This window comes from Lissotriton vulgaris, chromosome 4_1, assembly GCF_964263255.1.
Source record: "Lissotriton vulgaris chromosome 4_1, aLisVul1.2, whole genome shotgun sequence".
Lineage (NCBI taxonomy): Eukaryota > Metazoa > Chordata > Amphibia > Caudata > Salamandridae > Lissotriton > Lissotriton vulgaris.
This window is the reverse complement of record NC_141691.1, coordinates 54,994,772-55,066,860: the sequence shown is the minus strand read 5'-3', so window position 1 is coordinate 55,066,860 and position 72,089 is coordinate 54,994,772.

The following is a 72,089-nucleotide window of genomic DNA, read 5'->3' as shown; positions in this document are numbered from 1 at the left end:
CAGATACAGCACAGCTATCAGCAGTGCAAGGTTCCCTCTCACAGAACAGGCACAGCACAGCTATCAGCAGTGCATGGTTCCCTCTCACAGAACAGAAACGGCACAGCTATCAGCAGTACAAGGTTCCCTCTCGCAGAACAGATACAGCACAGCTATCAGCAGTGCAAGGTTCCCTCTCACAGAACAGGCACAGCACAGCTATCAGCAGTGCAAGGTTCCCTCTCATAGAGCAGGTACGGCACAGCTATCAGCAGTGCAAGGTTCCCTCTCGCAGAACAGATACAGCACAGCTATCAGCAGTGCAAGGTTCCCTCTTACAGAACAGGCACGGCACAGCTATCATCAGTGCAGGGTTCCCTCTCGCAGAACAGGTAAGGCACAGCTATCAGCAGTGCAGAGTTCCCTCTCACAGAACAGGCACGGCACAGCTATCATCAGTGCAGGGTTCCCTCTCGCAGAACAGGTAAGGCACAGCTATCAGCAGTGCAAGGATCCCTCTCACAGAACAGATACAGCACAGCTATCAGCAGTGCAGAGTTCCCTCTCACAGAACAGGCACGGCACAGCTATCATCAGTGCAGGGTTCCCTCTCGCAGAACAGATACAGCACAGCTATCAGCAGTGCAAGGTTCCCTCTTACAGAACAGGCACGGCACAGCTATCAGCAGTGCAAGGTTCCCTCTTACAGAACAGGCACGGCACAGCTATCAGCAGTGCAAGGTTCCCTCTTACAGAACAGGTAAGGCACAGCTATCATCAGTGCAGGGTTCCCTCTCGCAGAACAGGTAAGGCACAGCTATCAGCAGTGCAGAGTTCCCTCTCACAGAACAGGCACGGCACAGCTATCATCAGTGCAGGGTTCCCTCTCGCAGAACAGATACAGCACAGCTATCAGCAGTGCAAGGATCCCTCTCACAGAACAGATACAGCACAGCTATCAGCAGTGCAGAGTTCCCTCTCAAAGAACAGATACAGCACAGCTATCAGCAGTGCAAGGTTCCCTCTTACAGAACAGGCATGGCACAGCTATCATCAGTGCAGGGTTCCCTCTCGCAGAACAGATACAGCACAGCTATCAGCAGTGCAAGGTTCCCTCTTACAGAACAGGCAAGGCACAGCTATCATCAGTGCAGGGTTCCCTCTCGCAGAACAGGTAAGGCACAGCTATCAGCAGTGCAGAGTTCCCTCTCACAGAACAGGCACGGCACAGCTATCATCAGTGCAGGGTTCCCTCTCGCAGAACAGATACAGCACAGCTATCAGCAGTGCAAGGATCCCTCTCACAGAACAGATACAGCACAGCTATCAGCAGTGCAGAGTTCCCTCTCAAAGAACAGATACAGCACAGCTATCAGCAGTGCATGGTTCCCTCTCATAGAACAGGTACGGCACAGCTATCAGCAGTGCAAGGTTCCCTCTCACAGAACAGGCACGGCACAGCTATCAGCAGTACAAGGTTCCCTCTCGCAGAACAGATACAGCACAGCTATCAGCAGTGCAGAGTTCCCTCTCGCAGAACAGATACAGCACAGCTATCATCAGTGCAGGGTTCCCTCTCAAAGAACAGATACAGCACAGCTATCAGCAGTGCAGAGTTCCCTCTCACAGAACAGGTACGGCACAGCTATCATCAGTGCAGGGTTCCCTCTCACAGAACAGGTAAGGCACAGCTATCAGCAGTGCAGAGTTCCCTCTCACAGAACAGGTACGGCACAGCTATCATCAGTGCAGGGTTCCCTCTCGCAGAACAGGTAAGGCACAGCTATCAGCAGTGCATGGTTCCCTCTCATAGAACAGGTACGGCACAGCTATCATCAGTGCAGGGTTCCCTCTCAAAGAACAGATACAGCACAGCTATCAGCAGTGCATGGTTCCCTCTCATAGAACAGGTACGGCACAGCTATCATCAGTGCAGGGTTCCCTCTCAAAGAACAGATACAGCACAGCTATCAGCAGTGCATAGTTCCCTCTCATAGAACAGGTATGGCACAGCTATCATCAGTGCAGGGTTCCCTCTCAAAGAACAGATACAGCACAGCTATCAGCAGTGCAAGGTTCCCTTTCACAGAACAGATACAGCACAGCTATCATCAGTGCAGAGTTCCCTCTCACAGAACAGGTACGGCACAGCTATCATCAGTGCAGGGTTCCCTCTCGCAGAACAGATACAGCACAGCTATCAGCAGTGCAAGGATCCCTCTCACAGAACAGAAACAGCACAGCTATCAGCAGTGCATGGTTCCCTCTCATAGAACAGGTACGGCACAGCTATCATCAGTGCAGGGTTCCCTCTCAAAGAACAGATACAGCACAGCTATCAGCAGTGCATTGTTCCCTCTCATAGAACAGGTACGGCACAGCTATCATCAGTGCAGGGTTCCCTCTCAAAGAACAGATACAGCACAGCTATCAGCAGTGCAAGGTTCCCTCTCAAAGAACAGATACAGCACAGCTATCAGCAGTGCAAGGTTCCCTCTCACAGAACAGGCACAGCACAGCTATCAGCAGTGCATGGTTCCCTCTCACAGAACAGAAACGGCACAGCTATCAGCAGTACAAGGTTCCCTCTCGCAGAACAGATACAGCACAGCTATCAGCAGTGCAAGGTTCCCTCTCACAGAACAGGCACAGCACAGCTATCAGCAGTGCAAGGTTCCCTCTCATAGAGCAGGTACGGCACAGCTATCAGCAGTGCAAGGTTCCCTCTCGCAGAACAGATACAGCACAGCTATCAGCAGTGCAAGGTTCCCTCTTACAGAACAGGCACGGCACAGCTATCATCAGTGCAGGGTTCCCTCTCGCAGAACAGGTAAGGCACAGCTATCAGCAGTGCAGAGTTCCCTCTCACAGAACAGGCACGGCACAGCTATCATCAGTGCAGGGTTCCCTCTCGCAGAACAGGTAAGGCACAGCTATCAGCAGTGCAAGGATCCCTCTCACAGAACAGATACAGCACAGCTATCAGCAGTGCAGAGTTCCCTCTCACAGAACAGGCACGGCACAGCTATCATCAGTGCAGGGTTCCCTCTCGCAGAACAGATACAGCACAGCTATCAGCAGTGCAAGGTTCCCTCTTACAGAACAGGCACGGCACAGCTATCAGCAGTGCAAGGTTCCCTCTTACAGAACAGGCACGGCACAGCTATCAGCAGTGCAAGGTTCCCTCTTACAGAACAGGTAAGGCACAGCTATCATCAGTGCAGGGTTCCCTCTCGCAGAACAGGTAAGGCACAGCTATCAGCAGTGCAGAGTTCCCTCTCACAGAACAGGCACGGCACAGCTATCATCAGTGCAGGGTTCCCTCTCGCAGAACAGATACAGCACAGCTATCAGCAGTGCAAGGATCCCTCTCACAGAACAGATACAGCACAGCTATCAGCAGTGCAGAGTTCCCTCTCAAAGAACAGATACAGCACAGCTATCAGCAGTGCAAGGTTCCCTCTTACAGAACAGGCATGGCACAGCTATCATCAGTGCAGGGTTCCCTCTCGCAGAACAGATACAGCACAGCTATCAGCAGTGCAAGGTTCCCTCTTACAGAACAGGCAAGGCACAGCTATCATCAGTGCAGGGTTCCCTCTCGCAGAACAGGTAAGGCACAGCTATCAGCAGTGCAGAGTTCCCTCTCACAGAACAGGCACGGCACAGCTATCATCAGTGCAGGGTTCCCTCTCGCAGAACAGATACAGCACAGCTATCAGCAGTGCAAGGATCCCTCTCACAGAACAGATACAGCACAGCTATCAGCAGTGCAGAGTTCCCTCTCAAAGAACAGATACAGCACAGCTATCAGCAGTGCATGGTTCCCTCTCATAGAACAGGTACGGCACAGCTATCATCAGTGCAGGGTTCCCTCTCAAAGAACAGATACAGCACAGCTATCAGCAGAGCAAGGTTCCCTCTCAAAGAACAGATACAGCACAGCTATCAGCAGTGCATGGTTCCCTCTCATAGAACAGGTACGGCACAGCTATCATCAGTGCAGGGTTCCCTCTCAAAGAACAGATACAGCACAGCTATCAGCAGTGCATGGTTCCCTCTCATAGAACAGGTACGGCACAGCTATCATCAGTGCAGGGTTCCCTCTCAAAGAACAGATACAGCACAGCTATCAGCAGTGCAAGGTTCCCTCTCAAAGAACAGATACAGCACAGCTATCAGCAGTGCAAGGTTCCCTCTCAAAGAACAGATACAGCACAGCTATCAGCAGTACAAGGTTCCCTCTCGCAGAACAGATACAGCACAGCTATCAGCAGTGCAGAGTTCCCTCTCACAGAACAGGTACGGCACAGCTATCATCAGTGCAGGGTTCCCTCTCGCAGAACAGGTAAGGCACAGCTATCAGCAGTGCAAGGTTCCCTCTCAAAGAACAGATACAGCACAGCTATCAGCAGTGCAAGGTTCCCTCTCAAAGAACAGATACAGCACAGCTATCAGCAGTGCAAGGATCCCTCTCACAGAACAGATACAGCACAGCTATCAGCAGTACAAGGTTCCCTCTCGCAGAACAGATACAGCACAGCTATCAGCAGTGCAGAGTTCCCTCTCACAGAACAGGTACGGCACAGCTATCATCAGTGCAGGGTTCCCTCTCGCAGAACAGGTAAGGCACAGCTATCAGCAGTGCATGGTTCCCTCTCATAGAACAGGTACGGCACAGCTATCATCAGTGCAGGGTTCCCTCTCAAAGAACAGATACAGCACAGCTATCAGCAGTGCATGGTTCCCTCTCATAGAACAGGTACGGCACAGCTATCATCAGTGCAGGGTTCCCTCTCACAGAACAGGCACAGCACAGCTATCAGCAGTGCAAGGTTCCCTCTCAAAGAACAGGTATGGCACAGTTACCAGCAGTGCAAGGTTCCCTCTCACAGAACAGGTACTGTACAGTTACCAGCAATGCAAGGTTCCCTCTCACAGAACAGGTACTGTACAGCTATCAGCAGTGCAAGGTTCCCTCTCACAGAAGAGGTAAAGCACAGTTACCAGCTGTGCAAGGTTCCCTCTCACAGAACAGGTAAGGCACAGCTATCAGCAGTGCAAGGTTCCCTCTCACAGAAGAGGTAAAGCACAGTTACCAGCTGTGCAAGGTTCCCTCTCATAGAACAGGTATGGCACAGCCATCAGCAGTGCAAGCTTCCCTCTCGCAGAACAGGCACGGCATAGCTATCAGCAATGCAAGGTTCCCTCTCGCAGAACAGATACAGCACAGCTATCAGCAGTACAAGGTTCCCTCTCGCAGAACAGATACGGCACAGCTATCAGCAGTGCAGAGTTCCCTCTCACAGAACAGGCACGGCACAGCTATCAGCAGTGCAAGGTTCCCTCTCACAGAACAGGTACGGCACAGCTATCATCAGTGCAGGGGTCCCTCTCGCAGAACAGGTAAGGCACAGCTATCAGCATTGCAGGGTTCCCTCTCATAGAACAGGTACGGCACAACCATCAGCAGTGCAAGGTTCCCTCTCAAAGAACAGATACAGCACAGCTATCAGCAGTGCAAGGTTCCCTCTCATAGAACAGGTACGGCACAGCTATCAGCAGTGCATGGTTCCCTCTCACAGAACAGGTACGGCACAGCTATCAGCATTGCAGGGTTCCCTCTCATAGAACAGGTACGGCACAACCATCAGCAGTGCAAGGTTCCCTCTCATAGAACAGATACAGCACAGCTATCAGCAGTGCAAGGTTCCCTCTCATAGAACAGGTACGGCACAGCTATCAGCAGTGCAGAGTTCCCTCTCGCAGAACAGATACAGCACAGCTATCAGCAGTGCAGAGTTCCCTCTCACAGAACAGGCACAGCACAGCTATCAGCAGTGCAGAGTTCCCTCTCGCAGAACAGATACAGCACAGCTATCAGCACTACAAGGTTCCCTCTTACAGAACAGGCACAGCACAGCTATCAGCAGTGCAGAGTTCCCTCTCGCAGAACAGATACAGCACAGCTATCAGCAGTGCAGAGTTCCCTCTCACAGAACAGATACAGCACAGCTATCAGCAGTGCAAGGTTCCCTCTCACAGAACAGGCACAGCTATCAGCTATCAGCAGTGCAGAGTTCCCTCTCGCAGAACAGATACAGCACAGCTATCAGCAGTGCAGAGTTCCCTCTCATAGAACAGGCACGGCACAGCTATCATCAGTGCAGGGTTCCCTCTCACAGAACAGATACAGCACAGCTATCAGCAGTGCAGAGTTCCCTCTCACAGAACAGATACAGCACAGCTATCAGCAGTGCAGAGTTCCCTCTCGCAGAACAGATACAGCACAGCTATCAGCAGTGCAGAGTTCCCTCTCGCAGAACAGATACAGCACAGCTATCAGCAGTGCAAGGTTCCCTCTCAAAGAACAGATACAGCACAGCTATCAGCAGTGCAAGGTTCCCTCTCGCAGAACAGATACAGCACAGCTATCAGCAGTGCAGAGTTCCCTCTCACAGAACAGGCACAGCACAGCTATCAGCAGTGCAGAGTTCCCTCTCACAGAACAGGTACGGCACAGCTATCATCAGTGCAGGGTTCCCTCTCGCAGAACAGGTAAGGCACAGCTATCAGCAGTGCATGGTTCCCTCTCATAGAACAGGTACGGCACAGCTATCATCAGTGCAGGGTTCCCTCTCAAAGAACAGATACAGCACAGCTATCAGCAGTGCATGGTTCCCTCTCATAGAACAGGTACGGCACAGCTATCATCAGTGCAGGGTTCCCTCTCAAAGAACAGATACAGCACAGCTATCAGCAGTGCAAGGTTCCCTCTCAAAGAACAGATACAGCACAGCTATCAGCAGTGCAAGGTTTTCTCTCAAAGAACAGATACAGCACAGCTATCAGCAGTGCAAGGTTCCCTCTCAAAGAACAGGCACGGCACAGCTATCAGCAGTGCAAGGTTCCCTCTCAAAGAACAGATACAGCACAGCTATCAGCAGTGCAGAGTTCCCTCTCACAGAACAGGTACGGCACAGCTATCATCAGTGCAGGGTTCCCTCTCAAAGAACAGATACAGCACAGCTATCAGCAGTGCAAGGTTCCCTTTCACAGAACAGATACAGCACAGCTATCATCAGTGCAGGGTTCCCTCTCGCAGAACAGGTAAGGCACAGCTATCATCAGTGCAGGGTTCCCTCTCGCAGAACAGGCACGGCACAGCTAACAGCAGTGCAAGGTTCCCTCTTACAGAACAGGCACAGCACAGCTATCAGCAGTGCATGGTTCCCTCTCGCAGAACAGATACAGCACAGCTATCAGCAGTGCAAGGTTCCCTCTCAAAGAACAGATACAGCACAGCTATCAGCAGTGCATGGTTCCCTCTCATAGAACAGGTACGGCACAGCTATCATCAGTGCAGGGTTCCCTCTCAAAGAACAGATACAGCACAGCTATCAGCAGTGCATGGTTCCCTCTCATAGAACAGGTACGGCACAGCTATCATCAGTGCAGGGTTCCCTCTCAAAGAACAGATACAGCACAGCTATCAGCAGTGCAAGGTTCCCTCTCAAAGAACAGATACAGCACAGCTATCAGCAGTGCAGGGTTCCCTCTCATAGAACAGGTACGGCACAGCTATCATCAGTGCAGGGTTCCCTCTCAAAGAACAGATACAGCACAGCTATCAGCAGTGCAAGGTTCCCTCTCAAAGAACAGATACAGCACAGCTATCAGCAGTGCATGGTTCCCTCTCATAGAACAGGTACGGCACAGCTATCATCAGTGCAGGGTTCCCTCTCAAAGAACAGATACAGCACAGCTATCAGCAGTGCAAGGTTCCCTCTCAAAGAACAGATACAGCACAGCTATCAGCAGTGCAAGGTTTTCTCTCAAAGAACAGATACAGCACAGCTATCAGCAGTGCAAGGTTCCCTCTCAAAGAACAGGCACGGCACAGCTATCAGCAGTGCAAGGTTCCCTCTCAAAGAACAGATACAGCACAGCTATCAGCAGTGCAGAGTTCCCTCTCACAGAACAGGTACGGCACAGCTATCATCAGTGCAGGGTTCCCTCTCAAAGAACAGATACAGCACAGCTATCAGCAGTGCAAGGTTCCCTTTCACAGAACAGGTACGGCACAGCTATCATCAGTGCAGGGTTCCCTCTCGCAGAACAGGTAAGGCACAGCTATCATCAGTGCAGGGTTCCCTCTCGCAGAACAGGCACGGCACCGCTAACAGCAGTGCAAGGTTCCCTCTTACAGAACAGGCACAGCACAGCTATCAGCAGTGCATGGTTCCCTCTCGCAGAACAGATACAGCACAGCTATCAGCAGTGCAAGGTTCCCTCTCAAAGAACAGATACAGCACAGCTATCAGCAGTGCATGGTTCCCTCTCATAGAACAGGTACGGCACAGCTATCATCAGTGCAGGGTTCCCTCTCAAAGAACAGATACAGCACAGCTATCAGCAGTGCATGGTTCCCTCTCATAGAACAGGTACGGCACAGCTATCATCAGTGCAGGGTTCCCTCTCATAGAACAGGTACGGCACAGCTATCATCAGTGCAGGGTTCCCTCTCAAAGAACAGATACAGCACAGCTATCAGCAGTGCAAGGTTCCCTCTCATAGAACAGGTACGGCAGAGCTATCAGCAGTGCAAGGTTCCCTCTCAAAGAACAGATACAGCACAGCTATCAGCAGTGCAAGGTTCCCTCTCAAAGAACAGATACAGCACAGCTATCAGCAGTGCAAGGTTCCCTCTCAAAGAACAGATACAGCACAGCTATCAGCAGTGCAAGGTTCCCTCTCACAGAACAGGCACGGCACAGCTATCAGCAGTACAAGGTTCCCTCTCGCAGAACAGATACAGCACAGCTATCAGCAGTGCAGAGTTCCCTCTCACAGAACAGATACAGCACAGCTATCAGCAGTGCATGGTTCCCTCTCACAGAACAGGCACGGCACAGCTATCAGCAGTGCATAGTTCCCTCTCATAGAACAGGTACGGCACAGCTATCAGCAGTGCAGAGTTCCCTCTCACAGAACAGGCACGGCACAGCTATCAGCAGTGCAGGGTTCCCTCTCACAGAACAGGCAAGGCACAGCTATCAGCAGTGCAGGGTTCCCTCTCAAAGAACAGATACAGCACAGCTATCAGCAGTGCAAGGTTCCCTCTCGCAGAACAGATACAGCACAGCTATCAGCAGTGCAAGGATCCCTCTCACAGAACAGATACAGCACAGCTATCAGCAGTGCAGGGTTCCCTCTCGCAGAACAGGTAAGGCACAGCTATCAGCAGTGCAGAGTTCCCTCTCACAGAACAGGCACGGCACAGCTATCATCAGTGCAGGGTTCCCTCTCGCAGAACAGATACAGCACAGCTATCAGCAGTGCAAGGATCCCTCTCACAGAACAGATACAGCACAGCTATCAGCAGTGCATGGTTCCCTCTCGCAGAACAGGCACAGCTATCAGCAGTGCATGGTTCCCTCTCATAGAACAGGTACGGCACAGCTATCATCAGTGCAGGGTTCCCTCTCAAAGAACAGATACAGCACAGCTATCAGCAGTGCAAGGTTCCCTCTCAAAGAACAGATACAGCACAGCTATCAGCAGTGCATGGTTCCCTCTCATAGAACAGATACAGCACAGCTATCAGCAGTACAAGGTTCCCTCTCAAAGAACAGATACAGCACAGCTATCGTCAGTGCATGGTTCCCTCTCATAGAACAGGTACGGCACAGCTATCAGCAGTGCAAGGTTCCCTCTCGCAGAACAGATACAGCACAGCTATCAGCAGTGCAAGGTTCCCTCTCAAAGAACAGATACAGCACAGTTACCAGCAGTGCAGAGTTCCCTCTCACAGAACAGGTACGGCACAGCTATCAGCAGTGCAAGGTTCCCTCTCAAAGAACAGGCACAGCACAGCTATCAGCAGTACAAGGTTCCCTCTCGCAGAACAGATACAGCACAGCTATCAGCAGTGCAAGGTTCCCTCTCAAAGAACAGATACAGCACATCTATCAGCAGTGCATGGTTCCCTCTCATACAACAGGTACGGCACAGCTATCATCAGTGCAGGGTTCCCTCTCGCAGAACAGATACAGCACAGCTAACAGCAGTGCAAGGTTCCCTCTCACAGAACAGGTACGGCACAGCTATCAGCAGTGCAAGGTTCCCTCTCAAAGAACAGGTACAGCACAGCTATCAGCAGTGCAAGGTTCCCTCTCAAAGAACAGATACAGCACAGCTATCAGCAGTGCAAGGTTCCCTCTCACAGAACAGATACAGCACAGCTATCAGCAGTGCAGGGTTCCCTCTCATAGAACAGGTACAGCACAGCTATCAGCAGTGCAAGGTTCCCTCTCAAAGAACAGGTACGGCACAGCTATCAGCAGTGCAAGATTCCCTCTCACAGAACAGGCACAGCACAGCTATCAGCAGTGCAAGGTTCCCTCTCACAGAAGAGGCACATCTATCAGCAGTGCATGGTTCCCTCTCGCAGAACAGGCACAGCTATCAGCAGTGCAAGGTTCCCTCTCACAGAAGAGGCACAGCTATCAGCAGTGCATGGTTCCCTCTCGCAGAACAGGCACAGCTATCAGCAGTGCAAGGTTCCCTCTCATAGAACAGGAAAGGCACAGCTATCATCAGTGCAGGGTTCCCTCTCACAGAACAGGTACGGCACAGCTATCAGCAGTGCAGAGTTCCCTCTCACAGAACAGGTACGGCACAGCTATCAGCAGTGCACGATTCCCTCTCACTGAACAGGTACGGCACAGCTATCAGCAGTGCAAGGTTCCCTCTCACTTATAAAGCAGTTATGCTAGCTTCGATCCACACACAGAAGATATATGCAGCAAAAGTTGCCGTTGTGCAAGCTTCTTTCATACACAGCACAGGCACTGTGAAGGACGGAGGAGTGCAAGCTTCCTTCTCACACACTGAACAGACACCGCGCCGGCTGCAGCAGCGCAAAACTGCCTCTCATAGAACAGGTAAGGCTGGGACAGCAGTCTTGGCAGCTTCTCCCACCCTCTACCCCCCACACAGAGAACATGTACAGCAAAGGCTGAAGCAGTAGAGACTCACACACAGTACAGGCACTGATGGGAATGCAGCAGCGCAAGCTTCCGTCACCGAGAACCGGTAAGGCATGAAAGTCAGCAGTGCAAGCTTCCTGCACACAGTTGGGACAGATAAATTAGACCAATGGTATTCCACGTTTCCTTCACAGAGAATCAGTCAGGCATGGGAGTCAGCAGTGCAAGCTCCATGTACACACATGGGGCAGATACGCTGCAACAATGGCATTACAAGCTTCCTTTAGCAAGAACCGGTAAGGCATGAAGGGCAGCAGTGCAAGCTTCCTGTACAGACATGGAACAGATACAGAATAGAAATGGCATTGCAAGCTTCCTTCACCGAGAACCAGTAAGGCATGTGAGGCAGCGGTGCAAGCTTCCTTTACCCTCAATCCAGCTAAGTCCCCCTGTCATCTCTGCATCCAACCAGCGCCAGGAAACCCTCGGTGTCAGTGCGCTTTACAAGCACCCCTTACAATACAATACAATGAAACAGATACAGAATAGCAATGGCATTGCAAGCTTCCTTCACTGAGAACCAGTAAGGCATGGAGGGCAGCAGTGCAAACTTCCTGTAGGCTCAGGAAATTGGATACAGTACAGCAATTGCATTGCAAGCTTCATTCAATGAGAATGGATAAGGCATGGAGGGCATCAGTGCAAGCTTCCTGTTCACTCATAAAACAGAAACACTATAGCAATGGCATTGCAAGCTTCATTCAACGAGAACGGGTAGGGCATGGAGGGCAACAGTGCAAGCCTCCTGTTCACTCATAAAACAGAAACACTATAGCAATGGCATTGCAAACTTCCTTCAACGAGAACGGGTAGGGCATGGAGTGCGGCAGTGCAAGCTTCCTGTTCACTCATAAAACAGATACACTATAGCAATGGCATTGCAAGCTTCATTCAACGAGAACGGGTAGGGCATGGAGGGCAACAGTGCAAGCTTCCTGTTCACTCATAAAACAGATACAGAATAGCAATGGCATTGCAAGCTTCATTCAACAAAAATGGGTAGGGCATGGAGGGCAACAGTGCAAGCTTCCTGTTCACTCATAAAACAGATACACTGTAGCAATGGCATTGCAAGCTTCATTCAACGAGAATGGCTAGGGCACGGAGGGCAGCAGTGCACGCTTCCTTTTCACTCATAAAACAGGTACAGAATAGCAATGGCATTGCAAGCTTCATTCAACAAGAACGGGTAGGGCATGGAGGGCAGGAGTGCAAGCTTCCTGTTCACTCATAAAACGGATACACTATAGCAATGGCATTGCAAGCTTCATTCAACGAGAACGGGTAGGACATGGAGGGCAGCAGTGCAAGCTTCCTGTTCACTCATAAAACGGATACACTATAGCAATGGCATTGCAAGCTTCATTCAACGAGAATGGCTAGGGCACGGAGAGCAGCAGTGCAAGCTTCCTGTTCACTCATAAAACAGATACAGAATAGCAATGGCATTGCAAGCTTCATTCAACGAGAACGGGTAAGGCATGGAGGGCAGCAGTGCAAGCTTCCTTTTCACTCATAAAACAGATACACTATAGCAATGGCATTGCAAGCTTCATTCAACGAGAACGGGTAGGGCATGGAGGGCAGCAGTGCAAGCTTCCTGTTCACTCATAAAACAGATACACTATAGCAATGGCATTGCAAGCTTCATTCAACGAGAATTGCTAGGGCACGGAGGGCAGCAGTGCAAGCTTACTTTTCACTCATAAAACAGATACACTATAGCAATGGCATTGCAAGCTTCATTCAACGAGAACGGGTAGGGCATGGAGGGCAGGAGTGCAAGCTTCCTGTTCACTCATAAAACAGATACACTATAGCAATGGCATTGCAAACTTCCTTCACTGAAAACTGGTGAGGCATGAAGGGCAGTAGTGCAAGCTTCCCTTACTCTCTGAACAAGCACATTACAGGCAGCAACAGGTGCAGGCATCTACCACACACTGGCCAGGTACAGCATGGGTATCATCCTGTTTTAAGACTGATCCTCCCTCAGCCTAACCGGCTTTTCAAGGCATCGGTGTATTTGGAAAGTGCTTTCGGTCCCGGTAGACTAGAAAGAGGGGTGATCAGACTCTGGTAAACTGAAGAGTCACCGACCCCACCTTGACTTCTGGGAAGAAGACATTACTTGTGAAAAGGATACAAGCACAGATCAGCAGCGGTGGATGTTTCTCTTGCAGAAACAACAACTCTATTGTTGAGAAAAGTAACTTAATAACAGCAGGCCTGGGCACAAGTGTGCAATGCTACCCCTGTATCATATCTGACATGACAACGTCACCACGACTTCCCAGTCACCAACCCTGCAAACCTTTGCTTCTTGGAAGGGCAGAGTGGGTAGCTCTGGGCAGGTGCCCCCCTAGCCTGCCAGGTCCCCTCTCGGAGTGTACAGGGTGAGGCCAGCTGAGTGCAACACAGCCCTCTGCCCTGCACTCCTGCTGCATTTTTACTCAATGGTTGCCCCTCTGTCCTGGGCTGCCACCTTGTCTTACAAACTGCCAGGCCCTCTGCCCTGGGCACTTGTCCCTTGGTCTCCTGTTTTGGGCACAGGGCTTTAGGATTACTTTAGGGCGCAGCTAGAGCCAATCTTTGGAGGGGCAAACAATCCACCATTGTTGGAACCGGCACTTTCTGGTTGGCTGCAGGGATGCCCCAGCCCGACAGAACTACCACTCCCGTCAAGGGCGGGTAATTAAAAGCACTGTATAACCTCCTCTCACCCTTGGGTAGCTTGGCACTGAGCAGTCAGGCTTATTCCAGAGGCAATGTGTAACACAAAGGCACAGCAGACATTCATGATAAATATATCAAGAGTCACAAAAGAGACTTCACACAGGATGTATGTAAAAATGTGCCTATTCAACACACATATTTGATCATTATAACATAAACCTCAGGAGTTTGAGGGCACAAACACATCTGGAATTATTACTAATAGTACTAGGCCCACTCTTATTGTTATGATATCTACAGGATGCACGTGGGGAAAAATTCCTTATCTAAACCCCACGCCCTCGCAGGAGGGCACCCTTATGCGGTGCAACACGCTGTCCACCCCAGGCCCACCCCGGCAATCCTATTAATACACTCCCACACAGTTATATGGTACACCCGAGTCACAACGATATCACCAATATGCACAAACATGAAATGAGAGCACTTTTTAGCAGCACAGCGGGTGGGAGGCACGCGGGAAACTCAATGTCAGATACATTGTGCTTTTGACACGAAATCAAAGTATAAAGCGGCATCGCCGGCAACTGTCGGGAATCACAGGCGGTTCACACACTATCACTCCCACTCACTCAGACTCACTCCGCACTGCTACACAGTGCATGAGGTATCCAGCACAGTCCGTACTCTTGCACACATACGCTCTCAGCACTCTAATACGATGCCACAGAGACATTGCAGAACAATGAATTACACCCTGAAGATTCTGTGGCCCCAGCCTCCCTTCACCCTCTAGTTCATCCCAATTGTTCTATACCCTGAGATGGTCAATAACCAACCCGGTCTCCCAGACACGATGCCACGGCCGTCCAAAGTCACTTAATCTGGGTCCTCAGGATGCAGGTGGAAATATGAAGAAAGTTTAATTAACAGGTAGACGTAAACAAGGAGAGTTTAGCAGCCACTCGGGGGAGTGCACCCACAGGTCTGAAAACACAATGGAGTCATGCAGACTCTTGACCGAACCATCTTGGATGCGTTCCTTCAACCCAGTCAGTCTCTCTCCCTACTACCTGGTGCCACGATGTTTTCAGGAGGGGCCAGGTGTGCAGAGAGCTGTTGGTCCACCGCAATGCGAGTCAAAAAGGGAACAACTGATGAATGGGAAGTAACTCAGGGGAGCCTCTCGATAGGACGAAGCACCCCAACAGGTATACAATGATCATGGTTGTGCCCAGGCAATCCAGGCACAGTGTCGGGTGTGCACTGATATGAGACACACCAGGCACTTCAGATCTCAAACACAATGAGTTCTAAAGTCTGTAACTCCCTGGAAATTAGGCACTATGACCGGTTGACATTGAAATGGGTTGCACCAGGCAATTCCGGTCACACACAATGAAGAGTTGCAAATTCCATACCTTCCTGGAAAGGAGGCACCATGTCCGGTGCACGATGATACAGGTTGCACCAGACAATTCCGTCACACACACAAGCCAAAGTTCTGCAGATCCACATGAGGTAGAATGCTGCACTACTATGAGTTCACCCCCACCTTTCAGGGTCGCACCCTGTGAATCTGACACCGTACACAATTAGCATGCAGTTGGCGTGTCACATGAGAGAGATGAGGCACAATCAACTCAGTGGATCACCTATAATCCCGCAACCGGCGAATCCGCTCACCACCAGCAAGACGCTTATGAGTGTCAGGGTTCCTGCAATCCTGGAACCACATGCTTTAGATGTAGGCAATATTTCTGGGCTCAGAACTAGACAATCCAGTCTCCAGGCACAAGTCTTGGTTCCACGCTCACACCACACTACCCGTTTAGTAGCCGACGTGAGCACTTGAGAGGGCACCGCTCTCCAGATGTCACATGCAGATGGTGCAGGTCCCTCACGATAGTTCTTTGATGTCCCTGAGATGTCCAAGAGAACAGGAGGCCTGATGACAGGCCCTTGGAGAGGACACTTCAGGGCACCACACGTCAGCAGGTCTGAGCTCAGGTCAGTCTCTATTCAGAAAGGGCAAGCGGTCTACTTCACGGGCAGTAATCTTCCTTTTGCACAACAGAGTCCTGTGGCAATATGCACCATGCAGTCTGGTTAGCCGGCGTCCCCACAAGCGCATCTCACCCTTTCTGAAGGATGGCACCCGCAGTTATACTATTGTGTGCCTTTGAAGTTAGGAGGGGGGTGTAGGGTTTTGCCTTTGAACCACAGATGTCTCCTCTAAATTGTAGGTCTGTCTGCCATAGGGCTGTGGAATGCAGATCTTAACCTTTAGTGGGGCCATGACCAGCCCTAGAGGCTATGGGCCAGATTTACAATGGTTTTTGCATGCACAAACAGGTTTGCAAACCCGTTGGCACATGCAAAAACAGCATGGGGTATGTACAAACCCTTTTTTGCCAGTCACATTTTTGTGTGACTCGCAAAATAGAGTTTTGTGACTCGCAATCAGGAAGAGGCGTTCCCTTCCTAATACCATGCACAACCCTATGTACAGATGTTTTGTGTCCACAATTACGGGCACAAAACACTCACAAATCACCAACCTCTTCAAGAGGGTGGTGATGGGGTCACAAAAGGGAAGGGGTTCCCTTGGCAAACGAAGGGGAAAATATTTTTTATGGGCAGGCAGAGGTCCCAGGGACCACGGCCTGCCCTTAAAATATGAAACGAAAATATTTCAATTTTTTTTTAAATGCATCCCGTTTTCCATTAAAGAAAACGGGCTGCATTTGGAAAAAAGAACTGCTGTATTTAAAAGCAGTCCCAGACATGGTGGTCTGCTGAGCCCAGCAGGCCACCATACCTGGGAGGGTCTGCCATTCCCAAATTGTGAGAGGCTCAATAATATTCATGAGCCTCTCTATTTGCGACCCCATTGGGAATCGCTAACACTGTGTTACACACTGTACATCCTAAATAGCGCCTTGCAAACTGCGAGTTGCAAAAGACTCGCAATTTCCGAGGTGCTATTTTGGCCGTCGTACAGCTGGCCCTAAGTGTCAAAACCTCGCTCTCATATCTAGTCCATCCGACCCTCACATGACAGAGGCTGTCGTTCCCATTGTATGTCCATGGTGCTGGGGAATGCACGGATGTGCTCCCCGGACCACTGGTGTCCACTGGAGCCAGGCGCCACAGCATACAAGACTCTGAGAGCATAGGTATGCTCATATTCTACAAGTGGTACAAAAGGGGGTGGTGATGGACGGAGCATCTGAATCAATCAAACACCCACACCCAGTCAAAAGATCTGGGTTTAATCCATCACCGTTCTTTAGACCACTCTGACACCCCAGTTCAGACATGGCTATATGCAAATCAGTCTGACCCTGTGCCTCATGGGAACAGTCCAGCCCGAACTGCCAAGCCATGTCTTCCCTGGACCGGAAACAAGCTTCCGAGGACCGGTTTCTGGCATTCCAGCCGTCTTCAGCTGGGCTTGCTTGAATCCAGTTGCAAAGTGAGCAAGGGACTCACGTCTGAGCATACCCTGCCACTATTATGCTTCATGCGAGACCTATTGCATTAGCACCCACACACACAGTAAATAGTAGAGTGAGAAGTTGATAGTGAGTAGGAGAGAGTTATTAATAAAGAGTATTAGAGAGCGCATCAGAGCTGTGTGAATAATAACAGCTGTGAGCCCGTGCCTGAGGTGCATCATCAGAGCTGTGTGAATAATAACAGCTGTCAGCCCGTGCCTGAGGTGCATCGTCGGAGCTGTGTGAATAATAACTGCGTCAGCCCTGTGCCTGAGGTGCATCATCAGAGTTGTGTGAATAATAACTGCGTCAGCCCGTGCCTGAGGTGCATCATGAGAGCTGTGTGAATAATAACTGCGTCAGCCCGTGCCTGAGGTGCATCATGAGAGCTGTGTGAAAAATAACTGCGTCAGCCCCGTACCTGAGGTGCATCATCAGAGCTGTGTGAATAATAAGTGCGTCAGCCCGTGCCTGAGGTGCATCATGAGAGCTGTGTGAATAATAACTGCGTCAGCCCGTGCCTGAGGTGCATCATGAGAGCTGTGTGAATAATAACTGCGTCAGCCCGTGCCTGAGGTGCATCATGAGAGCTGTGTGAAAAATAACTGCGTCAGCCCCGTACCTGAGGTGCATCATCAGAGCTGTGTGAATAATAAGTGCGTCAGCCCCGTGCCTGAGGTGCATCATCAGAGCTGTGTGAATAATAACAGCTGTCAGCCTGTGCCTGAGGTGCATCATCAGAGCTGTGTGAATAATAACAGCTGTGAGCCCCTGCCTGAGGTGCATCATCAGAGCTGTATGAGACTGCTGATGAGAAATTCATTCTGCAATATAAAATCAGTTGCACCACCAAAGATACACCTGCTTCACCATCAGACACGATACCAGACAAAATCTTCACCCCATCTAGCATAAGTCGAGTTGCTGTAGAGGCGTCTTTAAATCAAATAGCAACAGGCAGACAATTATTGACGTATGCCATTTACCAACCAGTACAAGACAAAATCCCAATAATACATGAACTACACTATTTGATCTCAGACAAGTCGCAATTGAAAAATCCTTAGCCCAACAGCCAGACATGGTTCCTGTAACATGCCCTCTACACCAGCTGTTACCAAAACACCTCCAATGACAAATCGATTTACACCCTTCAATTGCCAGTTCCACTTAAACAATTTATCAACAGTTTATTGAAGCAGCCAACTCACCTGATGGGCTTCTCGATGGTACTCTCTGCCTTTAATACACTGCCTCAGCTTTCTAACATCTGATGCACGCGCACCACTAACCCTCTGTGCTGTCTCCACGCGTGTCCTTAGATCCAGATGACGCGCCCTGTAGTGTGTGGTGGGACGGACCTCTCTCTCTCTCTCTCTCCCCCTGCGACCTTTTCTCCAGTCTCTTCCCCTATGCGGCTCCTGTCCACGGCTCTCAGATGTCCTTGTCTCAGTATCCCCTCAGTGTGGGCAGCGAGGTTGGTGGAGATGTTATGACACCTGCCACAGGCGCGGCTTTCTCAGAACAAGGGTTTTCTTTGGTGTCTCCGTGGACACTGGGTGGAGCATGAAGACAACAAGGATGTCAAGTCACGTGTTCCATGAGCTCTGAATAATTGTATGGCAGTGTTTCTGCTTTAAAGGCAGTGCATCTGTGGGACTATCAGTTTTTTCTAGGATGTTTACACAACCTTCAATGCCATCCCGAATGGAATTTCTTTGGAAATAAAGGCTTATTTGCTGTGTTTTCAATACCTTGCACGATGGCACAGTGTGTCCCCTTGATCTGCAGGACAGTTAGCTCCGCGGCAGTACCGCATAGGAGGCAAGCATGTGCATGGAATTGCTCGTGCAAGGGTCCTCTGGCAGATATAAAGAGCAATAGTTAGACTAGAAGTGACTCATCTTACAAGCTCTAATGTTTTCTGTTATCGCTTTAATAGCTTGCATTTCAAAACTAGTAAATCTCTTTTAAAGGGAAATATGTTAATACTAAATAGTTATTTCTGTTTGGTTGAGGGGTGTCAGAGATTTGACGAATTAATCCAAGAGCACAGTGTGTCAGTGAAGAGCTGGGACTTTACGCTCTTTATTTGAAACCAATGGTACAAAGCACCATAACAATCCTTCGGCATTTAAAACAAAACAATGCTCATAGCCTATTTTGGTGTCCCTTTTGGAGATTTCCGGCTCACGCCCACGACCGTTTCACTCTTAATTGCACGTGAGCCAAGTGTCCTCCAGGGCTGAAACTTGATAGGCTGAAAAAATGGACTGCCTACACTGAATTGCCAAACGCGACCGCGTTTCGGTTGTTTACAATTCCACGAAGAAAGGCAAGTTCTCGGCAGAAGCCCTTTATGGAGAACGAGAGCAGGTGTTTAAATAAAGCGGCAAAACAACCAATTAATCTTGATTTATTTTGTCTCTTATTTTTGATAATTTTGCCGTAGAAACTCGCCGGTGAGACATCCACTGGCTCCAAGCGATGGACAGCAGGGACACACAAGCCACCTTCTGCTGATACTCTGGCGGGCGCCGCTCAGCTCCCGGACTCTTAAAGGCGCAGCACCCTGCCAAAGAGAAGGGGCGGAGCGAGTTAGTAAAGACAGCACAGCGCTTCATGCACAGCATGGGCGCAGTAGAGAAATGAGACCCATGAACACGCATTTCACAAAAAGATTATATCTACTCTACCATCGCACCCCTTGAAACTGCAGCTCATTGAGATTTAATCGTGGACGGGCGTATTTTCAAATACTGGGTGAAATAAATACACAATTCTTTTCATACGCTTAATGTGTTCACAAATAGACGTCACAGAGTCATCTGAATGTATAATTACCTTGAATATTCAGTACAATAATTAAGGTACCATTAAATAATTCATGGAGAAGCCACGCAATAATTCCCCTACAATTTCAACAAAACACGGACAGCGGGCGGGAAACGACAGCGGCCGGGACACGGACAGCGGCTGGGAGGAAGCAAAGCCTGCCTGTTTATCGGCGCCGCATCACGGAGTCTGCAGCCAGCCTGTTTATCAGAGCTGCGCGCCCCTCTGCAGACTCCCCCCTGCATTCCAGAGAGGCGCACGACGCGATCCGGTCTGGCATGCAATTCTGTGGAGACAAGACCTGGCGGCGCGCACAACGTTATCCTATGGGGAAACGCTGCGCGCGGCCAGGTCTTGTCTCACTTCGGCGGTCGAAGACTGCTGAGACGCCGACTATAGTTCTCTGGCGAGAACGCGCTTTCAGCGCGTTACTAGCCGAGACCTAAAAATGAAACTAAAACGTTTCATTTTTTTTTATTCATCACATTTTCCTTTAAGGAAAACGGTCTGCATTTTAAAAAAAACTGCTTTATTTAAAAGCAGACCCAGACATGGAGGTCTGCTGACCCCAGTAGGCCACCATCCCTGGGAGTGCCTGCCATTCCCAATGGGGTTGCAAATTGTGACAGCCTCACGAATATGCATGAGGCATGCAATTTACGACCCTATTTGGAATCGCAAACAGTGTCTCAGACACTTTTGTACATAGGAAATTGCAGCTCGGAATTTGCGAGTCGCAATATCCTATGGGCGTACATCTGGCCCTTTACGATGAAAGAAAACAAGAGGGAACTTTGGCAGTCTCAGCAGAACAGCAAGGGCGTAGCTTAGTCAATATTATATGGGTGGGGGGATGAAGTCTGAGAATTCCCAGCAAACAACAAGATGCACCCAACCAAAAAAGGATCGGGCGGTCTGGGACCTCTGGGTGATGCGAGTAGACAGGGACAGGGCATTATGTTCCGAGTAAAAGTAAGGCCAGCCAGCGAAAGGCCTCAGTGAGACGCCTGGACTATGTTGTCCACTCCTGTCCAGCCCCTCCTAGCAGCAGTGGCCGGAGAGGCCCAGGAGAGCCCGCTAGCATAAGCCCATATCATCAGCAGACCAGGCGCAGGTTGGAAGCGAGAGCGGGACTTTTAGTAGCCCAGAAGTAGCAGCAGACCACGCTGGGAAGATGGGAACAATCATAGAGAGCTGGCGTGTCGAAAGATGCAAAACACTTGCAGAAAATGCTGCAGATTCCTGAGCAGGGTGTAGTAAGAGAAAGGCACTGTGGTGTCGGGCCTTAGGCCCACATGACGATAATGACTGACCCAGACACCAGGTGGTATAGTGCTGTATCTGGCTCGAGCACGTCACCCGGGCCCATTTATTGGCAGCGTCATGTCTCTCGTGACACCTGTGATGGATGGTTAGGGGTGCAAGTGTGTCCCGCCCTCAAGGGAGTGGCTGGGATTACAAGTGTTTGCTAAAACACTAGAACGTGTCCTGCAGTATGCTACCTCCCAAACTTTATTGAAGAACAAAACAAATCTGTCCTAACTCTGGAGACAATGAACAGTCAACTAAACACCATGAGGTCCATCCGCTTCTCGTGTCAGGCAGCAGGAAAACACCGGGCGGGGCTGGTAACTCTGACTGCAGCAGGATGATCTCGGCGGGCACTCATAGTTTAATCTGAGTGGTTCAGGACACGACCGCTGGCCTGGAGACATCAGACGCATACCCTCAGCACACTGGTGAGAACATGTCTTAAGGTCCTGTGTTGCTCCATTCTGCTGACGTCGAAGACGGTTTGTGGTGGGTTCTAACACTTCATAAAATGGGATGCCTCATGAGCATGGATGGAGTCCATGGTGAGAGTTCAGGGAGGTGTTGCCTTATCGACTGTCTCTGTTAAACTTCTTGGCTGTCACCTGTAACCCATCGGTGGGGCAATATCAAATCCAACTCTCACACCTGGTGAAAGCCGTTGTTGGGGTTGCTACGGGACTGCTGGAGGGGTGCGTTGGGGCTGCTTGTGTGCCGACTGGGCGCAGGTGCAAGACCACAGAGGAGCCAGCACCTAGTCGCTCGCACAGCCCTCAGGGGTGGATGAGTCTTGGTCATGACTTGCTCTCGCTGCCACTGTTCAGGTGTAGGCCAGGTTTGGAGGTAGCCTCAGGTTCTTCTTGTCGGCTGGTGTGGCAATGGTGTTGGACTCCAGTCCATCGGTACTCTGGAGATGGCAGTGTTTGACGCATGTGACGAGGGCTGGCGTGATGGCGGTTGGCAGCCATATGGTGAGTTGGGATAACAGGTGATGGTCACTTGCTGGGAGAGTTGGATGTCTGGAGGGACTTAGCAGCCATGTGTCTCCGCCTTGCTGAGGTTGATCTTCGGTTGCGGCTTGCCATGTGGAGTGTGCAACTCTCCTCTTGCCTGTCTTGGGGCCACTGGCGACTCCATCTTGAGGGAGTGTGAGGAAGGAAACTCGGTGCTGATCTTCACACGTGGCATCTGCGGTCAGGAGCAGGAATGCCGTTTGACTTAGACTGCAGAAAGTCAGGGGTGGACGGTCGCACTGGGAAGCATTGGGGAGAGACGTGGTTTGCGCTTGCTGTGGCTTATGTTTGGTTCTCCCGTGGGGCTGTGTCCAGGGACGTCAATCCGCCTTGGTGGCTGTCCTGTGTGTCTGGGTGCGCTCTTGGCTTGTGGTGCGAGTCCTCATTCTTCTCCTCTTGTTAGTCTTTTCAGCGCACCTGTGTTCATCCAGTTCTTCGGGGTGACAGGACTGTCACTCTTCTTCACCGAGGGCATTGCACTTGGACCTCGAGGCTGCGCCATCGTGGCGCCTGCTTCTGCCTTCGTTCCGGCATTCTTGGCAGGATTGGTTACTTCGTGTGACATGCACCTTGCTTGCTGTGCGATGTGACGTCCGTCCACGTGTCGCCTGTTGTCGGAGCACATGTTGCTGTGGCGGCCTGCCACGTGGAATATGCGACTCCTCTCTTGCCTGCCTTGGGTCCCCGACGACTCCGTCATGAGGCAGCGCGAGGGAGGACACTCTGTGTTGTCTTCAGCCCACTGCGGGGCTTCGCTCATGCAGTAGAGATGTAGTTGCTCTCTGTGCTGCGTTCAGCAGTGCTTCTCTGTGGAGATGTCTATCTCACGGGTGCATGCCCATGCTGTCAGGTTCTCTGGCGCGGCCTTCTGCGCACCTCTGACCTAGTGTGCCCCGTCTTCTTCTTCGGCGCTCTCTTCTGGCACTTGGTGTGCCGCTGTTGTAGCTTGCGGTTGTGTCTGTACACCAGTAGGAGTGAGTAATGCGATCTCCTCTCTGGCGGTGGCATTGGGCAGCCACTTGTGGTACGTACTCTGCACCAGTCTTTCTTGTGCTTTTGGTGGGGATAGATACCTTGAGATGTTGCTGTCTGGCTGGTCTTCCACCCTTGCTGGTGGTGGCTGTTTTTGGTGTTGCTGCTTGTGTTTGTTCGGCACTTGTCTGGGTTGGAGAAGCTTCGGGCTTCTTAGGGCCCTTGGTGACTTGCAACAGTCTTTCTCCTTTGAAAGTCTAGGCAGCCCATTGGGGTAGCGCGCAATGCACCCTGTCTTCTTGTGCTTTCTGTGGGGCTTGCTGCCTTCCTGGGCTTTGCTGTTCTAGGCTTCTTTATGCTTTCCTCTGCTGGGGCAGCTCTGGGCACCTGGTAGCTCTTTGCTCTGTGTGGGTTTGGAGTTTCTCCCCTTCAAACAGTTGGCAGCGCCCTCGGCTGTTCTCTGCAGTTGCGCTGGGAACAGTGCTCAGTCTCTTTAGCTTGTCTTGCCTGGGAATGGAGGTTGTGGTCTTCTCTCCTGGACGCGGGTACAATCTCAGTGTGTGTGTCCCCTCTCCGCTATGCATTGGGGCTGTAGGCACCGGTGGTGACCATGGTTTCACTCCTATTCCGCTTGCGATTTGATGAGGGCAGTTGCAGCAGGCAGCAACCTCTCTTTCAGCTGGGGCAGCAGGTGGCTACCAGAGGGTGCACTATGCACTTGCCAGGGGCGTAGCTAGAGCTTGTGGCGCCCGGGGCTATCCCTCAGAATGCCGCCCCTGGAAGGGGGGGGGGGGTACTTGGGAAGAAAACCGACGAGCACTTGAAAGCGGTCCGAGAGACATGTAGTATCGCCGCTAATAGTTACCTCGATCATGCAAGTTAAATGCACATACATGACACGGTCCAAGGGTTCACAGTTGAATACACCGGTGACAGGCAGTACAAAAGAGAACACACAGACTGCATGATCTATCTGGCGACTCAGAAAAACCGCATGTGACATCCATCAGAGAGCTGCATGAACAATTAATTGCTGAGAGGAACTGGCAGCTGGCTGGGAAACTCAGGACTTCGTTTTCGAAGAGTAGCGGGCTACTCTGCAATATCATGACCTGATTGATCACCATTAAGGCCCCCAGGTAACTGTTCGGTCTCGTGCTCCTTAAAACCACTAGAATAGAGTCAGCTGCCTGGCAAGTGGTTTGGAATGTGCCTGCTGATGAGCATTCTGAAAATTAAAAGCATTTTTGTTTTCACTGGCACATTAAAGCATTGTGTCAGCTGAATTTATAATTCTGCTATATAAGTTGCAGAGAGATGGAGGAAGGGAGACACTGGCATAGTAAAGAGTGGGCAGAAATAAAGGTTTGGAAAGAGGAGAGAAAGGCAAGAGGAAGGAGGGGGAATAGAAGAGGGAGGAAGGAAAGAGACGTAAGTGGTGAAAGGAAACAGACTGAGGCAAGAAAAAGAAAGTAGAGAGAAAGAGGATGTGTGCCCCTAAAAAGACCAGATGTAAAAATTATTAGGGACAAGAGGGGAAGAGGACGAAAAAGATGAGAGAGAGAGAGAGAGAGAATGGAGAGGCTTGATGAAAACCAGTGTTTCATTCAAGTTTTCAACCTATGATGCCAGCTCTGTCCCAACTACCAGTGATAAATGAGCTGAGGATGGAACCGCCTTCCCCCCCACAGTGAAATTATCTTTTAATCATTTTATCATATCATAAATCGCCTTCTCCGAGCTGCTGCCTCTCTCTTAAAGGGGCATCATCTGAAGAAAAAGCAACAGGCCTCTCCTGCACCACTAAAGGGCACCACCAGTAAGCATTCCAGAATGCTGTTTATTAGATGACTGCGACGTCTGCTTGGATATTGATACCTATTGTGACTTCATTCACTAGATGGCCCTTTAATGAACGGTATTGGGTAGCATACACAGTATGATTCAGACAGTCTTGTTGCACAAATGGGTGCAATGTCTGATATTTATATGTTTCCCTCAGCTTCGTTCCTTGATTTTGCTCGCCAGAAGGAGTGCAGAAAGCATTGGACAAGTTTGGGGAGGGGGTGATGGGATGGAGCAACAAGGAGTTAGTGTGAATGAAGCAGTGTTTAGGAGGGAAGCAGCATACATGGGAGTGAGCTAAAAAATGTGCATTCTAATGGAGTCCTGAAAGGAAAAGTTTAAAAGTTCCCTGAATGGGAACATTGGAAGGATACGAGTGAGCCAATCAAAATGATGATAAAGACATATGCCCCCTGGGAGGGCCAAACACAAGAAGAAGAAGAAGAAAAGCCATAGAGTAAGAAGCAAGCGACCGTGAGTGGTCATGTGGCTCAGTGGACTAATGCACCCACTGCTGGGGCCTGTGTTCGACCTCATGGTCACAGGTTCAAATCCCAGCAGGTCCACTAAACCTTTCATCCATCTGAGGTCGATAAAATGAGTGCCATTGAGTTGGGTAACAATAAACATCTGATATTCAGCGCCAAGATGCCTAATGTCTGTGTGCTTATCCCGTGTTCTTTTTTTGCCTTAGAGCTTCTCCCCCACCCCCAAGTTGTGCCCTCTTTTGTTGGTTTCTTCTCCCATCGTTATTTTCTCTCTCCGGTAGGCCTCCTTTTTTCCGTACCCACTCATCCCGTTACTTCCTCCTCTCGGTGTTGCCCCCTGATCCTTGCTTCTTCTTCCCCCTGTATTGCTTCACCTAACAGCACTACTGGTTACTTACCCCTCCCCCTCACAGTGTTTCTTCACCCAACCAGCTTATCCCATAAGGTAGCTGCCAAATATCAGTCAGTCAGTCAGTTACATAATAGGGTCAGGTCTTAATAGGGAAGCACAGTTTTCTCTCACACTCCCTCTGCCACCAGATACTAACTGCTAAACAGTGTTTAATTAAGATGCAAAAAGCATATTTGCAAATATATTGCCACTCAATCAGTGAAATAAATAAAATATACATGTTGACACAGAAGCAGCCAAGGAGTTCACTACGCGTGCCTTCAAAATCTGTTCCACCAGCAGGCAACTGGTTTGAATCCTGAGGGGGCCGCCCAGTTCATCATGCTTGTGATGTCAATAAATTTGTACATTTGAGTGGGGGGTGTTCTTTTTATAGTAGTCTGCATCTGTTGCAGTCTGTTAATATTGATAAATATATGTATGTATAATAAAACGGGCAATGTCTGATATTTATAAGTTTCCCTCAGCTTCGTTCATTGATTTTGCTCGCCAGAAAGTGTCACTCATTGCAATAGAAATGTCACTCATAATTACACTGAAAAAAATTATTAAAATGTCATTCATTAGAATCTGAAACCTTGGCAGTTATGCATGATGAGCCACTCAGCCGCCCACCCCTCTGAAAACGCTTAGGTAGCTGAGCTACTGTTGCTCCCCTCTTACCTCACTCGCTCCAGGGTCTCTACTCTATGGCAGGCAGGGGTGGTTGGTTCGAACTTTAAGTTCGAACTTCATTCACCTAGTCACTTCAAGTTCTGCTGCTCTCTGACTGCAGCAGCCAAACTCCAGAGCCAATAAATCGTCCAGCCACTAATCACCCAGCCACTTACTGCATAGCTGCCAAGGTTTCAGATTGCTATGTGTGACATTTTCATACTTCCTGTGTAATTGTGAGTGACATTTCAACGATTATGAGTGACACTTTCTCAAGAGCAAAATCACGGAAAGAAGACGAGGTAAACATTTAAATATCAGAAATTACACCCATTTGAGCAACAAGAAACTGAGAAGATCTGAAAACTGCTGCAAAGCACCAGAAATGAAAGGGTGACTGCAGTTCTCCGTAACAGAGGGCATAAACTGCAGCTGCTCAGAAGATATTATTAATCTGATCATTCATGACCACACAGTATCCTATGACCACACAGTATCCGAAAAAGCACATTTTATAGCATAGCAAGTGCAGCTAAGCGATTATACTGTCTCTCAGTCTCAAGCACGTAAACTGGCAGGTTTTCTGACTTCTTATGTGTCACATTTTCATGATTTCATTGTACATATGAGTGACATTCAATGGCAACATAACACAACATGTGTAACACATACAGTGACACTTCCACAAGTCAAATCAAGCAATGAAGTGCATTAAAATAGAGATCCGAAATTACACACTTTCAAGTAATGAGAAGTTTCAAAAAGACGAAACGACTATAAAATACCTGAAAAGGAAGTTCACTCACCTACTGCCCCTTTCTAAGATGATCGTACTGTCATCTGTCAGGGGTTCAGTGCTGCGGAGAGAGTGTGGCCTCTAAATGCGGCCTCAATAGGTACTCACTTAGGATTGCCAGTTTTTGCAGAAAAAATACAAGCCACCATTCCTTTAACAGTTTGCTTAGGTCTTGACTTAATTTTTAAGGGAACTTTATATGAAATTGTCCGTATTCATTTTTGAAATACACTTTCTGTCTTTGTTTAAATTATCAGTCAGGTGTTCTTAGGGCAGCTTGGGAACACAATAATGTTTTTATATCATATGCACGGTTTAAAGTATGTACAAATATGGGTAAAATACCTTTTGTATTTGTCAAGATATTAAAACGCTTACTGTACTGGTGTCGGTTTTCTAATGCAGTTTTCTCTGATAATTTAGCTGAATGTTGTTGGTCCTGGCATGATAGTAGACAGGCTGAAGCAGTGGTTATCCTTAGTGGGGCTCAGTACTGCAGCGTGTTCTGGCATTCATTACACTGGACTGCTTTCGTCTTAGGCATCGTGCAGGTGCACACTACACCAGACGCTGAGGCAGGAAATTGACAATCAGACACATGCACTAGTTGGGCATATGTCTTGCTGGGCCGGCGGACCAATAATTATATCATGATGCCATGTTTGTAGCCAGCGTATGTCGACAGGGCCCCTTGGCTCCTACCCTGGCATTTGCATTCCGGGGTGACGGTGACTCCACAGCGGCCGAGGCCACTCAGGCGTCATGCTGATGAGTGATGCTTCCCGCGTCCAACACGACACCAGTAAATGTGCCCAGCACAGTCCACACACACTGAGTGAGTTCATGCGCCGGGACGAGGACAGGACAGTTACTCGGTCTGCCCCCGGCGCGCGGCAATCCATCTCCGGTCGAGTTCCCGCTTAAGTTCCTACCAATCCCAACCTCACTTCCTACATCCAGGATGTGAGGTCACATCCCTCCCCCTCCCCGGTGGCACCTGTAGGCAACCACTGCTGAGGGCAGGCCCCGCCCGCCGCGACTTACAGTGTCGGAATAAGCAAAGAGGCCTGCACTGTACATAACTGGGCCGCGCGCGCAAATAAATTATAAATGCGGCCGCAACGGGCCACCAGTGCCACCCCCAAAACAGTGCCGCCTGGGGCGGACCGCCCCCCCCCCCACCCCCCCCCCCTAGCTACGCGGCTGGCACTTGCATCTGTCTCTATCTTTCCTTTCTCTTGCGGATGACTGCAGTGCTGTATGGTTGCCCCGGTAGACAACAGCCGCTGTCATGGACTCTGAGTGGATGGGTGCAGTGACGGGAAGCAGGACTCAACCCAACTGAAGTCCTGCTGGAAGCACACTTTTATGGAGTGGGTGACGGGCACAGGTCCAGTTAGATCCATGTCCTATGCCATTCCTCACCAACACATCTTCGCAGGCCTATGGTCCATCCCCGAGCCAGACTTAGAGGTGGGTGAGCCACTGACGACTCAAGTTCATGAGGAGCTGAAATATCACGTGGGTTCTGCCTGCCACCCACGTTCTAAGCTCATGTGCCAGGAATTAATGACAAAGCAGTGACCTTTGATGTAAAGCAGGTGAGAGAAAGAGATACCCATCTAGTAGATGAATTGCACAAAATGAAACAAGGAAATCTTGAAGAAACTGTGTGATCCTCGGCAAATGCTTTATTTCACTGAGTATCCCTTTTCTTCTTTGTCACATATGAGATTACCTTTGAGTGCATGAGGTCAGGATGTGCGCTGTATAAAACCTTTTTTGTTTGATTTGTATTGACTATCATGTTGCTCCATCTATTATAAGAATCTAGGCCACATGTGGGATGGACGTCAAGTGATCCGCCTCTTAGTGTTGGTATTATTGTAGGAGGGAGAGGGCAGACATGTTTCTAAGTTAATCTTTAAAAACTATGGGGCATATTACCAAGGGTGGCGATAGGCAATTATCGCTGCTTTAGCAGCGTTTTCAGCCGCTAAGTGGCGATAATTCTATCGCTCTATTAGCAAGCTGTCGCTAACAGCAGTTAGCAACAGCTTGTAGGCGATAGCGAGCGGTTTGGGGCCCGCTTTGCATGTCAGCGATATTTATCGCTAATGACATGCAAAGTGGGCGTACCTAACCTGTTGGCGACTGAAAGCAGTCGCTAACGTCGCTCTCGCCTATTAGCAAGGCAGGCGTAGCGATGCAAATATACGCGCTAAGCGCAAATATCTCCATAAACTAACACCTGCCCAGACCAGTTCTTAGCCATGTTATCCAATGGGAGGTGGATAACATGGCTAAGAGCATTTCGTCGCTAATGCGTGAATATCGCTGTATTCTCAGCGATATTCACGTTATCTCCGGAAAAATTATCACTTTGGAGATAAACGTTGCTATTAACACGTTATCTCAGCGATAATTTCCGGCGATGCTTAGCGATAAAAAAATCGTCGCAAAGCCTATTTACCGATAAATATCGCTACTTGTTGGTAATATGCCCCTATAACTTTTAATAAGTACCTCTTAATTCAGTGAAATAATCTGATGCACTAAGGTGAAACGCTTCCACATGTTTGCATTTTGAAGAGATTTTGTTGTTTTTTTACACTGTTTGTTGCATGATTTATCTTGGCTCAGCATGAGCTCTGCCATTAATATATTGTCTCACTCTGCCAACCTGCTGCAGCAGTGACGTTAGGTCACTGTTGTTGCAGATGGCTGCAGATGGCTGACCCGACTGTGACTGCCCGTCCAAGACCGACTAAGAAATTATTAAGCGGGTGTCCCAATAGATAGATCCCTGCAGAACAGTCCCTAAATATGAATCTCATATTATGTGCTGTGGGAACCGGGGTAGGGGAGCAGGTGTCCAGGGCCCCACTCTCTCTTCAGTTAATGAAGGGGCCCCTCAGCTCTTCTGGGAGCTGTGAGAGAGGCTTGAGCTGAAGCAAGCCTCTCTCCCTCTGAAGCAGGCGCTGTCTGCAGCCTGCTCTGAGCCCCTCCCTGACTGAAGAGAAACAAAGTATCAACATTGTTTCTCTTCAGTCAGAGGTGCCAGGCCAAAGAGGATGGGGGTGGGGGCCCCAGAGAGAGCAGTCTCCTCTGCTCCTCTGAGGCAGCACAGAGCCAGGTGTTCTGAAAATCATTGTATCCCCGTGAGTGGCTGCACCCCTACGTCACGGGGTGCAGCGATTCTCAGCACCAAGCTATTCGGCGTCGCTCCCCCATGGCGCTTTGTACCCCCTACGTCACGGGGAGGAGCTGTTCAGTTGTTTTAGTGTACTAGAGGAATTGCCGTCATTTCTTGAGACAGCGCTCGTGGGCGCTATTGGGTTTTATGGTTATTTAGGGCGGACCGCCCCCCCCCCCCCCCCCCCCCCCGAGTGCGGTGTACTCCGCGGAGCTTTGCCTACCTTAACAGTGCGGCCCCTTCGACCAGGTTTAACTCCCCCCATGGCCTGCGGGCATGGTAGTTTTTTCCGGACCCGCTGCGAGCGGTGTACTCCGCAGAAGCTTCGATTAATTATCAGTGCGGCCCCTCCGGCCAGGTTTGCTTTCCCCCGATGGCCTGCTTGCATGGTGGAGTGCTCCATGGAAGCGGCTACTGGTGGTGCGCCTTCTCCCGCTGCAGAGTCTGTGGATGGCTCGGTGCACGAGGCTTCATGGCGGAGCCAGACAAAAGGGCAGGCGCGCGTTGCATTCAGTCAAGCAAGATTCAATAGCTCAGTTGGGAGAGTGTTCGTCTGCAGAGCTGGAGGATCCGGGTTCAATCCCGTGTTTGGGCATAGTTGCAATTTCGGCTTTTATTTTTATTTTATTTATGTATTTATTTATTTATTCGATTTTATATAGCGCGGACTTTACCCGAAGGTGTCAGAGCGCTTCACTTTAGGACCAGTAATGATACAAGAGGAAATAATTGCAAATTAACAAATTACAAAAGCAAACGTTAAGTTACATGATCAAAAGTGACAATAGTGAGCAACCAAAATACATGAGGTAGCAATCGGTACATTACAGGAGAAAAAAGTGATATGTGTGCAGGTTACAAAAGCATACAAAGTACAAGTCGAGGTATAATACTGCAATAAATGCCAGACACTCCAGCACAAGAACAAACGTTACGTAGGCAATGGTGGCACTTGTGCAAGTTTCTAAAGCAAACAAAATGTGAGAGGTAGCAAACAGTGTGTTACAAGAGAAAAGTGACATGTGCAAGTTACAAAAGGGTACCATACACCGGTACAAGGATAATACTGGAAAAAATGGTGAACATTCAAACTACCAGAACACACTCGGAAGGAACTTCCATAGTCCAGGACAATAGACTTTTCGATAATGGGAGGTCTTCCTTCAGAAGATAGCGAGGGTGTGAATTAGATTTGGAGGTGTCTTTGGAGGAGGAGTCAGTCTTAAGTCAAAATCAAAATCAAATTAAGATCAAAATACGGCGGTCTATCCTCAACGCGGGTGGCCTTATTAGACTTAGTTTTTATACCCGTTTTACACCCCTTTTACAATAAAGGCCTCATGGATCTCTGTTATATGTGTTCATATGTATTTCCACCTGTTATAGAAGGGACCTTGCAGCTTTTCTTTGTTATTTACTGTCCCTTGGTTTCTCACGCTTACTAAGTGTTCCCGACAGGAATTGTTTTCGCCCACGGGCTGGATACTTGAAATGTTCCTTGACTGGTGGGGTTTTACCAATGTGCGTTTCTAGTAGCAATGCCTGTGCAATTTGCATTATAAGCTTCATGCCTCAACTGCCTAGACGATGTCTTTGTGTCATAACACGAAATGGTTAACACTTCCGGTCACGCAGCCTTAAGACGCTCACGTTGGTGTGGATTTGGCGTGCTCTCATTTTATAGATTGACTCTACATACGTTGGCCCAACTGGACGCTAAATCCAGACGGGGCTGGGAGAGCTTGGCCCCGCTCTGGGGTTCCAGCGTTACTACTACACCACTGTCGGGTGATGGTAAGGTATCTTACTAATGCCAAGGGTTACGTATTCAGTGCAGGTAGGTACTATATATTGTCCCAAACTAGTACCTTCACAATGTACTTCCATGGGTACATCGGGGACTACTTCCTATCATGGCGCAGTTTCTCGCTTATCCGCGACAGGCCTTCCCAAGTGGCTGAGTGCGGATTTGAGACGATTACGATCTGGGGGGCGTAACCCAATCAGGTTCCACTTATACCAGTTTGGATTACGCCCTTCGCTCGTGTTCCCAAATTGCTCCTAGGCTCCTAATGCTTCAAGTTCCGACGGAGCAATTTTTTGACTTACGCCTTACCGGCTGTAACAACAGGAGGGCCCTCGGAGTGCGCACACGCTCCTTATAACTAGACATGGCTCTTACGCCCTTGTGGGCTGCAATGATTTGGACTACAGCTCTGCTGAGGAGCCGGTTATATTATTAATTTCACTTCTGGTGTGCAAAGGGTTGGCTCCCCTTCTTACTCCTCCGTGATTGGTGCCTTGCACTACAATATTACATTCTGACACCCTTACACGGGCGTGATTGGTGCTTGGCACTACAATATTACATTCGGACACCCTTACAAGGCTGGGTGAGTTACAAGGAGGATGAAACGTACATTAAAGGAGCATTCGCCCCAGAATGCCCTCGGTGCCAATCGGGATTTTTCCATCCCAGTGTCGGTCACCAGGGCCCCAGGTATACAGTCCTCAACACGGTGTGGTAAGCCCTATGACCGCCCATCATTATTATTTACGCATATCCTTTGGGCGTTGTTGTTTTGTCTTGTTTCTTATTCTTTTTCTTTTTTCCTATTTCATTTCTCCTACCGCCAAGGTCGGTCTTCTTCCTACCATTGACATCCACTCCCGCCTGATTCTAGATCTGAAATACGATGGATTTATCCAGCACTGTCGTACTAGATAGTTCAGTCTCTCTGTGGAGTCCGCGGGTTGCAGGGTCCACGATACAGTTTTGGGTACGTCTTTCACCCCTTCTCCTCCAAGAGATGTAAATCCCTTTTCTGGGAAATGGATGATTTATCCATGCCACATGAGGGGTCGTTCACCATTAACTTTGTGGCAAGGTATCTGGAGTTTTTGGGGCAAGTTTAGCCTTCCCCTAGACCCCCGGGGATACGTCATAATAACGGTCCTTTACGTTTGCACCTTCTTATCGCCATTTTTGCCTATAACCCCTCATGTTTCAGGGTTTCTGCTTCCGGTCCCTTTTCGGGAATACACAATATCAGGGCCGGTTCCAGCTGCATTTCCGTTCCCCTATGCCTCAGGGGGTTCATCCAGTATCTCGTTCTCTGGCATTGTCTGAGGGTGCAATCCTTCACATACTTCCCCTTGAAGCTCACTCTGGAGCTCTCCGTGCAAGGGTTCCTTCAGGCGCATTGGTGTGCTGGTATTATTACCTTCGTTCCCATTAGCCTCTTTGGCTCTTTCCAATATATTGTAAATGGAGCTACCGCCAACTTAGGAGGTTCCTGTTCCTCCTACTAAAGGAGGGGTTGACTCCTTTTCCCTTAGACACCCTTCTAAGGCCTTATATTGGAAAGTGGTGTGGCGTTAAGGCGACTGACGCTGGAATCTGGGGATCACGGTTCGATCCTCGGCGCCAGATTAGCCTGGCACCATGTGACTCTGGCAATAGCTTGCTTAATCTTCTTGACGACCCCTACAGCTCGAGACCCTTACGGGTGATCGTTTGCGCTTTGCCAATGTGAATTATTATTACACCTTCACTGTCAGCAGAAACAGATCCTAGCATTTCTGATGTATGAAGACCTCCAATGCCGACTTCAACACCCATGGCCAAGGGTTGTGTCCTGATTACCAAGGTTTCTGGCATGTCCGCCGTCAAGTAAGCAATCACCTTTTTTTGGGTTCAGGGTTTCCGATAACAACGGAAAATTGTCAGGCGCTTAACTGCGTTGCTGGCGCTCCCCTATAACTCCAGGTTCTTCAGTCCCTTGCGATTCATTCAACGTGGGAGGGCCAGGTTAGCTGGTGGATATATGACACGGGACTCTGCTGTGGGGTTAATTTTCCCCACATGGTGGGCGCTCTTATACCAAATGTGTGCATATTGATTTTTCGCTCCGTTTTTCCAATGGACCGGGTTTTAGACTATTATTTTCCAACAGAGGGTGAATGGATAGGCTTGAGCGAATATTTCTCGTTAGGTATTCCGTTCACTCCCTCCCAAATCAGAATATTCCTCAGGGGAAGGGTTTTCCTCTACTTTCCCTTATTGATAATGGCCTTTTCATACATACTATCCAGTGATGATAGGCCTAATCTACTTTGCCAGTGTGCGTTGTGTACGGTTTGGCTGGCGTGGATGGGGAGCAGGTAGTATTTATGCTCCCCGTGGTTTTCTGTACCTCCTAAGTCAAAAGGGAGTTTATACATGCCTGTTTAAGTTGTTTGTTGTGCGTTGGCTAGGGTTCGGCTGGCGTTGATGGGGAGCAGGTAGTATTTCTGCTCCCCGTGCTTTTGTGTACCCCCTAACTCAAAAGGGAGCTTATACAGGCCTAATCTACTTTGCCAGTGTGTGTTGTCTAGGGTTTGGCTGGCGTAGTATTTCTGCTCACTGTTGTTTCCTGTACCCCCTAACTCAAAAGGGAGCTTATACAGGCCTGTTCTAGTTTGCCAGTGTGCGTTGACTAGGGTTTTGCTGGCGCTGATGGGTAGCAGGTAGAATTTCTGCTCCCCGTTGTTTTGTGTACTCCCTAAGTCAAAAGGGAACTTATACAGGCCTAATCTTGGTTGACAGTGTGTGTTGACTAGGGTGATGGTGTTTGTATACCCCCTTTGCAGCTCCTTAATCATTCTAACATATAATTTCTGCACTATCTTTTCAGTTTTGGACAAAAGAGTGTTACCCCAGTGTCTTCTCATCAGGTACGATATTTTTTCCACCTTTTTAGGGCTTGCAAGCGAAGCGAGCGAAAAGCACTTTTACTAGGGTTTCAAAAATGGACCTTGAAATTCCACATAGGTTGTGCATGTGCATTTCAAGGTCCATTGTGATTGGGCTTTGCATGCGTGCTGTTATATAACAAAACACGCAATAGGCCATAGGCGGTCCCTTAACTCCGCCTATGGCCTATTGGTGTTTGTTATGCGCACCAAAGCCCATGTGTCTTCAATTATGTCAGCCAGACACAGCCGCCCTAATTGAAGACATATGCTCGCAGTGGCGCGTGCGGCGCCACTCAGGAGCTTATTTTTTTTGTTTGGGATCCATTTCACTGTCGAAGCAACTAAACGCTGGATGGTGCCTGGTTGCCCAGGGTGGTCACTCCTTGGCCACAAGGGAGATTCTTCAGTCTTCAGCTCAGGTGAATGTCGAAGGGCAAGGGACTGAAAGGCAAGGGACTGTGGGAAGTAGTGCTGTCAGAACCATTCGGGAACATGAAATGCCCCGTGTAGATAATCCAACCCTCTACAGTGCGTGGGCACAAGATAACATTTTACCTGGTAGTACTCATGCCCACGCTCTGATACCCACAGATCAGCCTGATCCGATTTCAACATCTTCTGCCTCACATAATTAGGAACTAACACAATCACAAGGCTCCTCTGTTGCGCAAGTGGTCACTCATCACGCTAAAATTAGGTCATTGGCCTCCAAATCTAAAACTCTACCCGTAATTTTGAAGGTTCTGTCCTGGAACGTTGCGGGCATTGCCAACAAAATACATACTGATGACTGGGATGTCCTAGTAGCTAATAGTGATGTTTGTCTCTTTCAAGAGACTTGGGCTAGGGAACCCCTGTACAGAATGGGATATGCTACCTTTGAAATCAAGGCCAGTTGGTGTGGCAAGGGGAGACCCTCGGGTGGCTTGGCGGTGTGGGTAGCCAGCCACATTGGATGCACTGTGGAGAATGTAGTTACGTCCTCCCAGGACATACAGTGTGTCTTGCTCGAATGGCCCAATGCCCCTAAGTTAGCAATCATAAATGTGTACTTTCGTCCAGTTGGTCCCACCATGGAGTCACCTACACTTGATGATCTCTCTTCCTTTCTGGGCCAACTTCCCAAAGACTGTAAGATACTGATGGGTGGAGACTTCAATAGTCACTTCGAACCACTGGAAGGGTTGATGGAAGGCGCACTCACAGCAGAAGATGACTTTTGGGGTCAATCTCCACATCCCAAATCTTGGTCTCCTCTTGCAGTGCAAATTATGTCTTTGACACTTAATTTTGCTCTAAGGGCTTGCAATGGGCGAACAATCTCAGACACCCCTTCAATATGTACTTTTAACAGGAAGGATCAGGAATCGCGGCTGGACTACATTTTCGTAGATATTAGCCTGTGGTCCAAGGTTAAAGATTTTAAAGTAGTTGCACGAACGGACAGTGACCACAATTCACTTTTATTAGACATGGTGTATCCTGTAGCTGCAGTTGGACCGCAGCCCGCTGAGACCAGGGAGGACCTAAGTAACCTGGTTCTCACCTCCAACAGGCGTAGGGAAAAATGGGAGAAACTGTTAAATTTGCAAGAAAGCATTATGAAATTGTATGAGCTAGCACTCCCCAAGTTAGAGGACTTGGATAATTTAATTAACCAACCCAGACTTCAAAACTTTAATAATAAATTAGCTTTAATCCACGAAGAGTTAGTGGGCGACTGGAAACACGCCGAGGTCAACCCCCTCCTAAAGAAACCCTCAGCGGACCCCACCGACCTCAAAAACTACAGACCAATCTCCCTGCTCCCGTTCCCAGCAAAAGTCATTGAGAAAGCCATCAACAGCCAACTCGCCACATTCATTGAAGAACACAACATCCTCGACTCCTCCCAATCCGGCTTCAGAAAAAACCACAGTACGGAAACCGCCCTCTTCGCCGCAACAGACGACATCCGCACCTTACTGGACAAAGGAGAAACAGTAGCCCTCATCCTCCTCGACCTATCAGCGGCGTTCGACACAGTCTCCCACCGCACCCTAATACTCGTTCCAGTGGATGTATTTTGTTGTTTTCGGGTGGCATTGTTGTTAATCCCTGGAACTAGTGTCTAGACAAGTTTGAAGAGTATCAGTTCATTGGAAGTGTTGCAAATAGCAATGTGTGTGCAGAGCTGTGATTTCAATGGTTTCCAGTGGGCGTTTTGGCGCACATGGACAAATTGTATTTGTGGTTTTCCAGTTGCGCTAGGTGGATGGGGCTTGGGTGGGATGTAGGTAGTGTGGATTGTCTAGCGTTTCAGGTCTGGGTATTTCTTTTGATTTTTGTGTTGAACTGAAGGGTGTTTTTAGCCAATGTAGAGTTTGCGATAATGGTGTGTTTTCTATTTTGCATTGCTTTATGCCTTGATTTGAGGGTGCTTCAGGTAGTTCTTAGGTAAGTCAAGTTTGTCGTTTGCTCTGAGTTTTGCATAGGAGTACCCTTAAGCCATAACATAGTACTAAATGTGGTTGAGGTGTGTGAGATTGAGCTAGCCGTTTAGACTACTCGGCAACTTTCATACTTGTCTACCTGATGTTGTTTCGCATTAATCATGGGACCGCGTGTACTAACCCTGCATTGGAAATTAGGTGGTTTTCGAATATTTCCCAAAAGTGTTAAATCTGTTATTGTTGTTTCCCTTCCTTTCTAGTTTGTTAATCTTTAAGACTGACTTCATCCAGTCTCTATGTGTTGTTGGGGAGGGCCCAACCTAATTTATGCAAAACTCCCTCCTTACAAGACCAATTAGTACAAAAAGTAGATTTTCCTGAGATTTAGTTAAACCTCCTCTTTCTATTGTGTCTAGAATCCCAAAAAGAGTAAGGGTTGTACTTACAGTTATTTGTTTATGCATGATCATGCTCATGGTCTTACCCACATCTTCCCAGTATTTTTCCAACCTTGATTTTTCTTCTCCACATTTGTGGCACTTTGTTACGCCTGCATGTTTACATTTGGACAACTTTCTTGGTGTCTAGTATGCGCGATGAATAGTATATCGATGGTTTCTTTTCAAGGCTGCAGACTTTATTGTTGTCCAACATTTTTCCACCGATTTATCTTTGATTCTTTTTAGATCAGCTGAATTTATATGTCTCCCCCTGATTAGGTATTCCATCCTCAAGTCTCCTTCCCCTTCAGCTATAAAAGCCCAGTACCACTTTGCCACTTGTTTAATTTATGGTTAGGTTTTTTACCATTTCCTTTTCCACTTTTAAGTTCTCTTGATTGTTTATAAGGATGGATTTCGCCCAGCTTGACATTTGATAAGATTTAAATTATGGTGACTAATCCATTGGTGATTGTTTGGAGTATTAGCCATGTAATCAATGTATAACTTTATAATATTTGACTCTTGTACTTAATATTACTTTGTTTCAAAGGGGTTGCCATTAAGTCCTTTATGCAATCAGGAGTTCCTGGCGAGTCCCATATTGGGTCCATTGCGCTATAGTATTGAATATTTAAACTTGCTCGGATTTGTACCCATAACTTTTCCGCCTCTCTTAAAGTCTTCAGTTTGACTGTTTTTTAAAGTAATTTCGATGGTCAAATTAAATTAAAAAAAATTATCTTCTGTTTCTGTCATCGCTTGTTAAAATATTAGGCTTATATTGGTTGCTTATTAGCAGTGTCCGTATGTTTTAGAACTGAAACGCTTTGCAGTATTCCATCAGTTCTGAGCTTGATAATTCTTAATCTTGTTTTCTCCTCCTAATTTTTTTCCATGACGTCCTAATTGCCTTCCAAGCCCATATAAAACTGCTACTATCCCCCTGTGTTTTTTTCAAAATGGACTTTCCAAATTCGAGACCAATGGGATTAAAGTGGAATGTATGTTTATGAAGATGTGACATTTTAGTGATGTTCGATCCTCCCATAAGACTCAATGGTAGACTGGATCATACTTTGAGTAACTTTCTCACCTCACCTTATTTACATTACGTTGTGGAATCTTCTCTAGTTAATGGTTCACCAGGATCCCTAAATATTTCATTTCCTTCCTGATGTTTGTACTATTTAACTGACTGTTCCAGGTCATAATTTCTGTTTTTTGATGATTTACCAAATAACCTGAGACTTTCCCAAACTCGCTTAAGCTTTCTTATATGAATGACTTCGAGTTGATATAGTTTTGCGTAAACATCAGCAGGTCGTCTGTATATAGTGCTATCTTTTTTTTCCCACATCTGATGTCTGAAGGGTGTAATGTCTTTAGTATTTCTTAATTTGTTCGCCAACGTCTCAATATATAAGTTGAATAGCAGGTGCGAGAGAGGGCATCCCTCCCTTGTTCCTCTTCCTCTATTCACGTCCTCTGTAAGACTTTTATTGACTAGAATTTTAGATCTTGGTGTCTTATAGATTTCTTTTACAACGTGCATGAATGGTTCACCTATGTTGTTTTGTAATCATTATTCTTTCTATTATGGACCAAAGGACCAATTCTTGTGTCCCTACTAATACAAAAGGGTGCTTTTACATGCCTGCCCATAGTTTTGACTGGGTTCATTATGTTTTGGCTTGTGCTCCTTGTGAGCCGCTACTATTTCTCCTCAGTCTGGTTCTTTGCGGAGCTTATACAGGCCTTTTTTTTTGTTTTCTTTGTACTTTGGCTAGGGTTCGTGTGGCGCGACTGGTGACCAGATAGTACTTGTGCTCACCGTGGTTATTGTGCCCCTGATAAATCCAAACTGAGTGTTTGTTCCTGTATTTTACTGTTCGTTCAGTACGTTTCGGCTGTTGTTTATTGTGAGCAGGTAGTATTCATGCTCACCGTGTTTTTCTTAACCCCCTTCAGTTGCAAATGCAGATTATACATGCCTGTTGTAGGTTTACTAATGTTGGACTAGCGTTACTGGTGAGCAGGTAAAACTTTTGCTCACCGCAGTTATTGGCTCCTTCCTAAGTCTAAAGGGTGCTTATACAGGTCTGTTCTTTGATTTTACTGTGCGTTCGCTAGTGTTCGAGTGGCATTCATTGTGTTCAGCTGGTATTTCTACTCAGTTCTTTTTTGTACCCCCTAAGTCAAAAACGGAGCTTGTACAGGCCGTTACTAGAGAGCAGGTAGTATTTATGTTCACTGTGGTTAGTTTGTCCCTCCTACATTAAAAGCTAGGTTTTACCGGTCTGTTCCTGGGTTGCTTTTCTGCACACCCTAAGTCAAAAAGGGAGCTTATAAATGTTCGTTCTACCTTTATGGTGTGTGTGTGTACAAGACTTTTGCTCGTGTTGATTGGGAACCAGGTAATCTTTCAGCTCACCGAGTTTTTGTGTACACCCCAAGTCAAAATGGAGCTTATACAGGTTTGTTCTAGCTTTTTAGTGAGCGTGGACCTGTGTTTGGATTTGGGAGCAGTTACTATGTCTGCTCACATTTCTGATCCATTGTTGTTTATGGTGAACAGATAGTGTTTTTTCTCCCTGTTGTTGTCTGTACCCCTTAAACTCAAATTTGAGCTTATACAGGCCTTATTTCATTTTGGGAGTGTGCGTTGATACTGGTTCTGCACCTCCTTTCCTGCGCCTGAGAAAACGTGACATATACCTTTTTGCACTTATATTCAGGATATTCCACCTTACCTTTTGGGGGCAGGGGGGGGAACACCTGTCATTGCAAACTGTTCCCAATTGTGTGTGTTTTACTTTTGTACACTTCTGTAGCAGATTTTTCCCTTTCTGTAGAAGATCTTCTTACCTTTTCATGCAGTTTTTCTTCGTTTTATTTAAAATGTATGACACTGGCTCTTCCAAGCGCTATCCAGAGTTTAGACCACACCAGTACATTTGTGCACATGTTCTTTACCCATTTATATTTTCTTCATACAGCCTAATTTACGAAATGTTCGTGTTACAAAAAGTAACAGTCTTTGCTTGCTACTGTGCGTGACATTTTCCACATAGTACGTACGACACAGATTAATAGGCTGAGCCTACACCACCCACGGACCTTCAATCTTTTTTTTTTCATCTTTTTTTGTTTAAAGCCTTTTGTAGTACTTTGTTATCTGTAATGACAGTTCTGTTGTAGGTTTATCTCTGTTATACTTGTAATCTTCATTGCAGTTCTTTTTCAACCTGGTGGGTGGAGGGTTTGTGCATGAGTATAACCGAGATACCCCTAGTAACAGAGATACCATTAGTACAGAACTTTATTGACTGCTAAGAAACTACTCCATCGAATCTGCTGACTTAAACTGTTACTCGTAGTGTTTTCTCCTCACAGTGGAAACCTGTATAATTCTTCTGTCGTTGCTCTCTCAGTGCATGTTGGATCCACCACTTCATATTCATCATTAGACACCACCTTGTGCAGCAAAAATTGCCTTGATAGGAGCAAAAATTAGAGCAATAGTGCAATACAGTACATATTATTGGAGACTCAAGGGCCTGGCGGATTTCATCCGCCAGGCCCAACCCAGAAATTTCACCAAACAACACGTAAACAGGGGGCGGGCATCAGATCTTAGTATGCGTAACGCTTCCAAGTGAGATCTGGTGCCAAGGTTCCTACATAATGGTTTTAGCCACACGCAGCGTGGGGCTGCATAGGCTGGGCATTCGAACATTAGGTGGGGAACTGTTTCTTGTCTATTATCACAAAAGGGGCAATATGGACAATATTGTAACGAATTCCAAGTTGATGTTAACTGTCCTAGTGGCGAGACACCCACCCTAAATTTAAAGTATAATGCCCTGTCCCAAGATTTGTGGATCATATCTAGATAGGGTTCTCTAAGTGGGAGCTCCTTAACCATCAAAAATTCTGCAGTAGATCTAAATAGTTTGGAGTTAATGTTTCGCTCATTTGCCACCCAGGACCAGTATAGCTTCTTAAGTATCTCTTTTGGAGGGGCTGATCTATTAGCCCAGGCATCTTCAAGCCATAGGTCATAGAGAAGCCGCTTAACTTCTCTAAGCCAGCAGACCTTGGGCCAGCCAGATGTAATGAGGAGTTCCCTTAAGCCTTCAGCATAACTGGATAATTGTGGTACCTTCCATATTCGTGCCCACAATAGAAGGGGACGTAGCCTCGCCTGATCTTTTATTGGGCGGGTGCCTGCATCTAATAAGAGTGGAAGGGAAGGGGTGCTATGCAGTAGCCTCATGAGGTCTTTGGGAAATTTGTTTTCAATGGTCCCCAAGAAGTCTGCGTTCTGCACGCCCCACAATTCAGACCCATACAGAGCTGCGCTCACCACCTTTGACCTATAGATGTCAAGAACAGCATCAATTGGTTTGAGGGACGAAGCACGTTGTTCCTTCAATAGGGCTCCTGTTAACCTCTTATGTGACAGGGAAATCTTTTCAAGGTGGGACTTCTAATTCATAGAATCGGAGAGGCGGATACCCAAATAATCGAACTCTTTTACCCTTTCGAGAGGTGCTGAGTCCAAGGTGGGTGGAGTCACAGTTTTCCTTGGGGGGTTTCAATCAATCAATCAGTGACACTTATAAAGCGCGCTACATACCCGTAGGGTCTCAAGGCGCTGGGGGGCGGGGGGGGGGTAGGGGGTGCCGCTACTGCTCGAATAGCCAGGTCTTCAGCTTCTTCCTGAAGGAGAGGTGGTCTTGGGTTTAAACCAGAACTTAGTTTTGCCTACATTAATGGCAAGACCCCTCAGATCACAGAATAGTTTAAAGCTGGATAGTAAGGATTGGAGGCCTGTTGGAGTCTTAGAGATCAGGAGGGTGTCATCTGCAAATAGGAGAGTAGGGATTTTTCTGCCAGCCAGGGAAGGTGGATCCGCTGGATGTTTAAGTTGATGCTCCACCACCCCATTAATATAGAGAGAAAACAGCGTGGGGGCTAGCACACAACCCCATGAGGATTCCCCTATTTACATGAATACTTGCTGTTTTTGGGCCCTGATCTCCCCACCTGATCTGTGCAAAGTTACTCTCATGGAACTTGGTAAGCATGCAAAGAAGGTAGGAGGGAATACCCAAACCCTCTAAGACACTCCACCGTTGAGTGCGTGGGACCAGGTCAAAGGCAGTTTGTAGGTCTATAAATGCGAGATACAGACTGCCCTTGCCCAATACGACCACTTTCCAGTATAACATCAGTAAGTGGAATGTCTGTTCGATGGTCCCCGTTCCGGATCTAAAACCAGCCTGGAAGTCTGACAGTACTTGATTGTCATCTACCCACTGAAGTATCCTGCCTAAAACTACCTTGCTGGCTATCTTCTGGGTGGAGTCTCGTAGTGTTTTCTCCTCACAGTGCAAACCTGTATAATTCTTCTGTCGTTGCCCTCTCAGTGCATGTTGGATCCACCACTCCATATTCATCATTAGACACCACCTTGTGCGTACCCACCCTGATAATGGCTCCAATTGGCATTGTTAATGCACATTTTTTCCTGGCTTCTCTTTCTTCATGCAAATTGTTTTTCAGAGACCTCAACAACCCTTCTTAGTAAAAACAATGAAGGGTGTGAATCAATTTTATATGCTAGCTCTGCATGCCATATTAATCCCAAATCAATTAAGTTGTTTCTTTTCTCCTGTAGGCAATATTCTTTATTAGCATTCTACTCTTGTGATTTTTACGTTTCACAACAATTGAATTCACCATCACCATGCATATTGTGCAGGAAAGGACTTGACAATGGATTCACATTATTTATTTGTTATTATTCTTTATTTCATTTATTTAAATAAAAATTCCACATCTACCAATTACATTCATTTATTAGCACAATAAATATTAAATACATTTTACATCATACATCACAAATACAAACATTACAGGAACGGGGTGTTGAGAATGAATCGAAATGCACAATGGTTTAAAATTTAACAATCCCAACAGTAACATTTAAAAATACAAATTCTGTACTTCACACTAAAATTTGTGGGCCCACAAATACTAATTACTATATTTGGAAATTCTGTACTCTTCCAGTTTAGGTCAAATTTGTAAACCTGGTGTCCACAAACACTGAAAGAACAGTACAGAACAGGACAAAATACTTTCAATGTTTCAGAACGGTCATTTACATTTTCAGACATCTTTATTTACAACTGATATATGTCACAAATCTGAAAACTCACTTACACAGTAAGTATTTGTTTTGCATGTTCGGCTGTACATTAACATGGTCGCTGTCTCCTTATATTTTTTCAAGGGACTACATTCTTTTGTTAACATTAATTGTATTGGGAAGGTGACAATTTAAAGTTGAACACTTTAATATTTTCCCAGGTATATGTTAGTAAATGAAACATGGAAATTTGGTAACTATAATAATAATAATTCACATTTGTAAAGCGCAAATTTACACGGAAGGGGCGCCTGGGGCCATCTGTAACATAAAGCAAGCTTTTGCCCACAGTCACATGGTGCTGGCCTAATCTCCTGCGGCTGATCGATCTGTGATCCCCAGAATCCGTAGTCAGTCACCCTACGTGGTGGCACATCTCTTCCCTAACTGGACAGCGCAGCCCTGACCTCCTACTGACTGATGACATTATATACTACACTGCGAAATCACAAAGACATTGAAGTGTACTTTACAAAATAATGTATGTGCACACTCAAGGTACGTATAATTTCCTCTGTAGACATAATTAATCATTAAGGCTTGCTAATAAATCCTTCAACTTTAATGTAAAGCAATGTATGGTAATGTTTTCCTCTATATTGCCGGTCAAATATTGTTACTCTGCTTATTGAGTAACTATTCAGATGTCGTATTCAGATTCAGTTGAGTTTCATCGATAATTTCACTACTTTTAAAAACCGGACAACCTTTTTAACCAGATAGATTTAAATATGATAAATTTGTCCTGTATGTCAATTGTTCTCTGTAAGTACCTATGGAGCCCTAAAAGACTTACCGAAAGTGGAAGAAGAGCCATGCTGAAAATGCATCGGATACTACTGCGAATAAGCATGGCTTCATAGGAAAATCAAGTGCACCTTTATTTCCAAATGGCGTCTACAGAGGTACTCACATTCCAAATGGAGCCTACAGAGGTAGCCATGGCCGTTTCAAATGTTTATGTCGGTTCATACAACATGTTACCTATCTCTCATTTTGCTTGCTCAACACGCTTATTCCTCATGACTCGCACTTGACCGGTAATTTACTGAAGGGTACCTATTAATTTTCCCAATAATTTTTTCTTGTTTTCATGATCCTTCTTTTTATAATATACAAGCACCTTCATCGAACTTTGAAACTATTCTTTCTCTGAAAAATACTCGTGTTTATTAATTATTAAAGTTCGCGTTTACTATTAATCATTTCCTTTCGCAATGTGTCTACACGGCACATCTGTAGCATTACTTCTGTATTAGTGGATTTATTTATTTATTTTGATTTCTTTTCAAGGTTTTATATAGTACGAACAAGATCCTTGCAGATAGAGCGCTTTGCAGAAACAGGAGGTGGGGTACACATATTCTTTGAGACATTATAATTTTCGTTGGTGGGTGGGTTGCACGGTGGGGTAGCAATCCGTAAGACTGTGTACTCAAATTATGTCATTGCCTGTCTTCTCTGCACTTCTACATTTTCACTTAAGATGAAATTAAAGAAGAAAAAAAATTAGCCAATAAATTTAAGGCAGCATTGGCCACAACGGCATTGCGATTGAAAGTGTAATCCATAGGCGAATACCTGCACTTTTTTCGATATTTGTCCTATTATACAATTCATTTGGAAATAGGGGCTGAAGATCTTACCTGGTATATAAGTAATTGTTTGACTGCAGTATTTCCACACGTACACCAAAAATATAAGGCCGCACACCACCTTTTTATGCTTTATCAGACAATGAAAGACTGAAAAATGGTCCCCCAAGTGGCTCAGATGGTCCAGATTCTCCTCACCACCAGTAAGCACTATACCTTCCAGGTTTGGTAAACGTCTGGACTCCATTCCCAATAATGTCTCAAGTACAGCACTAACATGAATCCTATGATGTTGCCTGTGTTGTGCATTATTACGGGGTGCAGTAGGTGGCTGTGTAATCGTATCCAAATCTCATTTTTACTTTGTACCAGATGTGGACGTCAACAAAACACCTTTTGGTGTACTTCCCGTGACTACTGTATTCTTCGTTTTGTCTCTCACCATTGTTCTTTATTGTAGGATGTTTTTTAGCCATTTTCTATTTGGTTGGAATATTCAAGGACGTCTGTTACACAACAAGGGGCATATTACCAACTTTAACCTAGATTTATCGCTTACGATACTTAGCGACAAATTGTTTAACGCTAAGCATTGCCACAAATAATCACACATAAACCTTGCTACATGCAAAGTTTAGCGCAAAATGGACAGTAATAGGCCGCATGCATAAAAAAGTTTCATAAATCAATGATAATAATGCATTACCGAGGTAATGCTTTTAGCCTGGTCATCCACCTTCCATTGGATAACATGGTTAAGAACAGCTCCGGTCTGTTGTTATATTTTGCAGATTTTTTTTGCTGAATGGCAATTTTTACAACAATTGTTAATTCTTGATAATAGTTGAAATGTCGCATATCAACATTTCTCCTATTATTTGTCTCTGTAACGCCATGTTAGAGCAGCAAGGATGAAGCGTAAAGAAAAAGCGTTGTAAGATGTTTGTTGTCATCCTACATTGTTGGAATCCTATTTAGTTAGACTCTGCAACTTGAACATCTTGCATGATTGCTTACCAAACCCACCCACCTCCGCATTGAAGATGAGGCAGTACAACCTGTTGCACATAAGTGGGGAATTATCTAAAAAGACACGCCGACTATTCAAGTGCTAAGCATTTTGCAAAACACCACAAGAATCTGTGAATTTAGAAGGTGGCTGAGAACAGCTGGGAGAATAACCATTCACACACAACTTATAAGGCAGGCTAAGGGTGGCTTCTCAGATCTGCTCTTTAAAGAGATGATCGCCTCTGCCGAGTTGAATGGAGTTCCACTGGCTGGTGCAAAGAAGTCGTGGTCAAACCACTTTCACCAAATACAGCGATCTGCCTTCAAAATGAGGGTAAGATGAGGCCAGGATCCTGGTTAGGAAAGACGTCCTACTGTTTAAGACTACAGCGGATATTATCGTTGCAGAAAAAAAAAACTAATGTGAAGACGAATGAAAGTAGAATAGAAACATTTCATACACATGGCCTGAAATTGAAAACACATACTGATGTCGAGCCATGTAAGGGTCCATGACAAGAAGTGAGCCATGATAAAGGCTGGTTCATTTGGATTCTTTGCTCACTATACGGATATGCGTCCGGATGGTGACAAGAAGCCATGATCTGCAGCTCACACAGTGCTACATGCCCAGGATACATGTCGCCGTTTGGTAGGACCCACAGAGACTGTAATGGACCTGTCAACTCTGGCGTACACAGATTTCCAAACAGCCTTTACAAACAGCTTGAAACAAATAAGGCGGCCAAGCGTACAGACAACTAAATAGTTGCCCCCGCCCTGGAGCACCAAAATGTATCCCGGCCAGGAGAACGGGACACACCTCTACAGTCAAAGTACAGCCCCCCCCCCCTCCCCCCCTTTCTAGGTCTGTTCTTTTGAAATCAGACAAGGACAGTACCGACCCATAGGGGCCTGTACATTTGAAATTGGACAATAAAAGTACAAGCACAGAAGGTGCCAGTACCTGGAAAACACAAACAAAGGTACAGGCTCAGAACAGTGACTCTTGGCGGGAGAAGAACCTGGAGAAAAAAGTCCTGGAAGACTACTAATGTTTTAATCTATCCTGTTTTCCAGAAACTGATAAAATACTATGCGCTCCGCAGCATACCGCCAGCTGACAAGATAGTGCTGGGGGATTCTTGTAATGTTTGGTTTGTTGGCGGTAATCTACAGTGTGCTTGTATCAGAGCGTTCATGGAGCAGAGGGATGGTGACTGCGCAGCCATGAAGTCGATCGACATGTCTCAGGATGACATTATACAACTCCACAAAGATAGAAGAAAGTGACACATTGCCTGGTTTAAACACAATGGAACAGCAGAAGAACATTAAAATGGAACAAAGTACAGGCCCAGAGTGCCCTTTACTTTGGAAAACAGACAATAGAATTACAGGCCCAGAAGGGGCCTTTTGTTTACAAACTGGACAATCAAAGTACAGTCACAGAAGGGGCCTGTGCTTTAGCAAAAAGACATCTAAAGTACAGGCCCAGAAGGCACTGGTTAACATTGATAATGAAACCAAAAGAAGACAAACTTACTGCGGATGCTACTTGAATCCTGGAACAGCAAGACCAAGCAATCAGAGGACAATAAAGGTGTCCACGCCAACAAAGATCAGGCACGGGGGGAAGAAACAGCACTTTTGCACACTGACTTAAGCGCAAGGGGACCAAAAGGCAGCCGTCAAGACCAAGCAATCAGCGGCCAATGAAGGTGTACTTTTTCACATTTAAATCTTCATATTCAATGGCAAGAAGGGGCCTGTACTTCAGACATTGGCCAATAAAAGTACTGGCCCAAAAGGGACCTTTCAATTTCGAATTTTAACACAGGATCACCGAATGTCCATTAATAGGACTTACAGTGAGACTACCCAAACACAGCTCTGAAAGGCACTGTGCTCTGGAAATCAGACAATAAAAGATGATAAAGAATGGATGCTTGGATTTCCGGCTCAATATACCGATATGAGTCCCGGTGGTGACAAGAAGCCATGATCCGCAGCTCACACAGTGCTACATGCCTAGGATACATGTCGCCGTTTGCTAGAACCCACAGAGACTTTAAACTGCCATATTTGGTCTAATGCGTCCATGACGTAATATGGTGCTGGCTTATTATGGACAGAATGATAAATTGTCGTTCACAGCTATCTTACAATTAAGACGTTTTTATTATTTGTCTGCCGTGCTACCCTCCAACCGCTCACTCATAGAGTACGTGTTAAAAAGAAACAGTGGTCCTAACCAAATTAATTCTTTATCAACAAACAAAGTATACACATAGTTGATTATTTTAGTGAGCTTCTTGTATTGAACTGCTCCGTTGAATCAATCAAAAAAATCAAATCAATGCTTCTTCTAGCAACAGACACAAATTATAAATTATAAAGTACCTGACACAAGCCAAAGATTATTTGAAAAACACATGGAGTTTAATAAATTACTCCATTTGGATTTGATGCTTTTATATACATTTATACAATTATATAAATTTTTACTAACGGTAAAAAGGAGAGCAATCGGCTTCTAGGGGAGTGCAAGAAAAAAGAAAGATAGTGATTGTGAAAGAAGGGTGTAAGCCTCAAAGGAAAAATTGTGACAAGTGGGAGAAATTTAAACAATTCCAATATATTGCAGCTGTATTAAAAGATTCAGCTTGTTTTGCAAAAGGCCACAATTGATTACTACAGTTTTTCATTTATACAGTCATAAATGACATGTATAATGTTTTTTTGCTGAAGGGTGGTCCTATTTGCACATGACAAAGGGAGCGTCGACGTTTCGACCCGTCTTTTGGTGCAAGGGCAAGTGGGAACCTCGACCTGCGGGTCTTCCTCAGGACAGATGTAGCAACCGCTTTTTTACCGTAGAATTCTCAAAGTGTAACCTAGGGTAAAATTTAAGGTAGTGGTCAGGAATTTTAATAATATATATAGGAACTTGATTATTCCAAAATGTGTACGTTGCTTACCCACAAATAACTAATGGGTGGCCTCCGTCCTCCTGTTCCGGGATGGACGTATAATATAGATGACCGTGGTGTACCACCTGTAATTAATAAGGTGCAGACGGTCTATTACTAACTTGATTAAAAAGCCATTTCAGAATTTCTGAAGAAACCTAATGAATAGCTTACCCAATGAGGGTGGGGCGGCGTCTGTATTAGATATTCCAAAGATGATAGTGCAGACACAATTCAAACAGGACGTCCCCGGGCACTGCATAGGAGACAACAAGGGGGCAATGGAATAAGTGTTTAGGCTCCCCCGTATATCCTGGACACTAGAGGTGAAAAGGACGCCGAAATTGCATACCTTGTGTGTCGACCGGGCTTCACACGAAGTGGGCTGGGGATCCTCCGGGCGTTAGAGTGGAGTCTCCGTTCCGTTTTGTTTTTTGCAACGCTGAGCGCTGAAATGGGAATATGTGCAGAGTTTTTTAAAAAAGGGCAAAAAAACTACTTAGTCGAGCGAGGTATAAACTAATGCGATTAGTTATCAGCTTACCTTTTTCTCCTCGCGTTCTCGCCGCCACACTGAACCGCTGTGTCAGATCCAGGTATGACGCGATAGCGTCATTCGTACGTATAAGACGTTCCAAATGAAAAGGAACAACAGACTGCCGGGTCAATTCGGAAAAGAGATTTTCGAAATTGGGATTTTGGGTACCCAATATTAAACTACCAAGCAAAAATACATTTGGAGGACCAGAACATAAATGTAATTGTGTTTACAGAATTACACAAAGCGAGTGCGCAAACAGGGAATTTAGCTGTTGTTTAATATCGACACTTGTTTATTTATTTCCTCATATTCATTGAGGCCCCGTTTGATTGTGTCGAATAGATGTATATATCGACACTCCCGGACACTCAGGATGTGATTAAAGTCTCCTCCTCTGGGGTTAGGTGTCACTTTTTCAAGGATACACCATGTCAAACTGTCTGGGGCATGGTCAAATCTCAAAAAATGCTCCACCAGGGGTGCCCCTTGGGTCTTACATTTAATACGGCTCATATGCTGTAATATACGGCATTTGGCTTTCTGGATAGTTTGCCCAATATATACAAAGGCCACTCATAGAGTACAGCAGATTTAAATCAGCCTTAGAGTTCCAGCGAATTCTCAGAGTGTTTTGAGCTTCTTGTTTGCAAAAGGCAGCCGTCAAGAACAAGCAATCAACGGACATTCAAGGTGTCCACGCGTGACACAAAATTGCACGATTCATAGAAAATGAAACCAAAAGAGAGCACTGCGGAAGAAACTTTAATCTCGCAACGTCAAAACCAAGCAAGCAGCGGACACTAAAGGTGTCTCCGCCGACAAATCTCAAGCACGGGGTTGGTTGAAGAAAAAGCACTTTTGAACACTGACTTAAGCGGAAGGGGACCAAAAGGCAGCCGTCAAGACCAAGCAATCAGCAGACAATAAAGGTGTACTTTTTTACAGTTAAATCTTCATATTGAATGGCAGCAGGGGCAGTGTTTGACAAAAAAAATTGTGTTGATTAATCCAAGAAATGTGCACAGGTGGAAGAAAAACCAATAATGTTAGCCTGTATGGACAGGTAATTGTGAGTCGGATTTCATGGACAAAAAAAATGGGCATTGTTAAAAGCCTGACAAAGGCCAAATGTAACCCTAAGAAATAGGTAGGCCTGGAAGGCCTACAGTTTTCAGACAAGTGGCTGCCACCCGCCCATAAAGGCTCCCGGGCGAGGGAATCTAAATACATTTCTGCCCCCCCCCCCCGAGTAGGTAACACCACCAGATCCGCAACCAACACCAAGCTGTGACTTATTCTCAGTACCTCCCACCATAACACAACAGTCTTGAGACGACTCGAAGAGTTCCTACCAGTCTGGCTAGACATCACAATAGACGAGTGGGTTTGACAAATTATCCAGTATGGATACAGCCTAGAACGCTTCTCCACACCACCCATTCAACATCCACTGTGCGAACAACATGTACACTGGTTGCAGCAAGAGGCTATCAATATGCTGCACAAAGGGGCGACGGGAGTAGCAGCATTAGAAGACAACATATTTACATCTTTCATTCAACTTATCAGAGCCCTTCTACATCAGTACACAGTGCAGGGCCTATGGACAGCACCACAGAAGAAAATGGACATGAACATGCTAGAACTTATGGCAGTGTTCCTAGCCTTCAAAGCGTTCAAATTACATTCGTGGAACAAGATGGTGTTCACGCAGACAAGCAACATGACAGCAATATACTAGATTCTCAACCAGGGAGGTACACACTCTACACAGCTATAACATGTAGTTTAGAGACGGACGACTGACCTCTAATAAACGTCCAAAAATTGGAAAGAGTGGGAAGCCTACAAGGCCGAAGACGGAAAATGATGACCCTAAACCGAGGTAAAAGCCGCTTTCAATAAGTGGCTTCCTCCCCGACCGGAAGGCCATGAGGATTAAAGTTTAAACGTGTCAATCAAGCTTTGCTTTTTCAGGCCATTGGGTGTTTGGATTTCCGGTCCACTACATGGAATGGGAGTCGGATTACGCAGTGGGAGCCTGAGAAACTGCTACCACATCTAAAGATAGTAAGTGAACAACTTACCAAGTACAGACTGAGCGGTACTTATAAGAATTAATAAAACCAGGCACTTTCAAGGTCCAAGGCCAATCTTTTGTCTTACATTTCCAAAAGGAAATAGCGGTGGGCGCGAGTGCGTGCCCTGTTATACAGCTGCCAGCAGGTTTAGATTTACAAAGAAGACGATCCTCAACATGCAGCCACCACAGTGCCCCTGCTGTGATGTGAGGCTTGCCAGTTGAAAGGTATAATGCATCAGAGCAATTTGCCAGTTAAGGGTTGCAATGAAGACCAGAGGGGAACAGCTGGTATACGATTTTCTTCTACACAATGAAACCTCCGGGGTTAACCAGGCATCTACATCATTCAAGGTGAAAAAACGGGGGGAGACTGCAACAGTCCCTGCCAATCCATCACCACAGACAGCTGGGTCAGGAAGCTTTCCCAGTACGGTTATTGGGTGGAGTTAATATCCACTCCACCCAACAAGAAGGTAGCCATGTCAAAGGCTGGATGTGTTGATGTCGCTGTTTGCTTGCACCCACAGAGACTTTAATGGACCCGTCAACTGTGGCGTACGCAGATTTACAATAAACGTTTACAAAGACCTCGAAGCCAAGAAGGCGGCCAAGCGTCCAGACAACAAAATAGCAGCCTCGCCATGGAGGGCAAAAATGGCTCCCGGGCAGGGAGACGTTACACACCTCGACAGTAAAACTACAGTCCCCTTCTGTGCATGTACTTTTTCAAACAGTCAATTAATGTACAGGCCCATTCTGGGCCTTGACTTTGAAAAGTTTACAATTAAAGTACAGTCCCAGAAGGGGTTTGTACTTCACGATTTTAACACATGATCTCTCTGCCGGGATTACATTTCTAACGAATCGGAGACACAGTTCATTTTAAATGTGGTTGTTGTATTGTGGGTATGGGGACCGTTGGCCTCATGTTGCCCAAACGGATATTGAAGTTTGTGACCGCCTCAGCTGTAGTTGAAGGGGCCTGTACTTTGAAAATTGAACAAGAACGGAAGATGCCCAGAAGGGGCCTGTACTTACGAAAGCAGACAATAAAAGTAGGGGAAGACGTGATGTGACAGTGGAAGAGGTGCAGGACATGATGGTAGCACAGAAGAGCAAGTATCACTAGTTATTTTGCCTGAAAAAACATTTTGAAAAATGTACTTTATTAACAAGTTAGATCAACCAAGACAGTACCATAAAATATAACCAGAGGAAATAACAAACATAACAATTGCTCAGGAACATCAAGGAGTCTGCTTTTGAAAGGTTCATGTGGAGAACAACAAAGTTCGAAATAATTATAGAGAGAATGAAAGAGGCTGCGGAGGTAACATGAACATGTCAAGGATAAAAAGGTAATAAACCTGAAATTACCTGGATAGCTAGCATTGTACGGCCTCAACATGTCCAAATTAAAAGTTCTACGTAATACTTGATTTTTGTCATTTATTAGCTTTACACGCTTCCCTTTAATTCCTGCAACAGAGTAGGGTCCTGAAAATCTAGTCTCCAAAGAGCCGCCTTTTCTGGTGTTTCGCCTAAGATTTTGCAAAAGCACTAACTCTGCTTCCTGTAAGCTGTATGGATTATATCTCTTGCAAAGTCTATTTTTATATTGGGTCCAGTCTGGATACATGGAAGCAGAAGTGGAAAATATCTGCTGACATCAACACAACTGCACGTGGAACAACATGAGTAATTTAGAGTGGGGCTTGTACTTTTGAAATTGAACAATAAAAGTACAGGCCCAGGAGGGGCCTGTACTGTACAAATTGGACAATAAAAGTAGAGGCCCAGAAGGGGCCTTTACTTCGAAAATTGAACAATTAAAGTACAGGGCCAGAAGTGGGCTGTATTTTGGTAAACAGACAATCAAAGTACAGACCCAGAAGGGGCCTGTACTTTGAAAATTTAACAATAAAAGTACAGGCCCAGAAGTCAATGCACCTTTAAATGTGTGTGTGGATGGCCTCCGGTCTTCCAAACTGATCTGAAAGTTTGTGACTGCTTCAGCTGTACTTGAAGGGGCCTGTACTTTGAAAGAGGCGGCCTGTACTTTGAAAAAGGGGGCCTGTACTTTGAAAATTGAACAATAAAAGTACAGGCCCACAAGTGTGCGACCTTCCAACAAGAAAGGGACTTGCGCAACAGCACCTTATGACGTCACACATTCTTTAATATGTAATGTTGTGTTCTTTAATATGAGTTTACATATCGGGCCCAAAAAAATGTACGGCAATGCTTGTGTGCTTTACTGATACCGGAATGGCCAAGCAGAGTTGAACAATGAAATTAATGAAATAGTTTTACCAGTTTTAACACCAACAACCACCTACATCTATCTTGATGCCCTAGAAGGAATACCAAGGTGAACAAAGAAGAGCAGGAAGGTCCAGAATGTGGCCACTGGAACATGTGGCAAAATAGCTGCCCCATGCCACTTGGGAATACATTTGCCTTCACATTATTAGTGAGGGCAAACCGATATGCTCTCTTCACAGCATTTACCACCCACCCAGGGACAACCTCACCTTTTCCCAACCAATCATGGATTTGATCTCAACCAATTACGTACGGCACATCAACCAAATATACCTTGGTGAGTTCAACCTCCACTGGAATGATCGCAATGACGCGGTGGTAAATTGTCGGAAAAAATTCCACAATGCCCTTCACCTCATCCAAATATGCAGCAGCCCGACCCACGTGAAAGGCTCTTTCCTCCACCTAATCAACTCCAAAGAGGACTCTATCCAACTTGAGTCTATCCAACCCTGTGACTGGTCAGATCATCATATTGTCACATTCTTCAGTAATGAAAAAGTTAAAGTTAACCCGGGTCAATGCTCCAAGGCCAAAGCTTGGAAAAGAGACACAGTACAGAAAGTGCTATGACTCACATAATTGACGAGGCACTTCAAATGCTAGACCAAAACGTGCATCAACATATCAGCAAGGCAACTAAGGGAGCGAAATTCAAAATCAATACTCTGAGGAAACTGAAACTCTTCCTCCCAGCCCAAAAATTCCAAACCGCAGTATAAGCACTAGTCATCCTACGAATACAATACAGCAGCATCGCCCTCTGCGGACCCCCCCCCCCCCCCCCCCCAAGTACTACCGCACCCCTAACAGCTCCTCGAAACGCTGCAGCAAGACTTAGCGCTTGCTAAAAAAAACACTCCCATATTTCCCTTGACCTGAAATCCCTTAACGGGCTGCCTTTTGAAGCCAGAATACATCTGCAAATCGCCTGCATGACACACAAGGCGGTACACCTAACCTCACCCGGCTACCTCGCTCAGAAGCGGACAATCTCTGGCGGAGCTAGAAACACTATAGGCACATACATCTTCACCTGAAACATCGAAGATTCCTGAAGGAAAAAACATATAAGCGCACATTCTCAGGAATGGCACATAGAATCTGTAACACACTCTCTCCCAAAACCATACTTATCGCTTCCACTACACTTTTTAAAAAAGAAGTAAAAGCTTTCCTCATGGCTAAATACACTGGAACTATTTGCTCGAACTCTGTTAATGCTCTGCACGATCTGTACTACATGTTGGACCCCTCTGCTTATTTGTATTAGTTGGTGTTATTACTGACATGATTGGTTGTGCGGCCATCTATTTGTACCGGTCGATCTATCGAATTATCTGTTTGACTATGCTCCCTCATGTACCCCTTGTATGTAAAGCGCTCTTATATCTGCAAAGATCTTGTCCGCGCCATATAAAACTTTAAAAATAACATAAATAAATAAATGGCCAGGATCACAAAAATGGATCCTTTGCAGGGGAAGGGGACACAGCTCAACGGAGATCCCGCTCACCGTGATCCCGTTAACACAACGATGTGGAAGCGTCTTCTCACTGTAGAAAGCCAAGAAAGAACAGTGACTCTTGGCGGCAGATCAAGGGGGTGTTGCCAATTGACTTAACATGTTATAACATACCATTCCCCTTGGCCTTCAGATCAGATGTTTTTCTGAACCTTTTCAAGTCCTTGCAGATGCTTGCCTGATTTCTCACTGAGCCTTGATGATTTTTTGCAGAAACCTTCCCTGATTCCCTCCTTTCTCAAGTCATGACACTTAAGCAGAAGGGGAACCAAAGGCAGGCGTCAAGACCAAGCAATCAGCGGACAATCAAGGTGTACTTTTTAACAGTTAAAGGTTCTTATTGAATGGCAGCAGGGCCAGTGCTTGACATCAAAAATGGGGTCCATTAGACACAAAACTGTGGACAGGTGGAAGAAAAACCAATAGTAATGTTAGCCTGTATGGACAGGTACTTGTGATTAGCAATCCAAAAAGAGGTTGAATGCTAGCAGCCTGACAAAGGCCAAATGTAACCATAAGCAATAGGTAGTCCAGGAAGGCGTACAATTTTCAGACAAGTGGCTGCCACCGCCTATAAAGGCTCCCGGGCGAGGGAATCTGAACAAATTTCTGCCCCCAGAGTAGGTAAGACCACCTGATCTGCAACCAACACCAAGCAAAGTCTTATTGTCACTACCTCCCACCACAAGACACCGGTCTGGGGACGACTACAAGAGTTCCTACCAGGCAGGCTAAACATGACTATAGACAAGTGGTTTTGAAACCTTATACAGTATGGCGACAGCCTAGAACGCTTCTCCACACCACCCATTCAACATCCAATGTGCGAACAACATGTACACTGGTTGCAGCAAGAGGTTTTCATTATGCTGCAAAAAGGGGCATGTACTTTGAAAATTTGAAGACAACCGAACAGGCGCAGAAGGGGCCAGTACTTTGGAAATCAAGCTAGAGAACTACAGGCCCAGAAGGGGCCTGTACATGGAGAATGTAACAATGAAAGTACAGTCCCAGAAGGGGCCCGTACTCTGGAAAACAGGCAATAAAAGTAGAGGGCCAGAAGGGGCCTGTACTTTTAAAATTGGACAATCAAAGTAGAGGGCCAGAAGGGGCCTGTACCTAGAAAACACATCGATAAATGTAGAGGCCCAGAACAGTGACTCTTGGCGGCAGAAAAAACCATGAGAAAAAAGTGCTGCCAGACTACTAATGTTGTCATCTATCTGGTTTTCCCTGACCTTATAAAAGACCATGCGCACAACAGCATACCGGCAGCTGGCAAGGTACTGCTGGGGGGGATTCTTGTCATGTTTGGTATGATGGCGTTCATTAATCGACACTGTGCTTGTATCTGTGCGCTCGTGGAGCAGAGCGATGGCGAGTGCACAGCCATGAAGGCGATCGACATGTCTCATGCTGACATTATACAAATCCACAAAGAAGAAGAAAGTGACACATTGCCTGATTTAAACACAATGGAACAGCAGAAGAACATCAAGAAGGGGCCTGTACTTTGTAAGTTGAACACAGGATCATTAAACGGCCATTATTTTGACTTACTCTGATAATACAGAAACACTGCTCAGAAAGGGACTGTACTTGGAGTATAAAGAAAATTAACACACCCTGCTCAGAAAAGGATCTCGAGTTTGAATTAAAGCAAGGTCTTTGAGGTGCAGTTGGTGGATATGGGGTAAGTGTTTCCTGTGTGATTCAGCTGTTGGTGTACAAGCTACACAAAGAGACAGTCGTCAAGACCAAGCAATCAGCAGCCAATAAAGGTGTCCCCGCCAACAAGGCACGGCACGGGGTAAAGATATAGGTCTTTAGCACAGTGTTCGAAGGGGAACATGTCACATGATTGGACTGAGGGTAGACAACTTGGAGTACCACAGATAGTCATGACAGACAGCGCTTGAAATACTTATTCTGCAGTTAGAGCCCCTCTTTAAAATAGTGGAAGTGCCCACTTAGAATGATTTAGAATGTTTAAAAATGTAAACATACATTGCACACGAAATACCTGTTTGAGGTCTGGCCATGAAGGCTATAGAAGAAGCGGAAAAAAATGTGTGGTGCACCAAATGACACCCGTAAAGACCAAGCAATCAACGGCCAATAAAGTTGTCCCCGCCGACAAGGCTCAGGCACGGGGTGGAGATAAAGCACTTTGGCAAAGTGTGTGTCTGAAATGGAAGGGGAACATGTCACATGAATGGATTGAGGGGAGAAAACTTGGAGTACCACAGACCATCATGACAGACAGCGTTTGAAACAGTTAGTCTAGAAGTAGAGCCCCTCGTTAAAATAGTGGAAGTTCCCACTTAGAATGATTTAGAATGTTTAAAAATGTAAACATACATTGCACTCGAAATACCTGTTTGAGGTCTGGCCATGAAGGCTATAGAAGAAGCTGAAAAACATGTGTGGTGCACCAAATGACACCCGTAAAGACCAAGCAATCAACGGCCAATAAAGGTGTCCCTGCCGACAAGGCTCAGGCACGGGGTGAAGATAAAGCACTTTTGCAAAGTGTCTTGCTGAAGTGGAACAATACAGAAAACACATTAGTGGCTGTCATATTAACAAACACGTGGAAATGTACATTGCATAAAAGTTCGAAAAAAAATGGATGCCTCCAATATTAAGAACCACGAGGGATTGTACATTGCTGAAGGACTCGGAGCATTACTTTCAAATCCCACGCAGCATGTGCTATGCAATGAGGGTTAAAACATGATTATTTATATAAAGTTTACGGCCAAAAATCAAGCTACATCCCACCACAAGACACCGGTCTGGGGACGACTACAAGAGTTCCTACCAGGCAGGCTAAACATGACTATAGACAAGTGGTTTTGAAACCTTATCCAGTATGGCTACAGCCTAAAACGCGTCTCCACACCACCCATTCAACATCCACTGTGCGAACAACATGTACACTGGTTGCAGCAAGAGGTTTTCATTATGCTGCACAAAGGGGCTACGGGAGTAGCAGCATTAGAAGACCACCTATTCACATCTTTCATTCAACTTATCAGAGCCCTTGTACATCAGTACACAGTGCAGGGCCTATGGACAGCACCACAGAAGAAAATGGACATGAACATGCTAGAACTTATGGCAGTGTTCCTAGCCTTCAAAGCGTTCAAATTACATTCGTGGAACAACCGAACAATAAAGTGGTGGAGGCAGAGATGGCACCAGAAGACAGTGCCCAACACCAAGAAAACAGTTGAAAGGTATAATGCAGCAGAGCAGTTGGCCAATCAAGGGTAGTCGTGAGACCAGAGGGCCAAAGCTGCTGTTCGAATTTCTTCTGAACGATGAAAGCTTTGAGTTTTGTGCAAACAACAGGTTGTTTATGTGGCACTAGTAGTAGTGGGAGCACGTAATATGCAGAAGACCCTTTCATACTTTTTACCAAAAGTAAATTGCCTGTTAAAAATTAATTTCTTTACAGCATTGTCGCCTGTGCCTAAAGTAAACAGGGCACACGGGGGAAAGGGACGCACGTCGACGGACATCCCGTGGAGCGTGATCCCGTTGACAATTTCAAGTGATGTAGCGTTCTACAGTTCGACTTACACTCAGAAGCCGAGGATGAAACCACCACCACTGGCATGGAGAGCACTCCTCATTAGAAAACACCACAAGAATCTCTGAACAAACCGGGGTTAACCAGGCATCTATATCATTCAAGGTGAAGAAAAAGAAAGGTGGAGTACAAGAAGGTTAATAATTTTTCAGCCTGGAAAAATCAAGAATTATGCAGCACACAATGCGGACACTGGGACATCCCCAAAAACAGCAGCCCACGGCCCCAAAGGCCCAAAAAGGGTGACAGGCAGGGTAATGGAACATCCCGTTGAGCGTGATCGTGTTGACACACAACGTTGTTGAAGCGTCTTCTGATTATAGAAAGCCATAAACAAACACTGACTCTTGGCGGCTTGTCACTGGCCCCTGACCGGAGGTGCAACTAGAGCCAAATTTCGGGGGAGGGGGGGCTAAGAAAAATTTCGGGGGGGGGGGGGCTGAACCTTTAATCAGAAGGCAGAGTGGGGCTGCAGGGGATCTTAAAAGGGGTGCAAGGCCTAATTAACAGTCAAATGGTCTTTTGAAAACCTGTTAGACGTTCGGGTGCGGCTCTATGTGTGCCTGGGATCTGTCTCATCCCGGTCTGCCACACACGACAAGGGTGCTGAAGCCCGGTGAGTTCAATGGGTGTTGCGCGCCTGCCCCTGACCATCCCACACCATTCGGGGGGAGACTGCAACAGTTCCTGCCAATCCATCACGACAGACAGCTTGGTCAGGCAGCTGGATGTTTTGGATTCCTAGCTCACTATACAGATATGCGTCTGCGTGGTGAGAAGAAGCCAGGATCTGCAGGTCACACACTGCTACATGTCCAGGATAGATGTCGCTGTTTGCTAGCACCCACAGAGACTTTCATGGACCCGTCAACAAAGACCTCGAAGCCAAGAAGGCGGCCAAGCGTCCAGACAACAAGATAGCTGGCACCGTCCTGGAGGCCAAAAATGGGTCCCGGGCAGGGGAACGGAGCACACCTCGACAGTAAAAGTACAGGCCCTTCAGGGCCTTTACTTTCCAAAACAGTCAATTAATGTACAGGCCCATTCTGGGCCTTGACTTTGAAAAGTTTACAATTAAAGTACAGGCCCAGAAGGGGCCTATACTTTGATAATTGAAGATTAAAAATACAGTCCCAGAAGGGGCCATGTACATTGTAATTTTAACCCATGATCTATCTGGCGGTTGGAGCCACAGTTCTTTTTAAATGTGGGTGTGTTGTATTGTCTGGATGGCGGCCGTTGGACTCATGTTGGCCAAACTGATATTGATGTTTGTGACCGCCTCAGCTGTACTTGAAGGGGTCTGTAATTAGAAATCGGGGGCCTGTACATTCAAATTTTGACGATAACGGAACAGGCGCAGAAGGGGCCATTACTTTTGAAATCAAGCAATAGAACTAGAGGCCCAGAAGGGGCCTGTACATAGAGAATGTAACAATGAAAGTACAGTCCCAGAAGGGGCCCGTACTGTGGAAAACAAGCAATAAACGTACAGGGCCAGAAGGGGCCCGTACTGTGGAAAACAAGCAATAAAAGTACAGGGCCAGAAGGGGCCTGTACTTTGGGAAACAGACAGGTGAAATAGAGGCCTAGAGGGGGCCTGTACTTTTAAAATTGGACAATCAAAGTAGAGGGCCAGAAGGGGCCTGTACCTATAAAAGACATCGTTAAAGGTAGAGGGCATAGAACATGGACTCTTGGCGGCATAAAAAACCATGACCTTATAAAATACCATGCGCACAACAGCATACCTGCAGCTGGCAAGGTAGTGCTGGGGGGGTTTCTTGTCATGTTTGGTATGATGGCGTTCATTAATCTACACTGTACTTGTATCTGTGCGCTCAATTCCCATGACTAAAATATACAGAAAAGCACTGCAACAGAAACGTACATTCACATCACCAGGTCTCCCAACAGGTAAGTGCATTCAAAATACAAGTTGTCTTTTAATTCAAGTTGAGTCGATCCTTGACGGTTGAACAAATGCCATGAATAGATTGAGGGGGGAAGATGCACCGATGAAAGAATGAAACGGGCAGCGGAGAAAACACCATGAAAAAAGAAATGTGAACTATGACAAGAATTCACGGAAGGTAGACCTCAATAAATGACCTTGCTTGCTTAGGTCTTCATTGAATCCAAATGGACTTTAGGCACGAAAGGACAACCAGATTCCAAAATACCACCACATATGAAATTAATCTTTGAGGTGCAGTTGGTGGATAGGTGCTGAAAAGCATGTGTGGTGCACCAAATGACACCCGTAAAGACCAAGCAATCAACGGCAAATAAAGGTGTCCCCGCCGACAAGGCTCAGGCACGGGGTGAAGATAAAGCACTTTTGCAAAGTGTGTTTCTGAAGTGGAAGGGGAACATGTCACATGATTGGATTGAGGGGAGACAACTTGGAGTACCACAGATAGTCATGACAGACATCGTTTGAAATACTTATTCTGCAGGTAGAGCCCCTCGTTAATATAGTGGAAGTTCCCACTTAGAATGAGTTCGAATGTTTAAAAATGTAAACATACATTGCACACGAAATACCTGTTTGAGGTCTGGCCATGAAGGCTATAGAAGAAGCTGAAAAACATGTGTGGTGCACCAAATGACACCCGTAAAGACCAAGCAATCAACGGCCAATAAAGGTGTCCCCGCCGACAAGGCTCAGGCACGAGCTGAAGATAAAGCACTTATGGAATTGGATTAAGCACATTAAATAAAGAGACTCTCGCCAGGGTCAAGAAGACAGCCAGCGTTTGAATCAGTCAGTCTAGAGGTAGAGCACATCGTTAGCATAGCGGTAGAACCCCCCTCACATGTCTCAGGATAACATTATACAAATCCACAAAGAAGAAGAAAGTTACACATTGCATGATTTAAACACAATGGAACAGCGGAAGAACATCAAGAAGGGCCCTGTACTTTGAAAATTGAATCATAACGGAACAGACCCAGAAGGGGCCTGTACTTTTCAAATGAGACAATGAAAGTACAAGCCCAGAAGGGGTCTGTCCATAGACAATTAGACCATAAAAGGGCCTGTACTGTGCAAGTTAGATCATAAAAGTAAAGGCCCAGTAGGGGCATGTACTTTGTAAGTTGAACACAGGATCATTAAATGGCCATTATTTTGACTGACAGTGATAAAACAGAAACAGAGCTCAGAAAGGGACTGTACTTTGAATAGAAAGAAAATGTACACCCACTGGTCAGAAAAGGATCTCGAGTTTGAATTGAAAAAATACACAAACGACACCCGTAAAGACCAAGGAATGGGCGACCAATAAAGGTGTCCCCGCCGAAAAGGCTCAGGCACGGAGTGAAGATAAAGCCCTTTTGTACAGTGTGTTTCGGAAGTTGAAGGGGAACATGTCACACAAATGGATTGAGGTGTACAAAACTAGTATCATTAGTACCTAATGTCTTTATGGAATTGGATTAAGATTGGACCGATTTGGAGAGACTTCATAGACATGAATTGGAATGAAAGGAAGTTATGGAATTGGATTAAGCACATTAAATAAAGAGACTCTCGCCAGGGTCAAGAAGACAGCCAGCGTTTGAATCAGTCAGTCTAGAGGTAGAGCACCTCGTTAGCATAGCGGTAGAACCCCCCTCACAATTATGTTTAATGTTGTTAAAAATTCAACATAGATTGGACCGATTTTGAGGAACTTCATAGACATGGATTGGAATGAAAGGAAGTTATGGAATTGGATTTAGCACATTAAATAGAGAGACTGTCGCCGGGGTCAAGAAGAGTGGTAGTTCACACTCACAATTATTCCGAATGTTGAAATATAACACCATAGATTGAACAGAATTCAACTGATGTAATACACAGGGCCTTTTTCCCAGGAACAAATATAGTTCCAGATATCAGCAACTTTAAGCATTCGACTCGATAGTATAGCTCGCAAAATTAACAACAAACAGCTGGTGGTCTACAAGGTACACAAAAAGACAGTCGTCAAGACCTAGCAATCAGCGGTCACATGACTAGACTAAACAGATTGATCAGTTCGATCTCATCATACCTTAATCAATCAGGCTTACAAGCAGGACCCAGTACACAAACTGCTATGACTCACATAATAGACAAAGCCCTTGAAATCATAGATCAGAATGATACTTGCCTCCTCAACCTTTCGAGATTGAGGGGCCTGTCATTTGGAAACCAGACAATAAGTTAGAAAATTGAACAATGAAAGTACAGGGCCAAAATGGGCCTGTAACTATAAAACACTACAATAAAGATACAGGCGCAGAACAGTGACTCTTGGCGGCAGAAGAACCATTACAAACAACTGCTGGAAGGCTACCCATGTGGGTATCTATCGAGTGTTCCAGGAACTTATAAGAGACTGGACTTGGGAAAGCAGAAAATAAAAGTACAGGCACCGAAGGGGCCCGTACTTTGGAAAACAGAATATAAAAGTACAGGGCCAGATCAAAAAGGTCTATAGACAAATGTTCAGTTTGTTTGTAAACCAAACATGCAAGGCTTCCAAAGAAACTGTCTATGTGTAATGTCTTAGCAGTTACACACATTCTTTGGTGGTACCAACGGTATCATTAACCCTATTTCTTTTTAAAGTAATTGTAGTAAAATTGGATTATTTTATGTGAACTACAATTCTGAACAACATTAACATGCCATTTGTCTACTAAATGGACGTTTGCTTGCATTTCACACCTGTGAATGGGGCTAAGATTATATTTGTTAAATGTCAATGTCATGTTATCCGTTCCATTTTAATGAACCACATTTCTAGATATTACCGAACTTTAACTTCACATTTTGGAGCTTTATAGACGATACTCTATTTTGAAAGTTAATTTTGTAGCTACAACATATCTGACCTTATATCACATTTCGGTTCTGCCTTAACACAAAATAAAACCAAGGAATGATGCGCAATTTCGACCTTAACATTTCCATCGAAGGCTGCCTATCGAACAATCTTATTACTTATGAGGTTTAAATGAATTTTAATGATATTTAGCTGGCGGGCTGTCATTGCCAAAAAAAGATGTAGAATGTTCCCTAGAACTGTTTACACACGGCCGACCAGGAGTGGTTTCTGAAATCTAAGTTCAGGGACTGATCAGGGTGAAAGTGATGTTGTCCCATTTAAGGAAAAGCACAATATGTGTTACAATTTCCGCTAACATACTTTAGTATTTTAGTGAGCTAAACAAATTATTGTCTTGCACAGGTGGATTAGATTTGGTAATTTCTTGTGGCTATGTGAGGAGTCCAATCCGAAACTGCAAAGCATAGAAATTATATGTAGGGAGCAGTGTGGTCGTGTGTGGATTTCACACAAATATTAAAAGGGCAAACTTTGCATTAACCCACTTGTGGAACTTGTACAGGTGTGTTTTAAGGATGAGGCAAGTGGAGAGACACCAAAAACATTGAGGAAATGCATTACACATTGAAAACAGAAAATGACTACCTTTTCCATTGTACTAGTATGCCGACCATACAGAGACCGCCACATTAAAAATATAATTATTAACTGTCGGTACATGTTGCCGAGAGGGCTTGGTGGGTTTCTGGGAATTCAGGTCAGCACGCTTCCATCAACATGCCCGCAGCCAGATAAGGCAAGCACCATATGAGTGATAGACATAGGTTGCTTAACATCCACATGGCTAGAGTACATACTGTCAATAAGGGATGTTGTTTTTAACGTTTGAAATTTGGATTACAACCGGAATTTATGTAAATTCGTAATACCAATTAGAAATTTAGAAATTGTCAGCATTTCACAATCATGGCTTTAGAATGAAACGATAACAAATGGCCAAAAACATTGAGAAAAAAGGCCACTTTCTTACCCGTGACAATATGACAGGACATGATGTTACAGAACATGGTGATGTACAGCCGACTTGCAAAAAGTTGATAAATAACATTAATACCAGACTTTTTCAAAGACATTTGCTACAAAGGAAGCCTTGAGAAGGATGCAATACAGAGGGACCACTTTTGATGCATAGAACATGAATCCACCTACAACAATCATGGCAAAGGACAGTAGTCGGAGGTAGAAGACTTGAGGAGGTACAATTACATTCACCACAGACATCTTGGACGGAATCTATATTTGTAAAGAGAGACAAACATTAACGCATTTAATCAACAACTGGAAAAAGTGTAAAGAATTGCAAATTACGTTTTTAACATAAGTGAGAAATAGTTACCAGTGGAGAATATAAGCAACAACAATCATTTTGAGCTTTAATGAAAAATTGAAAGAACCAAAAATAAATAAAAAATGTAAAGTTGAAAACAGAAAAGTGAAGGACTTCAATTGTCATAAGAAATGTGGCAATAAAATACACTCTAACCTGAAAACTGCATGAGCTTCATTGCAATGAACAATCTGTATTCCGTAAGAAATGAAGCATTTATTATCTCTTGGTGTGGAACGGGAAAACCACCGACATAAGATTAGGCAAACTAAGAAGACCATAAAAAAATATGAAGTTATACAACTAACGAAATGTCGAGAAAATGATCTTTGTTATTTAACAAGGTAGTATAGTTCATTTGTTAAAAATTCAGCAAAACTCACACACTTTCCTTTCGAGTTAATGTTCTTAACCCCAAAAATAGGCTGCCAAAAACCACTCACCTTACACTTGGCATCACTAAACAAACCTCGAATGTAACAGAAAATTACGATAATATAGAGCAATTACCAGCATGCAAAAAACACCACAATTGTAGCTGTCCTGTTGCTTGGCGTTACTTGCTACCACTAACTGCCAATGATCATTGTCTTGACAACCGATTGCCTGTAGGAAAGCCCTTTAGAAACATATGAACAGTTATGTTTCAATTTTGTCCCTCAACAAAAGGAAATTAACACAAAAAGTAACTGAACACAACGTACACATCTACAATCCATATATCTGCAGTGTAAAAAGTATGCAGTGTTACAGATTACACACATTTTAGATAGATTGAAAGTACAGTGGTACCTCCAATTTGTTAAACACTTCTGGTACTTGACAGCATCGCCGACCAATGAGTCGTATAGTAATAAAACTTTGGCCAAAGGTTTCACTATCTGCAACGGAAAGGACAAGACTGACAATCAATATTTGATACATTCTATTTTAACATACATTTGCATCTTCGAAACATGTGGACAGAAAATGCAAGCAAAGGAGTAATATTTTGGTAACAAACATGAAGGGTGACAACACTTACATGTGAAATTCATGTATATCAACTCATTAACGTTTACACTCACCAATAGTATCCAATGCATTCCGGTATTGGTTGGACACAGGATCGTCTCATTCTCAAAAAGAGGAAGCAATGCGATGCCGAACAAAAAGAAAAAATGATGGAACTCAGATACAACAACCAAAGTAAAGCAAGTAACCATAAAATATCATGCGGTTGACAATGGAATGGAAATGTAACAAAGATTACCAAAAAAGGCCAACCCAAAAACATGGAGACTTGCAATAGGTAACAGTAAACAACATCAAGAAAGTTGGAATGACATTAGAATTCATAAATAATTGGACCACCCCAAAAACCCAGATAAATCAAATAAGAACATTGAGGAACATAACAATATTTACCCGGCAAGAAGATGAAGGATAATTGCCACTGAATACAGAGGAAGCCACTGTGGCAGACATCAATAAACACTAAATATAACAAACAAAATATTAGGAAGTGAAAAATACATCATGAAGTTACATTTCATGGATATTAACAATGAAAAGTAGACCTATGGCTTATCGCTCAAAAGATAAGTACCTTTGGTCGGATCAAACAGATTCTGGACAGATAAGCATCTATTACCTTGAAAAAAATTAAAAAAGGGGAAAAGCTGTGAGTTACTCCAAGGACCAACATGAAAAGCATACAACGTAACACTACGTACAATAAAATAAAATTGGAAGTACGCCTACCTCATCACATATCCATTCTTTTCCTTTCAAGGTGGCAAACGAAGAATCATATAATTTAAAATTTGAAACTATTGCTTCCAACCTTCCAGTAAGACGTTTCTTCCACACATCGGAAACTTTTTTCGTGAGCACAGAGTCAGAGAATGGGGGGGATATAAGCCGTGATGGGGAAACTTTAACCTGAGCTGTTGAGAGTAACATGTGGCCTGCACTTGGTGCGAGGCTTGCTGGAGATGGGGCGACGCGTGCCGGAGACAAGGCGAGCCGTGCTGGAGATGATGAAAGGTGACTTGGTGACGATGACATTTGAGATTCGGGAAGACGTGATGGTGACAGTGGAAGAGGTGCAGGACATGATGGTGGCACAGAAGAGCAAGTATCACTAGTTATTTTGCCTGAAAAAACATTTTGAAAAATGTACTTTATTAACAAGTTAGATCAACCAAGACAGTACCATAAAATATAACCAGAGGAAATAACAAACATAACAATTGCTCAGGAACATCAAGGAGTCTGCTTTTGAAAGGTTCATGTGGAGAACAACAAAGTTCCAAATAATTATAGAGAGAATGAAAGAGGCTGCGGAGGGAACATGAACATGTCAAGGATAAAAAGGTAATAAACCTGAAATTACCTGGATAGCTAGCATTGTACGGCCTCAACATGTCCAAATTACAAGTTCTACGTAATACTTTGTTTTTGTCATTCATTAGCTTTACACGCTTCCCTTTAATTTCTGCAACAGAGTAGGGTCCTGAAAATCTAGTCTCCAAAGAGCCGCCTTTTCTGGTGTTTCGCCTAAGATTTTGCAAAAGCACTAACTCTCCTTCCTGGAAGCTGTATGGATTATATCTCTTGCAAAGTCTATTTTTATATTGGATTTTTTGCCTTTCCTGGCCAACCGCTATATTCTGCTTCGCCTGCTCCTGCAACTCTGCTGCTCTAATTTTCATATCTGCAACAATTGCGGGATAATCACTTTCTGATGGTTCTACAAACTGCAGCTGATAAAGGAAACATAAAAAGTAAAACATTTTTTTTACTTCTTTAGAAGTGGGATAAGTCTTTAAAGAGAATTATCTAATAAGACTTAACAAATCCAGAATTGGTATGTAAACCAAATAAAAGAAAAGTACATAGAGAATATAGGGCAAATAACATTTTACAGATACAAATATTAAGTCATGTATTGAAAATCTCATACCAGTTCATTACCCAGCTCACATGGGAATGTTGCTTCATGGCCCATGTAGAGTAGAAACGGGGAAAATGTTGTGGTAGAATGCGGCTTCGAGCGTAAAGCAAACAAAGCATGGTCTAAATAACGATCCCAATCAGTCTGATGCTCATTCACATACTTTGCCAAAGTGCTGTAGAAGTAAAAAAAGATGTTGCATATCATTTTTCAAAGTAACGGATCATTACTGAACATTGATTTGAACCTACATATGTGTTACAGAAAAACAATCGATAAACATTAATAAACTAGAAAAACGACCCAAAAAGTAACATGACATTAACGTATGCACTACTCACAATAACACACATTACCTTTTAATGTTAGCATTTGTACGCTCATCTAACCCGTTTGTCTGAGGATGATAGGCTGAACTGACAGAACGTTCGATGTTCAACACCTTAAATAATTTAGAGTTAACCTAAAAAGCAAACATAGATACAATCGGCAAAAGAAATGCAATACAACGTACAAAGATGAATGATGAAAGAAAGATTGATTACATACTTTTCACAAGAGGAAAAAGAAATAACACAATATGAAAACATGACAACAATGGCAGCAAAAGGTAGTTCACTCACTTCGTTCAAAAACTCCCGCCCTTGATCAGAGAGGATCCTTTTCGGACAACCATGGCGGAGAAAGATTTCTAAAAGTCTCGCAGATACCTCGGATGCATTCTTCCGTTTTAAAGGGAATGCCTCTACCCACTTGGAAAAGTAATCGGTTGCAGTGAAAATATATCTGTAGCCTGCAGCAGTTGTAGGTAAGGGTCCCATCAAATCCACGCCTAGAAGCTCCCAAGCACGAGTCACCTATAAATAAACACAATTGAAGAACTATAGGATAGGAACTTCGAAAAAAAAATTTGGTGACAGGCCTTTAAGAAAAAGTATGACAATTTAAAACATACTTTAATTGGTTTTAACTCTGGGCACTTCTTGAGAGATGGCTGTTCCTTTTGACAAGCATCACAATGTTTAATCTGCAAATGCATAATTGCAAAACTCTAATGAAAAGGATGTCTGATTGTACACAAAATCAAAAATTTAACCAAATACAAGTACCCAAAAATGCATTTCAAGTACTAAAGAAGCATGTGAATTATTTACCATCACCAAGGCAAACAACATTATCACTCACCCAATCTTTAATATGATTAGTCATATCGGGCCCAAAAAAACGGGCTCCTATGCTTCTCTGAGTTTTATTAATACCAGAATGGCCACCAAACGTCGACGAATGAAATTCATGAAATATTTTTAGAGCAGCTTCAGCACCAACAACAACTTTCCTCTTCCCATCTTTAAATGTATAGAACAAATGTCCATCTATCAACGAAAAAGAGGAAAGATTTGCCAAAAATAGCATAATCAAAATACCACATAAACACATCGACAAGCGATGGGAAACATGCTGAAAACACATGGCAAAAAAAAAATTACAAGTAAAAAATAATACCTTGGACTATATAGTTTTTGGACATTCGGCGCAATGTATGCTTCTCTAATTTGGTAAAGCCAACAGGATACACATTACGGCTCAAATAAGCCACAAGGTCATTGAACTTGCAGGGATCCATTTCGATTGCCACTGAGAATAAATAATTAATAGAAATAAAATAAAAGCAAATTGGGTACATTAGATATTCTTCAAGAGCAAAAGACAATGATAGACTGATAGCAAAAGTGGCTCAGGCGTTTAAAAGTAAGACCAAAATATATAAATGTCATACATTTACTTAATTAAAACACTACTAAGGCTTTGAAACAATCATGAAGAAGGGAAAAATGGCATATCAAGAAATGGCACCTGGCATTGCAATAAAACACAATATACTAAAATGAATTACAGATGAAAATATCGTACATCTATTAAGGGCATCCACAATTACTAAGAAAGACTTTCAACGACATTAAACAGCTAATGAGAATCAATGTACTTCGCAGGGCCAAAATTAGGTGACACATACAAGGAATGCTCACAAAACTAATTATTTATTAATTATAATGGGGACAACATTGTTCACTTTCAGCATACCTCTATGGACAAGACTACCATTCGAAAGACTACATACTTCTTGAGTAGTGAGTAACTTTGCTGGCATCATGGCATGCGTAAGGACGTTCAGGGAGAAGCAAAAACGTACTCTCAAAATGATGGCTCCCAAAAAGTTGCTAAAACATTTAAAATTCATGACTTTCGCACACGGCAGGCAAAAATTGACATTAACACACTTCATTCAACCAGTAATGACAATCAGTGTAACGTCTAAGAATACTTTGAAAATCATGGCTCTGAAGACTTAATAAAACTATGGGTTGGAATCGCATGGTCACAGGGCAGTGACAACAACACTCACCAAGTATAAGAAACACAAGAGTGGGTTGCAGTACACAGTGAAGTATGTGAAATTAAGCAAGGGATGGACTACAGACTGAAGTGGAAGAGACCCGAAGCAAGGGTTGGACTGAAGACTGTAAGCGGGGCTGTGACTGCGACCTAGGTAAAGTTGGAGAAAGTTTTGAACAATTATGACTCGTTAAAATGACCATTTAATGTGCACACGTTGGAAAATGACGGTGTTCGTGAACAACTCATGCATCAAATTCAATTTCACAAACATTGGGGTTTCATGAACTTTGTAAACGGAAGGCCAAAAAATACTCACCAACTTTAAAGAAGGCAAAGGTGA